General features: G+C 39.8%; 1 pseudogene; it reads left to right on the forward strand.

Moving 5' to 3' along the window:
* Window positions 1-9,214: 9,214 nt before the first annotated feature.
* LOC132010464 (RNA cytosine C(5)-methyltransferase NSUN2-like) lies at window positions 9,215-46,483 on the forward strand (annotated as a pseudogene).
* The last annotated feature ends 25,606 nt before the right edge of the window (window positions 46,484-72,089 follow it).

Consider the following 72,089-nt stretch of genomic DNA (forward strand, 5'->3'; position numbering starts at 1 on the left):
CTGATTGGACCCTTTATTTCCCACTCACAGTTCAAAATATCCAGCAGCAGAAATCATCTACCTGATTCCTGAATATAGAATGACCAGATTTATTCCATACTTATTTAGGAACAAGCACAGGAAGTTCATAATATAAAAAGGAACTTAACAATATAGCCTGAAATGGATACACTCAACTCAAAACAAACTAAACCTGAATGATCGATTGCCACACACACACACACTCTCTCTCTCTCTCTCTCTCTCTCTCTCACACACACACACACACACACACACAACCTCTCCCTACCTCTCCCCATCCCTCTCTGTTTCTCTCTTTTAAAAAGCTCACCTAGAGGGGCCTGTGTGGCTCAGTGTGTTAAAGCCTCTGTCTTCGGCTAGGTCATGATCTCGGGTTCCTGAGATCAAGCCCCGCATCGGGCTCTCTGCTCAGCAGGGAGCCTGCTTCCTCCTCTCTCTTCGCTTGTCTCTCTGCCTACTTGTGATCTCTGTTAAATAAATAAATAAATAAATAATCTTTTTTAAAAAAAAAAGGAAAAGAAAAGAAAAGGTGTCCCTTCAGCAAAGGTCATAATCCCAGAGTCCTGAGATCAAGCCCCAAATTGAGCTCCCTAATTGAGCCCTGCCCCTCACCCCCCTCTTGCTCCCTCTCAATCTCTCAAATAAATAAGATCTTAAAAAAAAAAAAAAGACGACATATATGTATGTACTTTGACCCTCAAAAGATTCATGTTTAGGAAATTTGGGGGGGTGTAGAGTTCAATAAGTTTTGTACATATGTAGATTCAGTTAACCACCAATAGGATAAGTTACATTAAAAACCTCTGGTGCTCTTCCTTGTTCACCTTTTCCCACCATAATTCCTGGCAACCATTGATTTATTTTTCAATCCCTATAGTTTGTCTTTTCAAGAATGTCCTTACTTGGATCAGTGATGAGGGAACATAAGACTGGCTGAGGACAAAGCAGAAGCTGACACCCTCCAACCTTCCCTCACCCCCACTCCTGGGTGAGACTTATGTGACATTCTTTAGGAATCTCCCACCCATCTTAATGTCAATACCTTCCTAGAGGGCAAAACTGCCTAGGCAATGGCAAGGCCTCTGGTATCCAATATCTTGTAGATCCTCTTTAGCATATGAAAGTTCTATTGAAACCTCTTCTTTCCTTACCTCCCCCTAACTCCATGGTACTTAACCTGCCACCCCTCACAAACACCAGACAGCAGCTCTTCCCGCCCACAGATCCTGTCCCTGTGCCTTAATAAACCACCATTTTGCACCAAAGATGTCTCAAGAATTCTTTCTTGGTCATCAGCTCTAGACCTCACCCCACCAAACCTCACCTATATTCTGAAACTTCATCAACAGTATGCAATCTTAGTTCACTCAACACAATCCATTTCAGGCTCATTTAAGTTGTTGCATATATTAATAATTTCTTTTTATTGCTGGCAGCATATTCCATTGTATACATACACTGTAGTTTATTTATTCACTAATTAAATGATACTTGGGCTGTTTAGTTTTTGGCAATTATGAACAGAGCTGCTACAAACATTTGTGTACAGGTATTTTGTGAACATAGGTCTTCGGTTCTCTAGACCACCTCTAGTGGATTGCTGAGTTATACAGTAGGTATGTGGTTGACTACTTAATAAACTGTTTTACTATTTTCAAGATTTACATTCCCACCAGTTTACATTCCCCAATGAGTTTCAATTGCTTCACATTCTTGTAACGCTCAGAATTACATTACCTGTTTTCATTTTCTGATAGATGTGTAGTGTAATCTTGATGTAGGAAAGAACGTCGGGGCTCCAAGGCAACAGCAATTAAAGTATTACAAAAAAGTGGATTTATTGAAGCACAGGGACAGAACCTGTGGGCAGAAGGGGCAGGGGCACCAGGATTGTGAGGGGTGACTGATCTTATACTTTGGAGTTGGGGGAGGTAAGGAAAGGGAGGTTTCAAAACAACTTTCATATGCTAAGGAAGACCTACAGAGAGGCCTTGCCATTGTCAAATTAAGGTTATTTTTTCCTCTAGCAAAGCATTAAAGTTAAGATAGTTGGGAGCTGGGCACCTGGGTGACTCAGTGGGTTAAGCCTCTGCTTTCGGCTCAGGGTCCTGGGATCAAGCCCTGCATTGGGCTCTCTGCTCAGCAGGGAGCCTGCTTTTCTCCCTCTCTCTGCCTGCCTCTCTGGCTACTTGTGATCTCTCTGTCAAAAAAATAAATGAAATCTTAAAAAAAAAAAAAAAAAGATAGTTGGGAGCTTCCTAGAAGAATGTTACATGGATCCCATCCAGGAATGGGGGACGGGGAGCAGTTTGCTGGGTGTTGCTTGTGCTTTGTCTTTAGCTAGACTTCTCCTCCCTCATCAGTCTCATGAGAGTTTTAAAATATGTTTAATGGCACCTGTGTAAGGACCTATTTAGCCAGAGCACTTCCATCCAGGTTAAACAATAATTTTGTTGTTTAAAACTTAACTGTCCCTGCTCCCCTTCCCCCAGGGGACTTACTTAAAAACAAGTCCCAGAAACCAGCCCCAGGTAACAAAGCCCAAATACAAGGGTGGGTCAGGCCAGGTGGAGACTTCCGATCAGTGGGGAGATGCATACTGTCCCTAGTTACCAAGAAGTATGGGCCCCCCGCTTTGGGCACCTTTTGGGCGCCAATTCTGACCAAGGTGATAGGCTGATTCAAATGTCTACTATAGGGTAAATTGTAATTCAATTGGTCACTTATGTGTGACCTAGCATGACTGTGCAGCTTTCTCTGTGTGTTACAATTTCACTGGCCACCTGTGTGTGGCCAGGCCCAACCTCATGGCCTTTGCCCTTAAATGCTAGTCTGTGAAACAGAGAGAGGTCGCCCTCTCTTGTAAGAGGTGCGACCCCGAACGTTCAGTCTGATTCAGTCTGATTCCTGATGCTTGGCGCGGAATAAAGCTTTGCTTCACATTTGCTTTGTATCAGTCTTGCTCCTTTAATCACGGACCCATTATTGGGGGGACCTAACACCTGAGTGGCTCAGTAGGTTAATCCTCTGCTTTTGGCTCAGGTCCTGGTCTCAGGGTCCTGGGGTGGAGCACTGCATCTGGTTCTCTGCTCAGCGGGAAGCCTGCTTCCCCCTCTCTCTCTGCCTATCTCTCTGCCTACTTGTCAACTGTCAAGTAAAATCTTAAAAAAAGATAAAATGGTTAGTGATCAATTGTGTTGAATATCTTTTGTTGTGCTCATTTACCCACCTGCACATTATCACCAATGAAATATCTGTCCATGTCTTTTGCTCATTAAAAAAAATTTTTTTTATTGTTGAGTTTGAGAGTTCTTTATATCTTTTGGATATAATTCTTTTGTTGAATATATGGTTTGTAAATATTTTCTACCAGTCTGTAGCTTCTATTTCATTCTTTTAATAGTGTTATTTGTAGACCAAAATTTTAAATTTTAGTGAAGTCCAATTTATCAATATTTTCCTTTATGGGTCATGCTTTGGTTTCATGTCTAAGAGCTCTTTACCCAAGTTTAAGTCATGAAGACTGTGTCCTATGTATTATTCTAAAAGTTTTATAGTTTAATGTTTTACATTTGAATCTTTATTATTTCAGTTAACTTTTGTATAAAGTATAAGGTATAGATCAAGGTTTATTTTATTTTATTTTTAAATATTTTATTTATTTATTTGACAGAGAGAAACCACAAGTAGATGGAGAGGCAGGCAGAGAGAGAGAGGGAAGCAGGCTCCCTGCTGAGCAGAGAGCCCATGTGGGACTCGATCCCAGTACCCTGAGATCATGACCCGAGCTAAAGGCAGCGGCTTAACCCACTGAGCCACCCAGGCGCCCCAAGGTTTATTTTTTTTAACCTGAGGATGTTCAATTCTTCCAACACTATTTGTTTAAAAAAAAAAAAAAGGAAAAAAAACACCCCCCAAAACAAAAAAACAATCCTTGCCTCCACAATTACTTTGGGTCCTTGTAAAAAATCAGTTGGGCATATTTATGGGACTCTCTTCCTGTACTATCTTGTTGGGTAACCCAAAATTGGGTACCCCAATAATGAGTCCGTGATTAAAGGAGAGAGACTGATACAAAGCGAAGGTCAAGCAAAGCTTGATTTTCGCGCCAACCATCAGGAACCAAACCGACTGTCAGACCGGTCGGGGCTGCCCTTCCAGAGAGGACGACCCCTCCCTGCTTTCCAGACTAACTTTTATAGAGCAAAGGCCATGTGGTTGTGATGAAGTTCTAGAACCTAGGTGAGGTTCGGTGGGCTGAGGTCCGGAGCCGATGACCAAGAAAGAATTCTTGAGACATCCTTGGTGCAAAATGGTGCTTTATTAAAGCATGGGGACAGGACCCATGGGCAGGAAGAGCTGCTGCTGCCCAGGGCCTGTGAGGAGTGGCTGGTTATATACACAGGAGTTGGGTAGGTGAGAACAAAGGGGTGTTCAGAAGGGCTGAAAGGCCTGGACAAACTTTACTCCACCTGAAAGTTGTTTACTCCACCCGAAAGTTGTTTGCTCCCGAAAGTGTTATCAACGGGCAACTTCTGCTTCTGTAAAAGTGCTTGCTCAACACGCGGGCTAACTAGCTACTTTCGCTTCTGTTTGAATGCTTGCTTGATGGCGCGCCCGGGCTCCCAATACCAATCAACCAACACCAGGTATGATTTTTTAAATTTGTTTGTACCCCACCCAAAACTTGTTTGTACCTGCTTATAAAAACCTGCACTTACTCTGTCTGAGACCTCTCAGCGTCACTGGCAACGATTGCGTGGAGGTCCGGGTTCGAACTCGTAATAAACGACCCTTGCTGTTTGGCTTTGACTTGCGTCTCTGGTGGTCTTTTAAGGTGAGCATACAACACGCTCGGCATTACATTTGGAGGTTCCACCGAGATACCCCCCCTTCAGGACCACCAGAAAACCGGTCAACAGGTCGTTGGAACCGATCAGTAAGAGAGCCGGCTTTGTCTCTCTGTTTTGTCTTTCGTGAGTCTTGTTCCTGTGCTCTGTTTTTGTATTCTGTCTTCACCGACGGAGACGTCCCTCGTTGCCCATCAGGACCTCTCGGGGATCGTAGTTTCGAGTCCCACTCCCGAGGGCATCAGGGCCTCTCGGGGATTGTGGGTTCGAGTCCCACTCCCGAGGGCATCAGAATTGTGAACTGTGGTAATTGTAATCGTGTCTGTAGGTGTCCAAGCTGTTTGATTCTGAAGAGTGCTTGATTGTGTGAATGTGTTTGTACGGCTCCACCACTTTGGCTACGGAGTCTGAGTGGGCTGCACCCTGTGTCTCGTGGAGCATCATGTGGCATAATGGTTATCTACTCCAGGGAGTAGCCTGGTCCAGGGATTATACGGATAGACCTTAGCTCCTAAGCTCCCACAAGGGACGGGAGCAGGACAGCATCTGAAAGATCCCCCTCCTCTTGTTTGCGACAACCAGGAGGAGGAGCAGTGGCACAGCCAGCGCCTCCTCTCCTGGCTAGATGGGTGGGAAACCCAGAAAACCCTTATCTTAAGACTGCACGCTTAAAAAGGAAAGAAAGACACTGATATAGAAAGGCTGGTTTTCTCTCTGTTTAAAAAGGACAAAGTTTTCTTAAATTAATTGATCTGCTGTTAAGAAAATGTAAATGGTCATCTTTTTGCCTGCCCAGAAAACCTAGTTTCTATGTTTTGTTTTATCAGGTGTTTAACATCCCTAATTATATTTAGGCATGTGTTTTAAAACCTCCTAAGGTTTTAGCAATTGTTGACAAGATTTAGACCAATGATAAACCTTGGGTTAGATTTGGGTAAATGCTATAGCTACTCTAAAGGTTCAATCAGTACATTTACTAGAGTTCAATGTTTTCATAAGAGTCATCACTTGATATTTAACCATATCTATTCTGAGTTTTGTTGTTTGTAATTGTTTTGACTCTCTTGTAAGAGGAGTTCCACCTTTTTTTTTAATATATAATTTTTTTATTTTTTATTTTTATTTTTTTTAATAAACATGTATTTTTATCCCCAAGGGTACAGGACTGTGAATCGCCAGGTTTACACACTTCACAGCACTTACCAAAGCACATACCCTCCCCAATGTCCATAACCCCACCTCCCCTTCTCCCACCCCCCCTCCCCCCAGCAACCCTCAGTTTGTTTTGTAAGATTAAGAGTCACTTATGGTTTGTCTCCCTCCCAATCCCATCTTGTTTCATTGATTCTTCTCCTACCCACTTAAGCCCCCATGTTGCCTCACCACTTCCTCATATCAGGGAGATCATATGATAGTTGTCTTTCTCTGCTTGACTTATTTCGCTAAGCATGATATGCTCTAGTTCCGTCCATGTTGTTGCAAATGGCAAGATTTCATTTCTTTTGATGGCTGCATAGCATTCCATTGTGTATATATACCACATCTTCTTGATCCATTCATCTGTTAATAGATATCTAGGTTCTTTCCATAGTTTGGCTATTGTGGACATTGCTGCTATAAACATTCGAGTACACGTGCCCCATTGGATCACTACGTTTGTATCTTTAGGGTAAATACCCACTAGTGCAATTGCTGGGTCATAGGGCAGTTCTATTTTCAACATTTTGAGGAACCTCCATGCTGTTTTCCAGAGTGGCTGCACCAGCTTGCATTCCCACCAACAGTGTAGGAGGGCTCCCCTTTCTCCACATCCTCGCCAGCATCTGTCATTTCCTGACTTGTTGATTTTAGCCATTCTGACTGGTGTGAGGTGATATCTCATTGTGGTTTTGATTTGTATTTCCCTGATGCCGAGTGATATGGAGCACTTTTTCATGTGTCTGTTGGCCATCTGGATGTCTTCTTTGCAGAAATGTCTGTTCATGTCCTCTGCCCATTTCTTGATCGGATTATTTGTTCTTTGGGTGTTGAGTTTGCTAAGTTCTTTATAGATTCTGGACACGAGTCCTTTATCTGATAGGTCGTTTGCAAATATCTTCTCCCATTCTGTCAGTTGTCTTTTGATTTTGTTAACTGTTTCCTTTGCTGTGCAAAAGCTTTTGATCTTGATGAAATCCCAATAGTTCATTTTTGCCCTTGCTTCCCTTGCCTTTGGCGATGTTCCTAGGAAGATGTTGCTGCAGCTGAGGTCGGAGAGGTTGCTGCCTGTGTTCTCCTCAAGGATTTTGATGGATTCCTTTCTCACATTGAGGTCCTTCATCCATTTTGAGTCTATTTTTGTGTGTGGTGTAAGGAAATGGTCCAATTTCATTTTTCTGCATGTGGCTGTCCAATTTTCCTAGCACCATTTATTGAAGAGGCTGTCTTTTTTCCATTGGACATTCTTTCCTGCTTTGTCGAAGATTAGTTGACCATAGAGTTGAGGGTCTATTTCTGGGCTCTCTATTCTGTTCCATTGATCTATGTGTCTGTTTTTGTGCCAGTACCATGCTGTCTTGATGATGACAGCTTTGTAATAGAGCTTGAAGTCCGGAATTGTGATGCCACCAACGTTGGCTTTCTTTTTCAATATCCCTTTGGCTATTCGAGGTCTTTTCTGGTTCCATATAAATTTTAGAATTATTTGTTCCATTTCTTTGAAAATGATGGATGGTACTTTGATAGGAATTGCATTAAAAGTGTAGATTGCTTTAGGTAGCATAGACATTTTCACAATATTTATTCTTCCAATCCAGGAGCATGGAACATTTTTCCATTTCTTTGTGTCTTCCTCAATTTCTTTCATGAGTACTTTATAGTTTTCTGAGTATAGATTCTGTGTCTCTTTGGTTAGGTTTTTCCTAGGTATCTTATGGTTTGGGGTGCAATTGTAAATGGGATGGACTAAGAGGAGTTCTACCTTAAAGGAAATTCATATGGGAAGAATTTCAGGACAAATACAAGTCTTTGATATGTTAAAATCATGGGAACTAAAATGGGTAAAAAAAAATTTACAAAAGTAAAAGCTGCATTCGGAAAACTAGAATTTGTAACATGGGACTAAATTAACTAAAAGATTATAGTGTTGTGTCTCTTAATGTTTTGTCTTATTGCTGGTTCTCCAGTGGTTTGCTTCTGCAGACTAGGGAAACTTTTTCCTATGTTATCTGTAACTTATAGAGATGTAAAAGTGCTCATTTGTAAATGAATCAAGGCATTCAACTTTTCTCTTTCTATCTGAACCCTCTGAAGCCAAAAGGTCTCCGTTAGTATTCTTTCTTCCTTCGAAATCAGTCATTTGCATAAGTTCAATGAGAATCTGTTTTCCTTGTAACAGGACCAGCAGGCAGGACGAGGGGGCGCACCCACACCTCCCCAATTCCACCATTGCGCTGCCCCGAGGGAAACAGGACCCCCCTGATGACACTGGTTACACTAGACTCCAGTATTGGTCTTTTTCCACTAGTGATCTGTATAATTGGAAAGCTCAAAATGCCCACTTCTCTAATAACCCCCGAGACTTAATTGCCTTTTGGACAGTGTAACGTTTACCCATCCGCCCACCTGGGACGACTGTCAGCAACTTCTCTGGATCCTGTTCACCACAGAGGAACGGGAAAGGATCCAGGTGGAAGCCCGAAGGTTGGTCCCAGGAGATGATGGCCAGCCCCTGACCTGATTAACGCTGCTTTTCCTCTCACCAGACCCCCACAGGATGGCTGGGACCACAACGAGGCAGAAGATAGGGGACAACTACTCATTTATCGCCAGACTCTAATGGCGGGTCTCCGGGCTGCTGCTCACAAGCCCACTAATTTGGCCAAAGTATATGTGCATATAGAATAAGACAGAGAGTCCAGCGGCATTTCTAGAAAGGTTAATGGAAGCCTTTAGGCAGTTTACCCCCATGGACTCTGAAGCTCCTGAGAATCAGGCAGCATTGGTTATGTCCTTTATGAACCAGGCAGCCCCAGACATTAGGAAAAAATTACAGAAATTAGAGGACTTAGAAGGGAAACAGATCCAGGATCTACTTAGGATCGCCCAGAAGGCTTTTAACAATCGAGAGGCACCGGGAGAAAGGCAGTTAAAGGCCATGGAAAAGATGATTAAAGTCTTGGCAGCAGTAGTACAGCAGGACAGCCCCCCTCCCCACCCCCTTGCGCAAAGGCGGATCCCCTCCTCGCCCCTTAGGGCGGGACTTAGAGCGGGGGCATAGCCAAGGCGATCTTGACCCAACACCTGGGTCCATGGTGACGGCCAGTAGCTTACCTGTCTAAGAAGCTGGATTCAGTAACAGCTGGATGGCCATCGTGCCTCCGAATGATAGCAGCTACTGCCTTGATGGTAAAGGAACTGATGAAGTCCCAGAACCTAAGTCAGGTTCGGTGGGGTGAGGTTCGGAGCTGATGACTAAAGAAAGAATTCTTAAGACATCTTTGGTGCAAAATGGTGGTTTATTAAAGCACGGGGACAGGACCCGTGGGCAGGAAGAGCTGCTGCCGCCCCGGGTTGTGAGGAGTGGTTGGTTATATACACAGGAGTTGGGTAGGTGAGGACAAAGGGGTGTTCAGAAGGGCTATTGGGGCAAAGAATACTATCAGGATATTGAAGGCTTAGTTGCTATCAAGTAAAGACAATTGGAAGTCTGGTGGAATGTTACATTCCTGCTATCAAGCATCCTTGTTAATGAGATTTAGGTTTAGAAGAAATTTAACTTTATTTACTTTTCCTTCTACCTCCACCTCCTTCGGTTTTTTATGGAGGGGAGGGTGACATTAGGCTTGAGAAACTGAGTTCTGTGTCTTTGGAAATTGGGCTATTGATAAGGTAACTTCTTTGTTGTAATCTCAAGGACATTTGCAAACCAAGGGAGACTCCTGTCTTGTAGGATTGTGATCTCAGCAAGTTAACTATTTATCATTTTATGGCAGTCAGGGGTGCCTGAGGAATGCTACACCTATGGAGGGGAGCGGATGAAGGGGGGGGTGCAAGGCGCCAGCTCTTGCTTTGTCCTCAGCCAGCCTCCTGCTCCCTCATCAGAACTATGGGACAGGAGCAATTGGGGCTGCAAAACCACTGGTGACACTTACTGGAGACCTACTTCAAGCTGGGACTACATAACCGTGACAGCAAATTATTCTCACGCTAGGAGCAGTCCCTGGACACAGAACCCAGCCTGCAAAGACCTGTGGTGCCACCCACTCAAAATAACCTTTACTGAGTGGGGAAAAAGACAACTTAACTGGGTGAGGGGGCATACTTGGGGCCTTAGATTCTATAAAGAACGATATGACGATGGTCTAACGTTCACTATAAAACTTTCTATAGAGACCTCTAAAGCCGCTATAGGACCCAATCCAGTTCTCGCCTTGCCTCCCCAGAGACCAAGGCCGGCACCACCTACACACATGCTAACCATCCCTACCCCAAACCCCGAAAAGCGGCCTGTAGAAATCACGGGCCCTAAGCCAAAAGACACCCAAACCCGCTTAACCCAACTAGCTCAGTACGCCTTTCAAGTTCTAAACTATACTAATCCTAGTGCCACAGAGTCTTGCGAGTTGTGTTATGAGATCTAATACCACCCCAAAATACCTGGTGGGCCTGTGCCTCCGGACTTACCCATGCATACATTTGTCAGCACTGAACCGAACTAATGACTAATGTGTTCTGGTGCATCTTGTACCTCGCCTAATTTATCACCCCTATGAGGACTTGATTTCATACTGGGAGGGAGGATCGCACAGGTTTGAGCGAGAACCTGTGAGCCTGACTCTTGCACTTATTCTAGGATTAGGACTAGGAACTGTGGCTACTGGGACTTTAGCCTTAATCTCGCAACAACACCACTACCAGGACTTGCGAGAAGCCATAGATGCAGATATACAGGAGCTAGAATTATCTATCTCAAAGTTGCAAGAGTCTGTCAGCTCGTTATCAGAAGTAGTCTTACAAAATAGATGGGGGTTAGATCTCCTATTCCTCCAACAAGGGGGCCTCTGTGCAGCCCTTAAGGAGCAATGTTGTTTTTATGTTGACCACTCTGGGGTAGTTAAAGATTCTATGGCTAAGGTGAGAGAAGGGTTGGCAAAGTGGGAAAAGGAGTGAGAGGCAACAGAGGGTTTATTCCAGTCCTGGTTTGCTTCATCCCCTTGGCTAAAGACCTTAATTTCTTCCTTGCTGGGACCCATCTGTATTTTACTCCTCCTGTTGACTTTTGGACCATGCATTTTAAACCGCCTAGTAGCTTTTGTCAATCAACGCCTCCAGACAGTGCAAACTCTGTTCTTAAGACAGCAATATCAGCCCCTAGACTTACATGACAACAACTGCATACATGACCATGGAGGATCCAAGATTGGATCCTCAGGTACTTGAGAGAGGGGGAAATGAAAGGCCTGGACAAACTTCACTCCACCCGAAAGTTGTTTACTCCCCCCAAAAGTTGTTTGCGGCCGAAAGTGTTATCAACGGGCAACTTCTGCTTCTGTAAAAGTGCTTGCTCAACACGCGGGCTAACTAGCTACTTTTGCTTCTGTTTGAATGCTTGCTTGATGGCGCGCCCGGGCTCCCAATACCAGTCAACCAATACCAGGTATGATTTTTTAAATTTGTTTGTACCTCACCCAAAACTTGTTTGTACCTGCTTATAAAAACCCTGCACTTACTCTGCCTGAGACCTCTCAGCGTCACTGGCAACGAGTGCGTGGAGGTCCGGGTTCGAACTCGTAATAAACGACCCTTGCTGTTTGGCTTTGACTTGCGTCTCTGGTGGTCTTTTAAGGTGGGCGTACAACGCACTTGGCATTACAGGGCTATTGGGGTGAAGAAGACTATCAGGATATTGAAGGCCTGGTTACTATCAAGCCAAGGCCACTTTCCCTCTAATGAGGCATTAACATAAAGACAATTGGGAGTCTCCTGGTGGAATGTTACATACCTGCTATCAAGCATCCTTGTTAATGAGATTTAGGTTTAGAAGAAATTTAACTTTATTTACTTTTCCTTCTACCTCTGCCTCCTTTGGTTTTTTATGGAGGGGAGTGTGACGTTAGGGCTTGAGTTATGTGTCTTTGGAAATTGGGCTATTGATAAGGTAACTTCTTTTTTGTAAATCTCAAGGACATTTGCAAACCAAGGGAGACTCCTGCCTTGCAGGACTGTGATCTCTGCAAGTTAACTATTTATCGTTTTATGGCAGAGGTGTCTGATGTATGCTACACATATTATGGAGGGGAGCGGGTGGAGAGGTCGTAAGGCGCCAGCTTTTGCTCTGTCCTCTGCCAGCCTCCTACTCCCTCTTCAGTTGGGCCTGGCCATACACAGGTAGCCAATGAGATTGTAACACACACAGGAAACTCCACAGTGATGCTAGGTGACCAATTGAGTTACAATTTACCCTAGTAGACATTTGAACCAGCCTATTACACCTTGATTGGGATTGGTGCCCAAAAGTCTCCCAAAGGGTGGGGCCCATACTCCTTGGTAACCAGAGAGACAGTATGCATCCCTCCACTGATTGGATGTTTCACCTTTGTATCTGGGCTTCGTTACCTGGGACTGGTTTCCAGGATTTGCTTTTAAGTAAGTTCCCCTGGGGGGTGGTGCCAAGGTCAATTTAAGCTTTATAGCAAATTGGCAGTTCAAATGGGGTGGGGCTGCTCTGGCTGAATAGGCCCTTACAATCTAATCTATGTTTCTTTGATTGATGTGTCTATCTCTTCCTCAGTATCATACTCTCATTACTAAGCCTTAAAATCAAGTAGTCTAGTTTTTCCAACTATAGTCTTCTTTATCAAAATTGTTTTAGCTCTTCCAATTTATTTATTTTCCATAATATTTAGAATAGTTTTGTCTATACTAACCAAAAAACCCTGCTGGGAATCTGACTGATATTAGATTTCCATTATACATTCTTTGTGTATAGAAATAAGACTAGTTTTTGTATCTTGACCTAGTACCCTACGAACTTGCGTACCTCACTTACTAGTTCTAGGAGATTATTTGATGTTTCCTTGAAATTTACTACACAGAAAATCATGTTGTCTATTTCTTTCTTTGTAATCTATATGGTTTTTAAGCGGGTTTTTTTTGTTTTGTTTTTTGGGTTTTTCGTTTGTTTGTTTGTTTCTTTTTCCCAATTCCATTAGCTAAGGCTTACATTTTGAGTAGCGGTGGTGAGTAGACATCCTTGCCTTGTTCCCAATGCTAGAAGGAAATTATTCTACCTTTTACTAATGAGTATGTTAATTGTAGATTTTTTTTTTATAGGCACCCTCTATCAGGTTGAGGAGATTCTCTTCTGATTCTGCACCTAATTCTGATGTGTTTTCTACACCACTGAGAAATTCTCTAACACCAGCTGGGCATTTTAAATTTCAACTCAATCCTAACACTGTCTATGTGGCGATAGCATCAGATCCCTTGGGCTCAGTCCCACTTCAGACACAAATCACAAAATCAAGTTATCACCTGCACTTCTGACCAGCTGGCTAAAGATTGGAAATTGCAACAAACTCCTGCTCGGGTTTGACTAATTTGCTAGAGCAGCTCTGAACTCAAAGAAACATTTTACTAGATTATCAGTTTATTATAAAAGGATCTAACTCCAGAACAGCCAGATGGAAGAGATGTGTAGGGTATGTGGGAAGGGATGTGAAGCTTCCATGTCTCCAGGCATGCCACTCTCTCAGAACCCACCTCATATTCACCAAATCAGAAGTCCAAACCTTTTGTGGTGTTATGAAACTTTATTATGATGAGGAAGCAGAAGGCTAGTTGAGGACAAAGCACAAGCTGACACCCCCTCTCCCCATCAGGGATTCTGTGCCACGTTCCTCCAGGAAACTTCCAACTCTTTTAATGTTCATGCTTTGCTAAAGGGAAAAACAATCTTGATAATAGTAAGCCTCCAGTATGCTGAAGGTCTTTAGCATATGAAAGTCCTTTTGGACACCTTTTTTCCTTACCTCCCCCAACTCCCAAGTATATAACCAGTCACCCCTCACAATCCTGGTGCAGCCCTTCTGCTGAAGTTTTAGAATGTAAGTGAGGTTCAATGGGTTGAGGTCCAGAGCGGATGGCCAAGAAATAATTCTTGAGACATCTTTGGTACAGAATGATGGTTTATTAAAACAGGGGACAGTACCCATGAGCAGAAACAAGCTGCTGTCCTGGGGTTTTGAGTGGTGGCAGATTATTCATGTAAGGGTTGGGGGAGGTAAGGAAAAGGGAGGTTTCAATAGAACTTTCATATGCTAAAGATGGCCAGACCTGTAAAATACTGGATGCCTTAAGGCCTAGTCATTGTTAAGGTTTTTCCCTCTAGCAAGTGTTGGGCACAGCAAAGATGGCGCTGGCCTGCCTTCTCTTCCGGCTAGAAAAGGCGCCACCGTGGCAGTATTGGCGCCAACGTGGCGGTTTCGGTTCCGCATATCTCTGATATTTCCTCCTCTCGCCCAACACACCCTACCCAGTTACTGACTACGTAACCAAACCCCATAGGCTCTCTCCCCGCTGACCCCATTTCCCATCCCCTACCCAATATAAGCTGCAACCCCGCTCAATAAAGTGAGATCCTGCTTTGACAGATCCCTAGAGTCTGGTTGGTTCGTTAATGCGCCTGGACTTGTGACACTCGCCATCCCGCTCAGCCCCAAGGGGAGCCACCGGCTGGCCCGGACGCTCTCCTCGTGGCTGTCGGCCCGCAAAACCTACCGGAGTCCGACAAGCAAGGTATTAACATTAAGATAGTTGGGATATTCCTAAAGACTGTCACATTGTCACATATGTTAAAACCTGTTTAACTATTAGGGCCTGCTTAGCCAGAGCAACTTCTATTGCCTAGGTAGCCATATTGTTGTTTACATCCACGAACTTCATTCTGGAAATAACGCCCCTGTAGTTCCTGGTACAGGTTCTGGGTATCAATTCCAGGAGTAAATGCCTTAACAATAGAAACCACGTACCTTGGGTCTGTGGTTATGCCCTATAAAACCAGCCTGTGAGATTGGATGGGGGTTGCAAGGTATTAACATTAAGATAGTGGGAAGGGGCCCTGCCTGGTCAGTCTGACTTCTAATGCTTGGCATAGAATAAAGCTTCACATAACTTTCACTTTGTCTCCCTCTCGTTCCCCTGGCAGGTCAGTCTAACTTTTAATGCTTGTTATAGAATAAGGCTTTGCATAACTTTCACTTTGTGTCAGTATCATTCCTTTGATAATGGACCCCAACAATGTCCCACCTAGGAGTGGGGGTAGGGGAAGGTTGCAGGGTGTCAGTTTTTTCTTTGTCCTCAGTCAGCCTTCAGTTCCTTCATCACTTCTTTCTACCCATGGATCTTGTCCCCATGCTTTAATAAAACCACCAAAGACATCTCAAGAATTCTTTCTTGGTCTTTGGCTCAGGACTTCACCCCACCAAACCTCACCTACATTCCAAAACTACATCAATTACATAGGCATGTTGACTAAATCATTGGTCATTGATGCTTGAACTGAATTTCTGGCCTTTATCTCTTCCGAGGAGGTATGGTGGAAGCGGGTAGGGGTTGAAAGTTCAATACTTTTTTTATTCTTTAAGATTTTTATTTATTTGAGAGAGAGAGTGAGAGTGAGGGAGAGCAAGTACACAGCTGTACAATCTGGGGAAGGGGAAGTGGGAATGGGAGAAGCAGACTTTGTGCTAAGCTCAGAGGCCCCTGTGGGTCCTGCCCTGGTGATAGCACTGGGGATCAAGCCACAACTTTTGATCCCAGGAACCTGAAGATCAAGATCTGAGCCAATGCCAGAAATTGACTGATGCTCCCAGGTACTCCTTCCAGCAACCTCCCCTATCCTTAGGTGCTATGTAGAAGTCATCTTGATGAGGTAGCAGGAGGCTGGCTGAGGACAAAGCAAAAGCTGGCACCTTGCACCCCCCTCTCTATCTGCTCCCCTAGGTAATGTGTGTGACATTCCTCAGGCACCCTTGACTGCCATAAGCTAGAAACAAATAGTTAACTTGCAGAAATCACAATCCTACAAGACCTGAGTCTCCCTTGGTTTACAAATGTCCTAGAGATCTACAAACAAAGAAGTTACCTTATCAATAGCACAATTTCCAGAGGCAAATAACTCATTTCTTCAAACCCTAATGTCACCCTTCCCTCCATAAACAAAACTTGAGGTAGAAGGAAATGTAAATATTGTTAAATCTCCTCTGAACCTAATCTCACTAACAAAGACGCTTGATAGCAGGATTGTGACATCCCACCAGGAATCTCCCAACTATTTTAATGTTAATGAATGGCCAAAAGACAACACTGATCAAGCTGCAAAGGCCTCCAGTATCCAGGCACCTTGTAGGCCCTCTTTAACATAAGAAAGTTCCTTTGAAACTTCCCTTCCTCTCATCTTCCTAACTTGCCATCTCTCACACCCCGGAGCAGCAGCTCTTCCTGCCCATGGGTCCTTTCCCCCATGCTCTAATAAACCACCATTTTGCACCAAAGATATCTCAAGAATTGGCTCAGTGGGTTAAAGCCTCTGCCTTTGGCTTTGGAAATGCTCTGGCTAAATAGGTCCTAAATAGGTCATGATCCCAGGGTCCTGGGATGGAGCCCCGCATTGGGCTCTCTGCTTGGTGGGGAGCCTGCTCCCCCCCCCCCACACCTGCCTCTGCCTACTTGTGCTCTCTCTCTCTCTGTCAAATAAATAAATAAAATATTTTTAAAATTTCTTTTCTTGGTCATCGGCTCCGGACCTCAGTCCACCGAATCTCACCTAGGCTCTAGAACTTCATCAATCTCATTAACATATTAAGAGACCCCTGCTCTTATCACAGGAAAATTCCAAGGGTTTTAGGAGCTCTGCTTGGAACTAGGACCTAATATATATTTTGCTATAAATTCCAATATCATACCTTCTATTCTTTTTTGAGAATTCTTATCAGGAATGTGATGTGGGGCCACAGAGTGAATGGTCAAGAAAGAATTCTTTGAGAAGTTTTTGGTGCAAAAAAGATGCCTTTTACTATGGCACAGAGATAGGACCCAGGGCAGGAAGAGCCACACTGTGATTGCACAGAGCAACTGATTATACACTTTTTAAGTTGGGTAGGGGTAGAGATAACAGAATTCTCTAAAGGGATTTTCATTTATTAAAGATGACTTACAGGATCCTGGAGGTCTGGCGGTTACCAAGCTAAGGTTTCCTTTGTCTCTCGCAAAACATCAACATTAAGACCACACTGAGTTCCTTGAGGAATGTCACACTCTGCAAGTCTCAGGTATTTATCACTGGGCTGCAAATTTTAAGGAAATTTAATTTTTTCTACATTTCTCTTGCTTTTGTTCTTATCAGAATGACTGTTGGAATTCGTCAAAATGTCTTTTTTGCATCTATTGATTTGATCATATGGAGTGTTTTTTCTTTAGACTACTGATAGTGAATTACAGGGATCAATTTCTGAATATCGAGTCAGCTTGCATTCCCAAACCAAACCCCACTTTATCACTGTGTATTATCCTTTTTATATATTGTTTTTCATAATTTGCGAATATTTTCTTGAGCATTTTTGTATCTACTTTCATGAACAATGTTAGTGTGTGTTAGGTCCACCATAATGGGTCTGTGATTAAAGGAGTGATACTGATAGAAAGCAAAGGTGAAGCAAAGCTTTATTCCACACCAAGCATCAAGAATCAGACCGAATGTTCGGGTTTCTCTGTTTCACAGACTAGCTTTTAAGGGCAAAGGCCATGAGGTTGGGCCTGGCCATGCACAGGTGGCCAGTGAAATTGTAACACACAGAGAAAGCTGCACAGTCATGTTAGGTCACACATAAGTGACCAATTGAATTACAATTTACCCTATAGTAGACATTTGAGTCAGCCTATCACCTTGGTCAGAATTGGCACCCAAAAGGTGCCCAAAGAGGGGGGCCCATACTCCTTGATAACTAGGGAGACAGTATACATCTCCCCACTGATTGGATGTCTCCACCTGGCCTGACCCACCCTTGTATTTGGGCTTTGTTACCTGGGGCTGGTTTCTGGGACTTGTTTTTAAGTAAGTCCCCTGGGGGAAGGGGAGCAGGGACAGTTAAGTTTTAAACAATAAAATTATTGTTTAACCTGGATGGAAGTGCTCTGGCTAAATAGGTCCTTACATATGTACTTTCATTTTTGTACTGTCTTTGTCCATTGTATCAGGGTAATGCTGGACTCAAAAAATTCTGGGAAATATTTCCTTCTCTTACTCAGAATTGATATTTGGTTGAATTTGCCCATGAAACCATCTGTATCTGTTGATTTATTTTTTGGAAAGATTTTAGCTATAAGTTCAATTTCTTTCTTTTTTTTTTAAGATTTTATTTATTTATTTGACAGAGATCACAAGTAGGCAGAGAGGCAGGCAGAGAGAGAGAGGAGGGGAAGCAGGATCCCTGCTGAGCAGAGCTCCCAATGCGGGGCTCGAACCCAGGACCCTGGGAGCGTGACCTGAGCCAAAAGCAGAGGCTTTTTTTTTTTTTAAAGATTTTATTCATTTATTTGACAGACAGAGATCACAAGTAGGCAGAGAGGCAGGCAGAGAGAGAGAGAGAGAAGCAGGCTTCCTGCGGAGCAGAGAGCCCCATGCAGGGCTCGATCCCAGGACCCTGAGATCATGACCCGAGCCGAAGGCAGCAACCCAAACCACTGAGCCACCCAGGCACCCCCAAAAGCAGAGGCTTTAACCCACTGAGCCACCCAGGTGCCCCTAATTTCAATTTATTTAATGGTTATAGGACAATACCGGTTCTCTATTTTATCTTAGGTGAGGTTTGATTGTGGATTTTGAGGAATTGGTACATTTTATCTAAATTTTTCAATACGTGTTTAGGGCAGCTTGTAGTAGTCCTTTTAAAGCTTGTAAAGTCTAGAGTGACCCTTTTTAATTCATTCCTAGTGATGTGGTTTTGGAATATAAGTGAGGTTCGGTGGGGTGAGGTCTGGCGCCGATGACCAAGAAAGAATTCTTGAGACATCTTTGGTGCAAAAAGGTGGTTTTATTAATGCATGAGGACAGGACCCATGGGTAGAAAGAAGGGTTGCACCAGGATTGTGAGGAGTTACTGATTATATATATTCTTGGGGGTAAGGGGAGATAAGAAAAAGGAAGGTTTTCAGAAGAACTTTCATATGCTAAAAAGGACCTAAGAGATCCCAGAGGCCTTGCCATTGTCAGTTTAAGGTTGTTTTTTCCTTCAGCAAGGTATTAACAGGAAGATAGTTGGAAGCTTCTGGGAAGAATGTCACAGGGTTTGCAGGGTGTCAGCTTGTGCTTTGTCCTCAGCTTGCCTTCTGCTTCCTGATCACTAATACTGGTAATTTGTGTCTTTTCATTTTGCTTTTCAGTCCTGCTAAATGCTTGTTAATTGTATTAATCTTTTAAAAATACTGGCCTTTAGTTTCATTGGTTATCTATTCTTTTTCTTTTCCAATTAATTTCTGATCTTTCTGTTAGACTTTTAAAAAAATATTCACAGTTCCTGTGGTTTGTTTATCTTTTTCCCAAATCTTTTTTGTTTTTCAGATTAACATAGATCAATAGAATTTAGCCAAAGCTCATTGACCCTCTCCTCCCTCTATTTGCTATTGAGTACATCCAGACAGTTTTTTACTGTTGTTGTTGTTATTTTCTTTACAAAATTTACACCTAATCTTTCCTATGTACTCTGTTTCTTTGCTGAGACTTTCTATTTTTAGCATTTGTTTCAAAGTGCTCACAATTGCTTGAGTAATTTTATAATGGCTGACTTAACGTCTTTGTCAGATAATTCTGTCATTTTTTTTTCTATGCATCAGCATCTGTTGATTGTCCTCCTCACAAGTTGAAATTTTTGTGGTTCTTCATATGCTGAGTAATTTTGGACTGTATTCTTGATGAAGTTTTAGAATATAAGTAAGGTTCAGTGGGGTGGAGTCCAGAGCTGACAACCAAGCTTAAAAGAATTCTTGAGACATCTTGGTGCAAAATGGTGGTTTCTTAAAGCACGGGGACAGGATCCATGGGCAGAAAGAGCTGCTGCTCTGGGATTATGAGGAGTGGTCCATTATATACTTGCAAGTTAGGAGGCGGTCAGGAATAGCCTAAGTCTCTAAGGAATTTTGAAAGCAAGGTTTCCAGGATGTTGAGGGGCCAGCTGTTGTTGGGAAAAGGTCATTTATTACTGTTTAATAAAACATTAGTCACGAGACCCTTCAGATATATATCAATGGGCCATATGCTTGGGGATGATTGCCAGCATGTATTTTGGAGTGTACAGAGATAAAGGAACTTTCTAAAGGAATTTTTATATATTAAAGTAGACTTACAGGATCTTGATTAGGGGACAGGGGGACATTCAGGCTAGGATTGCCTTTTGTGCTTAGCAAAGCGTTAAGGTGGAGGCAGTTGAGTCCCTTGAGGAATGTCACTCTGCCTGTTTCAAGGACTTGTCAGTGGGCTCTCCAGAGCAAGGAAATTTAGTAACTTTTCTTCTGCCTCTGTTTCCCACATCATCCAGACATTTTAAGTATTATATTTTGATACTCTGAATCTCGTTCAAATCCTTTGGAGAGTGCTAATGTTTTTGCTTTCATTGCGTTTTTTGTTTTTCCCCAGAGCTAATGTTTTTGTTTTAGCAGGCAATAGATCTGATTGGGTTTAGGCTAATAGTTTCAACTGGAAGCTGTGTTTTCAGTATCAGTTTAGTTGTCAAAATCCTTGTAATGCTCTTCTTGTCTGTCATGAATGTGTATCACCCAGTCTGGAACCCAGCATTGTCAGTGTACTCTATCCAGGTAATCTATCCATTAATTTAGCTGTCAAAATCTTTAATATGCTATTTGTGATATCATGCACAAGTCAAGGCTCAGATGAGAGCGCTGAAGTTCATAAACAACTGTTTATAACAGCTCATCTCATTAACATTTGCTTTTCTGAGCTATTCCATATCTGTAGTTTCCCTGGTATTTTCTGATTTCTTAGAGCTCTTCTTTTCAGTCTTCTGGCCAGAAAACTGGAAATGTAGTTCTAATACTCAACCACACACTTCTATCACTGGCTCTGCATTCAGGCCAAATGCTGGGAAGATAGAGATAAAAAATCAACAGGGGTTGGCCCCATCATTTAGTATCAAAGTCAAATACTGCAGCACTTGACAGGATTACCTGGGGGCTATGGTGTGAGAGAAAAAAAGGGAAGATTATCCAGGAGGATTTCTGGATTTCTTTCTTTCTCCCTCTTCCTCACCCCCAGCTCTGTGTGTGTGTGTGTTTAGCTTTCCAACTTCTCAAGCAAAAAAAAAAAAAAAAAAAAAAAAAAAATTGTTCTGAAGCTTTTCTGTGCCACAGGGCTCACTTCTGAGTTTCTGGCTACGTTGAGTTTGACTGGGAGATATTGCAGGAGAAAAGAAAATAAACTCCTTACCAAATTGATGGTCGTTTGTTTCTGAGTTCTGCCCCAGTCAGCCTGCTGTTATTTACTTTTTGAAGTCCTCAAATAACTATCTTATGCACTGTGTTCAACTTTCATAGTCATGTACAGTAGGAGTGATGGGTAGGTGCTTATTCTATATCATTCAAAAACTGAAAACCAGGTTTAAGAATTTATCCCAAGGAAATAATCAAAATGGTGTGCTGAAAATTTTGACAGTAGTCCCCCTTATCCATAGTTTCATGTTCTACAGTTATACTTACTCGCAGTCAACCACAGTCAAGAAGCTGATGATGATCATCCTTGGGACATATTGTCAGAAGGCCAGTAGTAGCCTAACACTACATCACAATGCCTACATCATTCACCTCACATTTTATGTATACATTTTATCATCTCACATAATCACAAGAAGTACAAGGGTGAGGTACAATAAGAGATTTTGAGAGAGAGAGAGAGAAACCACATTACATAACTTTAGAGTATATTGTTATAATTTTTCTCTTTTATTATTGTTAATCTCCTACTGTGCCTAATTTACAAAGTAAACTTTATAATACCTTTGTATATATAGGAAAAAACAGTAAAGTTTAGGTACTAATTGCAATTTCAGGCATCCATGAGGAGTTTTGGGATGTATCACCTATAGATAAGGGGGTCAACTGTATTCAAGGATTTTCATCATAGTAGTGATGAAATATAAATATATATATTTATATATTATATATAAATACATAATATTTATATATTTGTGTAATTTATATAATTCATATTTTATTTTACATAATATCTTACATTTTATATTTATACCAAAAAGGAGAATTAGAGACTATTATCCCTGATGAACGTGGATGCAAAAGTTCTCAACAAGATACTAGCTAATTGGTTCCAATGATAGGGAAAAACTGTACTCTAAGATGGCTGACCAAACCAGAAAGGGAATTCCAGTTCCTGTCTCAAAGCCCTTCTGGGTTCTTCTTTCCTACCCCGCTTCCCACACACACCAAAGTACTAAGTATGTGGAAGTAGAAGGGTATAAATCCCCTTCCCTACTTGGGCTCGGGGCTCAGACCTTTGGAGAACAACCTTGTGTGAGCCCACCTGTGTTAAATAAACCTCCCATCCTCCAAAGTTTCCAAGTGCCTCTTGGTTCTTCCATCAGGATCCATTCCAGGTTCTGCAACACCAACGGTACATCAAAAGGATTTTTCACGATGACCAAGTGGGATTTATTCCTGGGTGGTAGGTATAGTTTGACATCCACAAATCAGTCAGCATGATACACCACATTAATAAAAGAAAGAATAAAAGCCATTTGACAAAATATAGCATTTGACAAAATATAGCATCCTTTCTTAATAAAAACTCTCCACAATGTAGGGGTAGAGGGAACATACCTCAATATCATAAAAACCATATACAAAAACAAACAAGCAAAAAAACCCAAAAAACAAAAACAAACAAACAAAAACCTATAGCAAAAATCCTCCCCTCAGGGAAAACAGCTTTTTCCCTAAGATCAGGAAGGTACATGACAGGGATGTCTGCTCATATCACTGTTGTTCAACATACTACTGAAGGTTCTAGCCTCAGCAATCAGAGAACAAAATGAAAAGGTATCCAGATCATCGAAGAAGAAATCAGACTTTCACTCTTTGTAGGTGACATGATATTCTGTAGGAAATCCAAAATACTCCACCAAAAAATTGCTAGAACTGATACAGGAATTTAGCAAAGTCACAAGGTATAAAACCAATGCATAGAAGTCTGTTGCATTTCTATACACTAACAATGAAGCAGCAGAAAGAGAAATCAAGGAATCCATCCCATTTACAATTGCACCAAAGCCCTAAGACACCTAAGAATAAACCTAATCAAAGAGGTAAAAGATCTGTACTCTGAAAACTATAGAACACTTATGAAAGAAATTGAGCAAGACACAAAGAAATAGAAAATCCATGCTCATGGATTGGAAGAACAAATACTGTTAAAATGTCTGCGCTACACAAAACACTACACATTCAGTGCAATCCCTATCAAAATACCATCAACATTTTTTATAGAGCTGGAACAATCCTAAAATTAGTATGGAACCAGAAAAGATCCTCAATAGCCAAAGGAATGTTGAAAAAGAACACCAAAGTTGGAGGCATCATAGTTCTGTACTTTGAGCTGTATTACAAAGTTGTAGTCATCAAGCCAGTATAGTACTGGTATAGAAATAGACACATAGATCAATGGAACAAAATAGAGAATCCAGAAATAGACCCACAACTCTTTGGTCAACTAATCTTTGACAAATTAGGAAAGAATATCCAATGGAAAAAAGACAATCTTTTCAACAAATGTTGGGAAAATTGGACAGTCACATGCAGAAGGAAAATGGACCACTTTCTTCTTCTTCTTTTTTTTAAAATTTTATTTATTTGTCAGAGAGAGAGAGCAAGCACCAACAGGGGGAGTGACAAGCAGAGGGAGAATCAGTCTCCCCACTGAGCAAGGAGCCTGACTGGGGACTCTATCCCAGGATCTTGATCATGACTTGAGCTGAAGACAGATATTTAACTGACTGAGCCACCCAGGTGTCCCAGAAAATGAACCACTTTCTTAGACCATACAAAAAAATAAACTCAAAATGGCTGAAAGACCTAAATGTGGGATAGGAAACCATCAGAATCCTAAAGGAGAACACAGGCAGCAACCTCTTTGACCTCAGCCTCAGCAACTTCTTCCTAGAAACATCTCCAAAGGCAAGGGAAACAGAAGCAAAATTGAACTATTAGGACTTCATTAGGATAAAAAGCTTTTGCACAGCAAAAGAAACAGTCAATAAAACTCAGAGACAACCTATGGAACGAGAAAAGATATTTGCAAATGACATATTAGATAAAACACTAATATCTAAAACAGATGAGGAACTTATCAAACTCAAAACCCTGAAAACCAAAAAATCCAGTCAAGAAGTGGGCAGAAGGGGCACCTGGGTGGCTCAGTGGGTTGGGGCCTCTGCCTTTGGCTCGGGTCGTGATCCCAGGGTCCTGGGATCGAGCCCCACGTCGGGCTCTCTGCTCAGTGGGGAGCCTGCTTCCTCCTCTCTCTCTCTGCCTGCCTCTCTGCCTACTTGTAATCTCTGCCTGTCAAATAAATAAATAAAATCTTTAAAAAAAAAAAAAGAAGTGGGCAGAAGACATAAACAGACATTTCTCTAAAGACATACAAATGACTAACAGACACATGAAAAAATGCTCAACATCGTTCAGCATCAGGGAAATACAAATCAAAACCACAATGAGATACCACCTCACACATATCAGAATGGTTAAAATTAACCACTCAGGAAACAAAAGATGTTGAGGATGTGGAGAAAGGGGAACCCTCTTACACTGTTCGTGAGAATGCAAACTGGTGCAGCCACTCTGGAAAATAGATGGAAGTTCCTCAAAGAGTTAAAAATAGAGTGATCCTACACCCCAGCAATTGCACTTCTAGGTTTCCATCAAAAGGATACAAAAATAATGATTCAAAGGGGCACATTTCACCCCAATGTTTATAGTACCAATGTCCACAGTAATCAAAATATGAAAAGAACTCAAATGTTCATTGACAGATGAATGGATAAAGATGTTAAAGATATGGTATGTATGTATGTACGTGTGTGTGTGTGTGTGTACACACACACACATACATACATATAAAATGGATTATTCCTCAGCCGTCAAAAAGAATGAAATGTTGCCGTCTGCAATGATGTGGATGGAACTAGAGGGTGTTATGCTAAGAAATTCAGTCAGTCAGAGAAAGACAAATACCATATGATTTCACTCATGTGGAATTAAGAAATGAGACAGATAAACACAGGGGAAAGGAAGGAAAAATAAAACAAGAGGAAAATGGAGAGGCAAACCATGAGATTCTTTTTTAAAAAATTTTATATATTTATTTGGCAGAGACAGCGAGAGAGGGGGAGTGGGGGAGGGAGAAGCAGACTTCCCACTGAGCAGGCAAACTGATGTGGGGCTCAATCCCAGGACCCTGGATCATGACCTGAGCTGAAGGCAGATGGTTAACGACTGAGCCACCCAGATGCCCCAAACCATGACACTCTTAACTCTAGAGAACAAAGTGAGGGTTGCTGGAGGGGAGGTGGGTGGGAGGAAGGGGTCATTGGGTGATGGGCATTAAGGAGGACAATTGATGTAATGAGCACTGGGTGTTATATGCAACTGATGAATCACTAAATTCTACCCCTGTATCTAATAATACACTGTAAGTTAACTAAATTGAATATAATAAAAAACTTAAAAAACAAAGAATGCCAAGGAGGATGAGAAACTAGCCCAAGTTGTGTAGTCACAAAAAAATGTCCAAATTCAAGCCCCTAGAGACTGCCTCAAACACCAGTATCCAGTTTTGGTTACTGTGAATTACACTGGACTCTAATCACCACTAATTATACTGTAGCCATTGCTGTCCCCAGATGCCACTATCAGCAAGGACAGTTATCTGTTGTTCTCACTCTTTTGGATCCCTCTGACCCAATCATAATGTCTCTTCTTTATAACACTTCCAAAAGGTCGCTGAAGGCTTTGTGTTTTTTAATAACTTTGTACTAACACAAGATACTAACTTTAAGCACTAAACTGTGTACCAAAGTTGATAAGGGCAGAATTTTAGAGGACAGGGACACCACTGAGAACATCAGTTATAGGAGAGAAGGCTTTTGGTGAGTTGGGGCAGAGCTGGGTCTTGAAGTATGGTATCAGAAGGAGGGTTGTACAAGTCAGCTATTGCTACAAACTGAAGTGTAACTGTTTTTAGATAATATTTCTCACTTACGGACTTAGAGGCAATCAGGGAAGTTCTAATTCTGGTTTTAATTTTGCCCTTTCTACAGTTTCTATGAAATCCTGTGGTTTACATCTTCACATATCTCATACCTTTCAACCTGACAGCATTAGGTTTTTCCAAGTTTGCATCACACCAACCTGGCCTCACCAGTTCATATAAGAATTTACTCAGGTGAGATATTTTGTGGTTTTGCTATATTTCATCAAGGATTTGAGGGATCGTGTGAAAGGGTCCCATCTTAAAATACATGGCCTTCAGCCGCCTCAATGGCTATTTTCTCTTCTTCTTCTCCCTGCCCTTCTCCCTTTTTCATTAATTTCCACTTCCCCCTTCTCTCAACCCACAAATCTCTTCTCTGCTCTTTCACTAACCATTTTATGCTCACCCTGTCCCCTCAGGGTCTCACCTGCTTACTAATGGCTTAACAAAGTATTTCTTTCAAACATACCCCGTACTCTACTCAAGAGAACACTTGGTAAAGAATATTCTCTCTCAAAGCAATCACAGTTATGTGTTTTTCTTCTATTTCCAATCAGTTATTCTTACTCAAGTTGTTATTATCCAAGAATAACTAGGCATTCAATAAGCAAATTATTTGTAGGAGATTTAGCCTACTTAAAGGGGGGAAGAAATGAGATGTGGCTACCTGTGTACTATCCCTTGAAGAAGCTTATAAAAGTACAGCCCCAGTAGCTGGGATGCTCTGAGGAGAACCCCAGTGGGGAGAACAATGGCTAAAAATAGGACTTGACCTTGGGTATCTGAAAGGAAAATGATAAAAAAATGTTGACCGATGGGCGCCTGGGTGGCTCAGTGGGTTAAGCCGCTGCCTTCGGCTCAGGTCATGATCTCAGGGTCCTGGGATCGAGTCCCGCATCGGGCTCTCTGCTCAGCAGGGAGCCTGCTTCCTTCTCTCTCTCTCTCTGCCTGCCTCTCAGTGTACTTGTAATTTCTCTCTGTCAAATAAATAAATAAATAAATAAAAAAAAAAAAAATGTTGACCGAAGAGTTTAAAGTATCTTTGAAGAAAAAAGAAAAATAAAAGCACACCCACTTTTTAAAGTGCATGGAAGTCACCTTCTGCACTTTCTGGAAAGGAAAAGCTATTCAGCCAAGATGTAGGCTTTCAGGTATGACCTTCGACAGGCAAGGGGCAGCAATCCATGTACCAAGAAGATGGTGAAGGAAACCAGGCAGCAAAGGAGAGTGATAGATGCCCTCCCCAAACTTGAGAGATCACAAAGTAAGTGGCCAGATTGGGAGGCAGAGCTATCATGTAATCAAAACTTTTAAAAAGGCTACTTTCACTCTCGGCAAAGAGATACACATCAGATGGGCTGCAGGTTCTGGGGTTGATGGCATTAATGGGAATTGAATGTTCCCACAGAGGAATAAGGGAAGAAGCATCTGATTCTAATACCTTCTTACAAATGTATTCACCAATGCCAGCACCCCACCCTAGCCACTTTGCAATGGAGATTCTTATTAATGTGAGGAAATGAAAGACTGAAAGAGGTTTCTTTTTGATTCTCACACTCCCCAATTGCTGTCTTGCTCTGATCTTTCCCTTTGCTCTTCCCCTTTACTCTTAACTACATAAAAGCTTACCTCATGCTAGCAACTATGGAGAACTCAAAAATGAATGAGGCAGTCACTATCCAGCTTGTCCATAACCTAGTAAAGCTAACAGGTTAATGAAACCTATGTTGGAAAAAACCATTATTGTGCCCACAGAAATAAGGAGGAAGACTTCGGTTTATGTAAGAAGTAATTTTAAGCAAAGCCCCAAAGAACTTTCTGACTATTTTGGGTGGAGCTGGGCTGGGAAAAAAAGACCTTTAGTGGGTAAAGGGTAAGTGTATCTGTCACGTGCTAGTCACGTGCTAGGCACTGTTACTATCCATGGGTTATGTTATTTAACTTTGTTTCAACAATTTATTGAGTAAACTAGATCTGGATCAAGTTATGAACAGAGGACTCACTTTCTTTATGGAAATTGGAGTCTAATGGTATGACAGTCAGAACAATGGCCTTCCAATGTGTCTACATCCTAATCCAGAGAACCTGTGAATATGCTGTTGTTATGTTATGTTTTATGTTATGTGACAATGAAGAATTAAGGTAGCAGGTGAAATTAGACTCACCTTAAAATAGATTGATGATCTTGAACCAGTGTAATGACAAGGATCCCTAAACACGGAAGAGGGTGGCAAAAGAAAAAGTGTCAGTGATTGCTGTGAAAGACTTGACCAGACATTGCTGACTTTGAAGATAGGAAAGGCCATGATCAAGGAATACAGACTGCCTTTAGAATCTGGAAAAGACAATAAAATGGATTCTTCCCTAGAGCCTTGAGAAAGGAACAGAGGCCTGCTGGCACATAAATTTTAGCTCGGTAGCATTCATTTTGGACTGCTGACCTCCACAGCTATAAGACAATAAGTTTGTGCTGTTACAAGTCACTAATTTTGGGGCAACTGCATGTTGCTGCCAAAGCTTTTATCTGGTAAGGAGTAAGGCAGAAAGGGCTATAAAAGGTGTGTTGCAGTGAGAGATAGCAAACCATTGTGTTCATTCCAACTTTCTATTAATTCATAGATTTACTCATTTAGCTGGAACTATGTGCTGGGCAGAATGCCAGATGCCAGAATACAACACAAAACAAGACAAGAAAGTTTCCAGCTCTTAAGGAACATGCAGTCTACTTAGAGAGAAGATAAAAAGTCAATGAAAAGATAAATAATCCAAATTGTAATAAACCCAATGAATGAAATTAACATCATAGTGCCACAAGAAATATAATGGTCAGGGAAGGCCTTTCCTCGGATGATATTTAAGTCAAAAGCTCTTAAAAAGAGAGAAAATAGAGTATATATGCAAACAGGAAGAACAAGGTCTTGTGGCTGGAAAGAGCTGTTACCATGATCTAAGATTTGAGGGGTGACTTATGAGACCGGAAAATAGCAAGCAAGGGGAGAAGTGGATAGGCGCTAGCTCATACAGACTTTGTAAGCTGTTTAAGAAATTACTCTTGAGAGCAGTGGAAAAGTAGTGAAGGGGTTATAAACAGAAGAGTGCTATAACCCTCTAAACATTTCATCTTATTGTTTGTTAACTTTTTATTTGAAATAATTATATACTCCCAGAACATTGCAAGGAAATATAAGAAGTTCCATGTATCCTTCACTCAGTTTTTCCCAGTGGAAAAATCTGGCACAACTACAGCACAATTTCAAAACCAGAATATTGGCATTGGTAGAATAAGCAGAACTTACTCAAATTTTACCAGTTTTACATGTATTTATTTGTGTATGTGTATATATAATTTTATGCAGTTTTTCCACACGTGTAAATTCATGTTACCACCCTCATAGTCAATATACAAAACTGCTCATCAGCACAGTGCTCTTATATTATCCCGTTACAGCCACAAGTATCCCCCTTCCTCACCTAAACCCTTGGCAACCTATAATCTCTCTATCATATCTATAACATTATTATTTCAAGAATGTTATATGAATGGAAACATAGAGTATGTAATTTTTTTTTGAGACTGGCTGCTTTCATTCAGCATAATGCCCTCAAGATTTATCCAAGTTGGTGTTTGTACCGATTTATGTTCCTTTTTATTGCCAAATAGTATTCCATGGTATAAATGTACCACAATTTGATATCCATTTACATACTGAATGAAATTTGGGTCATTTCTAGTTTTCAGCCTTTACAAATAAATTTGCTGTTGAATAGGTTTTGCTATGTGCAGGTTTCTATGTAATGTAAGTCTTCATTTCTCTGAGATAAATGCCCAAGTGTGTAGTTACTAGGCTCTAAGGTAGTTGCATGATTAGTTTTATATGAAACTTCTAGACTTTTTCCCAGAGTGGCTATACCATTTAAAATTTTCACCATCATGTGTGAATAATCCAGTTTTTCTACATCTTCACCAACATTCGGTGTTTTCACTATTTTTAGCTAGGTGATGGTGTATGGTGTTAGCTATTCTGATAGGTATCATGGATTTAATTTGCATTTTCCAAAGGGCTGATGATACTGGGCATTTTTCATGGGCTTATTTGCCATCTGCTATCCTCTTCAGTGAAATGTCTGTTCATGTCTTTTGCCCAATGTTTATTTGGATTATTTTCTTACTGTTAACTTTTGAAAGTGATTTGTCTTATGTATTCTATGTACAAACCTTTTGTCATATATGTGCTTTGAAAATATTTTCTTCTAGATTTGTATGTTCTTCATTTTATTTTATTTTATTTTTTAAAAGATTTTATTTATTTATTTGACTGACAGAGATCACAAGTAGGCAGAGAGGCAGGCAGAGAGAGGGAGGTGGGAAGCAGTCTCCCTTGCCAAGCAGAGACCCCGATGTGGGCTCAATCCCAAGACTCTGGGATCACAACCTGAGCCAAAGGCAGAATCACGCAGGCGCCTCTGTTTTCTTCATTTAATAAGCCTTTCACAAAGCAGAAGTTTTTAATTTTAATGAGGTCTGATTTATCAGTTTTTCTTTTTATAAGTTGGGGTTTTGAGTTAAAAATAGAACTCCCTACAACTCAGCAATTGCACTACTAGGTGTTTATCTAAAAATACCAAAATAATGATTTGAAGGGACACATGTACCCAAATGTTTATAGCAGCAATGTCTACAATAGCCAAGATATGGAAAGAACCTAGCTGTCCATCAACAGAAGAATGGATAAAGAAGGTGTGGGGGATATATAGATATTATATATTTATATATTCCATTATCTATATCTATAGATATATTTATATATTCCATCATACATATAGGATACATATATGATGTATCATATGATGTGTATGATGTATCATACATATATGATACATATATCATGCATATATGATGGAATATTACTCAGCCATCAAAGACTATGAAATCTTGCCATTTACAATGATGCCGAAGGAACTAGAGGGTGTTATACTAAGCAAAATAAGTCAGTCAGAGAAAGACAAATACCATATAATTTCATGAGTGTGTGGAATTTAAGAAACAAAGCAGGTGAACATAGGGAAAGGGAAGGAAAAACAAGAAAAGACAAAAACAGAGAAGGAAGCAAACCATAAGAGGTTCTTAACTACAGAGAACAAACAGGGTTGCTGGAGGGGAGGTGGGTGGGAGGATGGGGTAATTGGGTGATGGGCATTAAGAAGGGCAATTGATGTAATGAGCACTGGGTGTTATATGCAGCTGATGAATCACTAAATTCTATCTCTGAACCTAATGAAACACTATATGTTAACTAAGTTGAATTTAAATAAAAAACGAAAAATAAGTTGGGCTTTTGGTGCCAGTTCTTTAGCTCTAAGTTCTAAAGATTTTTTACTTTTTTCTAAAAAGTTTTTAAATTTTTTTATACTTAAGCATATAATCCATTTTGAGAAATTTTTGTTTTGTTTTGTTTTGTTTTTTTGTAAGATGAGAGATTTAGGTTGGTTTGGGATTTTTTTGTTTTTTGCCTATGGAGGTGCATTTATTCCAGTTCCATCTGTTGGTGTTCTCTCTATCCCTCCAATAAGTTGCTTTTGTACCCTTGTCAAAAACTGGGTTGAGTTGGTATGCTCAGTATTGTGTTCCATTGATCTAAGTATCTATTCCTCCACAATACCACACTGTCTTCTGTATACATATATATATGTATATACATATATATATGTATATACATATATATATATATATATATATATATACACACTCTGTGTGTGTGTGTGTGTGTGTGTGTGTGTATACTGTAGCTATATAATAAATTTTGAAGTCAAGATTGATTCTTTCACTTTATTCTTCTTCAGTATGGTGTTTTTATCTGTTTTAGCTCCTTTGTCTCTTCCTGGAAATTTTAAAAATAAGTTTGTATATGACTACAAAAAAATAATAAAACCTTTCTGGAGTCTTGATAGGAATTTCAATAAATGTATAGAGCAATCTGGGCAGAACTGATACCTTTATGATGTTGGGTCTTCTACTCCATATCTCTCCATATCTCTCCATTTATTTAGATATTGGATTTTGTGCTTCAGCATTTTGTGATTTTCAGCATACCAATTCTGTACTGTTTTGTCAGATTAATAGCTATTTACTTCATTTTCCTTGGTATTATTTTTGAGTTTCCACATGTTTGTTGTTAGTATATAGAAATGCAATTGATTTATGTATGTTTCTCTTATACCATGTGGCCTTGCTAAAATCACTTATTAGTTCTGGGAGTTTTACAGATACTCTGGGATTTTTAACTCAGAGAAACATCATCTGAAAATAGTTACAGTTTTATTTCTTCATTTCTAATCTGCATGCTTTTTACACTTGATCTTAGCCAAAAGGCCAAGAAGCAATTAATCTGCATGCTTTTTATTTATTTATTTTTTTTTTTTAAAGATTTTATTTATTTATTTATTTGACAGAGAGAGATCACAAGTACGTAGAGAGGCAGGCAGAGAGAGAGAGAGAGGGGAGGAAGCAGGCTCCCTGCTGAGCAGAGAGCCTGATGCGGGACTTGATCCCAGGACCCTGAGATCATGACCTGAGCCGAAGGCAGCGGCTTAACCCACTGAGCCACCCAGGCGCCCGTTCTGCATGCTTTTTAAATCGCCAAAAGATTTCTCTGCTTCTTAATAAATGGAGTATAGAAGGACAACTGATTTTTGGATATATGAAGTGAATGGAGAGTAGAGGTGTTTGTTAAGATTGGAAAGACTAAGGGAGAAGAAGGTTGAAGGGAGAAAAATGAGTTCTGCCTATTGACAACTAAGTGGAAATGTTACATGGGAGAAGGCTTCAGAAGAAAAGTTAAAAGCAGAGATAAAATTTGGGAGTAGTCAGCAGTTAGATAATATTGGAATCCAGGGAAGAGAAAGGATGGAGGCCAAAAAACCAAGGACCCAGCCCTGAGGACTGCAGATAATTAGAGGTTGAGTATAGGAGGAGCCTGCAAAGAAGGACATTCAATGACTTCAGAAAAATCACTCTCTTCCTTTACACTTTAGTTTATTCTCCTGAAAAAAATGAGAGTTTTTGTGAGAATAAAATTACACCACTTAAGTGTGTAAGGAGTAATGTTCTTTAATTTGGGGAGTTTCTGATCATGCTACATGGGAGAGGACTGGACAATGAACCATTCCCTCATTTGCTCATTTTGTGAGACTTGGTGCTTTGACAATGATAAGGATATGACTTCCATGGACAGATAGCATATCCTGATTAAGGAGACATCTATGTGTTGTGGTTTGAAGTGGTGGGGTTCAGAGCCAATGGCCAAGAAAGAATTTGAGATGTCTTTGATGCAAAAAGTGGTTTTATTAAAGTATGGGGACAGGATCCATGGGCAGAAAGAGCTGCACTGGGGTTGTGAGGAATGATTGATTATATAAAATTTTCTGTCTTATGGAAGGGAGGGTGAGGTTAGGGCTCCAGGAAATTGAGCCTATAGGTTTCTGGAGATTGCTTTTTTCTTATACATCATTAAGACAGTGAAAACTGATGGAGACTCATATCCTGCGTGACTATGATCTCTATCAGTTAACCATTTGTTTTTCCCTTTCCTTTTTTCTGGGGCAGCCAGGAGTTCCAGAGGAATGTCACAAAAATTGCACCTTGGGGTGGGAGGAAGGGGGTTTCCAGAATGTTATCTTGTGGTTTGCCCTCAGCTTGCCTTCTTCTCCCTCATCATATTAGAGCACTTCTCTTACCTGGCTCTTTGGTCAGCCATTAATAATACATCCCCACAAGTCAATGGATTCCTATTAGCAATAAAGCAAAGCATTTTGCTTGATTGGGAAAGCCAATCAGGTTCTCTCAATGCTCTGTGAGCCCAGCCACTCCTGATTCCACACCGTAGCTCAAAGGCTGGCACTTCCAATCTCCCCTGCCCTGCCCCAGTTTGCTTTTCCTCCCCATATCTCTTATCCACTTCAAATGCAATAAACATGTTAAATAGGTAAATATGATCACGTTTATTTGTCTCCAACCAGAATGTTAACTCCTAGTCATAGTTCCCAAAAACCTAGACATGTGGCCAACACATAACAAGAGTTCTAACATTTGTTAACAAATTTTGAAATAATGTAAATTACCTCCAAATTTTAAGTCCAAGGATTACTGTCCAAAGCTGGTGTGCTCAGTGTCAGTGGTGTTTGTTATTAATATTTAGAGAAACCACTTGAGTATAACTATTTATGAAAAAGAGAGTCTGGAATTATGCAAAGCTTAAATTATGCAAGATTGTCATAAATGCATCCTCATGTAAAATATAACAAGTTTGTAACTTATTACATACTTGGGCTATAAATTGGTGTGCAATCATTAAATAAGATTTAAAATACATTTAATGATATATGGAAAATAACCTTAAGTTACAATTTTGAGTTCAGATGATGGGACATAAAACTATATATAGAGGGGTTCCTGGGTGTCTCAGTTTGTTAAATGTCTGACAATTGATTTCGGCTCATGTCATGATCTTGGGGTCATGAGATTGAGCCCCACACTGTGTTCTGTACTCAGTGGGAAGCTGCTTCTCTCCTTCTCCTTCTCCCTCTACCCCTACCCCATTCCCACGTGTGCTTGGCTCTCAAATATATGAGTAAATCTTAAAACTATCTGTAGAATATGAGGAGCACATTTTTGAAATGGGAATAAAATGAATCAGAAACACAAATAATACCCATTGTGTACACCGAAACAGTTGAATACTAAGGTTACCAGGTTTTTTGCTTTTGGGTGTTTTTTTTTTTTTTTTTTTTTTTTTTTTGCATCCTTTTGTCTTTCTGCTACTAACGTGTAAAACTTGTATAATCAGAAAACACAAACCATCAATAAGTCGAGAGTGCTTGGAAGAAAATTTTATCTAGGAAATGAAGGCACTTTTAGGACCATCAAAGACAGCACCACAGACCTCATCTGAGAGGTCCTTAGGCCTCCTAGAAATCAGACATGGAATGAAGGAAGGGCCAGCAACCATGGGAAAGAGTATATCTCAGCTGGATTGGGCCCTCCGCATTTAAAGCTTTGAGGTTACCCCAGGGCCTTTCCAAAATACCAGAAATTCACCCTCACCTACCCTTCTAAATAATACCTAAAGCTATAGGTAACAGAAAATAAATTTAGCTGGTTTCAACTACAAGAATATTTTTTTCACATAAAAGAATCCAAAATGAGCAGGGCAGCTCCTGGATTAGGATTATAAATGCGGGGTTATGGTCTCCCTTTTCAATCACTCCAGTGCATTCAGTCTACCTCTAAATCTGATGCTGCAATAGCTGTGGTCATTTCTGGCCTCACTTGCATGCCAATGACCAGAGGCCGAAGAGGTTCTGCTTCTTTCTTACACATAAACAATGAGGCTATCTTTCAAGAAAGACTCCAGTTGGTGAGAGCCAGGGAGAATGGTAGAGTAGGAGGATTCTGAGCCTACCTCCTAACATAGACACATTGAGGCAACAACTACATATAATGCAATTCACTCTGAAAACAACCTGAAGACTGGAAGAAGAGATCATCCATAGTTAAAGACATAAAGAAAAAGCTATATCCAGAAGGGCTGTAGAGGCAGAAACATGATCAGAAAACAAACCTTCAGGGTGGTGACCAACAAGGAGGAGAGATATCAGTGGTGTAGAAGTCCTCCTTGAGTAGTGAGGGGGATCAAGAACCATATCAGGTACCCCCAGCCCTGGTTTAGAGGCCCAAACCAGAAAGATAATCCCCCATAATGTCTGCTTTTGGAAATTGGTAGACATTAACTCAGGGAGAACCATAGGGCTACAGGAACCAAGTCTTTATTCTTCTTCTTCTTTTTTTTTTTCCTCCCCAATTTAAGTTTTTTTTTTTTTTTTTTTTTTTTTTTTTAGTTTTTTAATTTTTTTATAAACATATAATGTATTATTAGCCCCAGGGGTACATGTCTGTGAATCGCCAGGTTTACACACTTCACAGCAGTCACCATAGCACATAGCACATACCCTCCCCAATGTCCATAACCCCATCACCCTCTCCTTACCCCCCTCCCCCTGGCTACCCTCAGTTTGTTTTGTGACATTGAGAGTCTCTTATGGTTTCTCTCCCTCCCGAGCCCATCTTGATCATTTATTCTTTTCCTACTCCCCAAACCCCCCAAGTTGCATCTCCACTTATTCATATCAGGGAGATCATATGATAGTTGTCTTTCTCTGATTGACTTATTTTGCTCCAAGTCTTCATTCTTAAAGGAGAAGCATTCTATATCATTCTACCACAGAGGCATCAGTTTGAAAGGAGCCTGGGTGGGGTACCTGGGTGGCTCAGTCAGTTAAGCATCTGCCTCTGGCTCAGGTCATGATCCCAGGGTCCTGGGGTGGAGCCCCATGTCAGGTTCTGTGCTCTACAGGGAGCCCGCTCCTCTCTCTGCCAGCTGTTCCCCCTGCTTGTACTCTCTCTCTCTCTCTTTCATTCTGAGAAAAAAGAAGAAGAAGAAAAAAAAAAAGAGCCTGACTTACACCTAACTATTTACTGACTAATTTTAGGACATGTGCCAGAGGGTCAGGGATCTGAAGAAGCTTTCTCTGGAAGTAGAAGTGCCAGTCACCATTTTTCCTTTTTTCCTTCAACCAAGCTGTCTGGACACTTGTGGGAGCCAGTTCTGATGCTTTCCATTAACTTTACTAGTACTGTCCAACCTGCATTAGTGTTCCCTTGTAGACCCACCTCACCCAACATTCCTGTCCCAGAAGGTACCCCTCCAATTTGGCTTCTTCCCTGCCACATTCAGCAGGGAGTCTCAGTTAGGACCAGTATTCCCCCAAAGTGACTACTGTCTGACCAAACCCAGCAGACAGCCTAAGCCACATCTGATGCCCTTCCAGGGGATTCCTAACCCAGTGAGTGGGTCAGCCCCATACTTGTAGCAGTTATAGCTAGGTCTCTAAGCCAGCCACAACCACCAGCATTTTCACAGCAGTTACAGCCCTGTCACAATAGGAGGGCATGTACAACCCATATGGTAGACACTCCTGAAATACCTTGTTCTTGTGGCAAGAAGAATTGCACTACAGGGCCCCAGAGGATGCCTTCTACATGAGGCCACTACTTTCAAGACCAGGAGACATAACTGAACTACAAAATACATAAAAACAAACAGATAAAATGGAGACAAGTATATTTCAGATTAAAGAACAAGACAAAACCTCATAAAGAGCCAAAAAGAATGTAGATAAGCAATCTACCTAATAGAGTTCAAAGGTATGGTCCTAAAGATGCTCACCAGACTTGAGAGAAGTGTGGCTGAATTCAGTGAGAACTTCAATAAAGAGAGAGAAAAATATAAAAAGGAACCAACAGGAGGGAGGAGTCAAGATGGCCGAGAAGTAGCAGGCTGAGACTACTTCAGCTAGCCGGAGATCAGCTAGATAGCTTATCTAAAGATTGCAAACACCTGAAAATCCATCGGCAGATCGAAAAGAAGAAGAACAGCAATTCTGGAAACAGAAAAACAACCACTTTCTGAAAGGTGTTTTCTTTTTTTTTATTTCTTTTCTTTTCTTTTTTTTTTTTCTTTTTTCTTTCTTTTTTTCTTTCTTCCTTTTTGAACCTCTTTTTATCCCCTTTCTCCACCCTCATGATTTTGGATCTCTTCTAATTTGGTTAAAGCATATTTTCCTGGGGTTGTTGCCACCCTTTTAGTATTTGACTTGCCCCTTCATATACTCTTATCTGGACAAAATGACAAGACGGAAAAATTCGACACAAAAAAAAGAACAAGAGGCAGTACCGAAGGCTAGGGACCTAATCAATACAGACATTGGTAATATGTCAGATCTAGAGTTCAGAATGACAATTCTCAAGGTTCTAGCCGGGCTCGAAAAAGGCATGGAAGATATTAGAGAAACCCTCTCGAGAGATATAAAAGCCCTTTCTGGAGAAATAAAAGAACTAAAATCTAATCAAGTTGAAATAAAAAAAGCTATTAATGAGGTGCAATCAAAAATGGAGGCTCTCACTGCTAGGATAAATGAGGCAGAAGAAAGAATTAGTGATATAGAAGACCAAATGACAGAGAATAAAGAAGCTGAGCAAAAGAAGGACAAACAGCTACTGGACCACGAGGGGAGAATTCGAGAGATAAGTGATACCATAAGACAAAACAACATTAGAATAATTGGGATTCCAGAAGAAGAAGAAAGAGAGAGGGAAGCAGATGGTATACTGGAGAGAATTATTGGGGAGAATTTCCCCAATATGGCAAAGGGAACGAGTATCAAAATTCAGGAGGTTCAGAGAACACCCCTCAAAATCAATAAGAATAGGCCCACACCCCGTCACCTAATAGTAAAATTTACAAGTCTCAGTGACAAAGAGAAAATCCTGAAAGCAGCCCGGGAAAAGAAGTCTGTAACATACAATGGTAAGAATATTAGATTGGCAGCTGACTTATCCACAGACCCTGGCAGGCCAGAAAGAGCTGGCATGATATTTTCAGAGCACTAAACGAGAAAAACATGCAGCCAAGAATACTATATCCAGCTAGGCTATCATTGAAAATAGAAGGAGAGATTAAAAGCTTCCAGGACAAACAAAAACTGAAAGAATTTGCAAATACCAAACCAGCTCTACAGGAAATCTTGAAAGGGGTCCTCTAAGCAAAGAGAGAGCCTACAAGTGGTAGATTAGAAAGGAACAGAGATCAGTGTAACAGTAACAGTCACCTTACAGGCAATACAATGGCACTAAATTCATATCTCTCAATAGTTACCCTGAATGTTAATGGGCTAAATGCCCCTGTCAAAAGACACAGGGTATCAGAATGGATAAAAAAACAAAACCCATCTATATGTTGCCTCCAAGAAACTCATTTTACGCCCGAAGACACCTCCAGATTTAAAGTGAGAGGGTGGAAAAGAATTTACCATGCTAATGGACATCAGAAGAAAGCAGGAGTGGCAATCCTTATATCAGATCGATTAGATTCTAAGCCAAAGACTATAATAAGAGATGATGAAGAACACTATATCATACTCAAAGGGTCTGTCCAACAAGAAGATCTAACAATTTTAAATATCTATGCTCCCAACGTGGAAGCAGCCAACTATATAAACCAATTAATAACAAGATCAAAGAAACACATCAACAATAATACAATAATAGTAGGGGACTTTAACACTCCCCTCACTGAAATGGACAGATCATCCAAGCAAAAGATCAGCAAGGAAATAAAGGCCTTAAACGACACACTGGACCAGATGGACATCACAGATATATTCAGAACATTTCATCCCAAAGCAACAGAATACACATTCTTCTCTAGTGCACATGGAACATTCTCCAGAATAGATCACATCCTCGGTCCTAAATCAGGACTCAGCCGGTATCAAAAGATTGGGATCATTCCCTGCATATTTTCAGACCACAATGCTCTGAAGCAAGAACTCAACCACAAAAGGAAGTTTGAAAAGAACCCAAGTACATGGAGACTAAACAGCATCCTTCTAAAGAATGAATGGGTCAACCGGGAAATTAAAGAAGAATTGAAAAAAATCATGGAAACAAATGATAATGAAAATACAACAGTTCAAAATCTGTGGGACACAACAAAGGCAGTCCTGAGAGGAAAATATATAGCGGTACAAGCCTTTCTCAAGAAACAAGAAAGGTCTCAGGTACACAACCTAACCCTACACCTAAAGGAGCTGGAGAAAGAACAAGAAAGAAACCCTAAGCCCAGCAGGAGAAGAGAAATCATAAAGATCAGAGCAGAAATCAATGAAATAGAAACCAAAAAAACAATAGAGCAAATCAACAAAACTAGGAGCTGGTTCTTTGAAAGAATTAATAAAATTGATAAACCCCTGGCCCGACTTATCAAAAAGAAAAGAGAAAGGACCCAAATAAATAAAATCATGAATGAAAGAGGAGAGATCACAACTAACACCAAAGAAATACAAACTATTAGAAGAACATACTATGAGCAACTCTATGCCAATAAATTTGACAATCTGGAAGAAATGGATGCATTCCTAGAAACATATAAACTACCACAACTGAACCAGGAAGAAATAGAAAGCCTGAACAGACCCATAACCAGTAAGGAGATTGAAACAGTCATTAAAAATCTCCAAACAAACAAAAGCCCAGGGCCAGACAGCCTCCCGGGGGAATTCTACCAAACATTTAAAGAAGAACTAATTCCTATTCTTCTGAAACTGTTGCAAACAATAGAAATGGAAGGAAAACTTCCAAACTCATTTTATGAGGCCAGCATCACCTTGATCCCAAAACCAGACAAGGATTCCATCAAAAAAGAGAGCTATAGACCAATATCCTTGATGAACACAGATGCGAAAATACTCAACAAAATACTAGCAAATAGGATTCAACAGTACATTAAAAAGATTATTCACCACGACCAAGTGGGATTTATTCCAGGGCTGCAAGGTTGGTTCAACATCAACCTCAAATCAGTCAATGTGATACAACACATCAATAAAAGAAAGAACAAGAACCATATGATACTCTCAATAGATGCTGAAAAAGCATTTGGCAAAGTACAGCATCCCTTCCTAATCAAAACTCTTCAAAGTGTAGGGATAGAGGGCACATACCTCAATATCATCAAAGCCATCTATGAAAAACCCACCGCAAATATCATTCTCAATGGAGAAAAACTGAAAGCTTTTCCGCTAAGGTCAGGAACACGGCAGGGATGTCCATTATCACCACTGCTATTCAACATAGTACAAGAGGTCCTAGCCTCAGCAATCAGACAACAAAAGGAAATTAAAGGCATTCAAATTGGCAAAGAAGAAGTCAAATTATCACTCTTCGCAGATGATATGATACTATATGTGGAAAACCCAAAAGACTCCACTCCAAAACTGCTTGAACTTGTACAGGAATTCAGTAAAGTGTCAGGATATAAAATCAATGCACAGAAATCAGTTGCATTTCTCTACAACAACAACAAGACAGAAGAAAGAGAAATTAAGGAGTCAATCCCATTTACAATTGCATCCAAAACCATAAGATACCTAGGAATAAACCTAACCAAAGAGACACAGAATCTACACTCAGAAAACTATAAAGTACTCATGAAAGAAATTGAGGAAGACACAAAGAAATGGAAAAATGTTCCATGCTCCTGGATTGGAAGAATAAATATTGTGAAAATGTCTATGCTACCTAAAGCAATCTACACATTTAATGCAATTCCTATCAAAGTACCATCCATCTTTTTCAAAGAAATGGAACAAATAATTCTAAAATTTATATGGAACCAGAAAAGACCTCGAATAGCCAAAGGGATATTGAAAAAGAAAGCAACCATTGGTGGCATCACAATCCCGGACTTCAAGCTCTATTACAAAGCTGTCATCATCAAGACAGCATGGTACTGGCACAAAAACAGACACATAGATCAATGGAACAGAATAGAGAGCCCAGAAATAGACCCTCAACTCTATGGTCAACTAATCTTCGACAAAGCAGGAAAGAATGTCCAATGGAAAAAAAACAGCCTCTTCAATAAATGGTGTTGGGAAAATTGGACAGACACATGCAGAAAAATGAAATTGGACCATTTCCTTACACCACACACAAAAATAGACTCAAAATGGATGAAGGACCTCAATGTGCGAAAGGAATCCATCAAAATCCTTGAGGAGAACACAGACAGCAACCTCTTCGACCTCAGCCGCAGCAACATCTTCCTAGGAACAACGCCAAAGGCAAAGGAAACAAGGGCAAAAATGAACTATTGGGATTTCATCAAGATCAAAAGCTTTTGCACAGCAAAGGAAACAGTTCACAAAATCAAAAGACAACTGACAGAATGGGAGAAGATATTTGCAAACGACATATCAGATAAAGGACTAGTGTCCAGAATTTTTAAAGAACTTAGCAAACTCAACACCCAAAGAACAAATAATCCAATCAAGAAATGGGCAGAGGACATGAACAGACATTTCTGCAAAGAAGACATCCAGATGGCCAACAGACACATGAAAAAGTGCTCCATATCACTTGGCATCAGGGAAATACAAATCAAAACCACAATGAGATATCACCTCACACCAGTCAGAATGGCTAAAATCAACAAGTCAGGAAATGACAGATGCTGGTGAGGATGCGGAGAAAGGGGAACCCTCCTACACTGTTGGTGGGAATGCAAGCTGGTGCAGCCACTCTGGAAAACAGCATGGAGGTTCCTCAAAATGTTGAAAATAGAACTGCCCTATGACCCAGCAATTGCACTACTGGGTATTTACCCTAAAGATACAAACGTAGTGATCCAAAGGAGCACATGCACCCGAATGTTTATAGCAGCAATGTCCACAATAGCCAAACTATGGAAAGAACCTAGATGTCCATCAACAGATGAATGGATAAAGAAGATGTGGTATATATACACAATGGAATACTATGCAGCCATCAAGAGAAATGAAATCTTGCCATTTGCAACAACATGGATGGAACTAGAGCGTATCATGCTTAGCGAAATAAGTCAAGCAGAGAAAGACAACTATCATATGATCTCCCTGATATGAGGAAGTGGTGATGCAACATGGGGGCTTAAGTGGGTAGGAGAAGAATAAATGAAAGAAGATGGGATTGGGAGGGAGACAAACCATAAGTGACTCTTAATCTCACAAAACAAACTGAGGGTTGCTGGGGGGAGGGGTTTTTGAGAGAAGGGGGTGGGGTTATGGACATTGGGGAGGGTATGTGCTTTGGTGAGTGCTGTGAAGTGTGTAAACCTGGTGATTCACAGACCTGTACCCCTGGGGATAAAAATATATGTTTATAAAAAATAAAAAATAAAAAAATAAAGAGGAACCAACAGAGCTGAAGAGTACAGTAACTAAAATGAACTAGAGTGAACAGCAGATTAGAAGATACAGAAGAATGGATCAACAATCTAAAAGACAGGGTAGTGGGGAAATCTGGCTGGCCTAGTTGGAGGACTCTTGACTTGGGGTCATGAGTTCAAGCCCCACATTGGGTATAGAGATTACTTAAATAAATAAAATGTTTTTAAAAAATCAATAAATAAAATTATACAAGAAAGAAAGAAAGGAAGGAAGGAAGGATGAAAAGGCAGTGGAAAGCAGCCAAGCTGAAAAGCAAAAAGAAAAAAAAATTTTTTTTTTAAGTATGTGCCACACTAGCATGGAGTCCAATGCAGGGCTTGAACTTACAACCCTGAGATTAAGAACTGAGCTGAGAGGGGTGCCTGGGTGGCTCAGTGTGTTAAAGCCTCTGCTTTCAGCTTGAGTCCTGATCTCAGGGTCCTGGGATCAAGCCCCGCATCATGCTCTCTGCTCGGCAGAAAAGAAGAACTGAACTGAGATCAAGAGGCAAACAGTTTACTGACTGACCCACCAAAGTGACTCCCCCAATTTTTTTTTTTTTTATTGAGGATAGTTTAAGGGACTTCTGGGACAATCCTGAGTAACTAACATTCACATTTTAAGGGTCCCAGAAGGGGAAGAGAAAGAGGAACAGAACATTTATTGAAGAGATAATAGCAGGAACCTTTCCTAACTACGGAAGGAAACATAGCCAGACCTAGAAATCAATGAAAGCTCCAAACAAGGTGAACCCAAGGAGGTCCACACCAAGACATAAAATAATTAAAATATCAAGTCCCATCCAACCAGTGGTGCCTGGTAGGTGTCTGTGGGTGGGGGCAGCCACCTGGGACATGGGGGTTGCTGGCTGGTAACTCCGGCAGCCGCAGCCACAGCAGCAGTAAGGATGGCAGTAGTGTCAGGGCACGGAGGATGGTACCAAGGATGGCAGGAAGTGCAATGAAATGGGCTAGGAAGGCAAGTATCCCTAGATTGTCAAGGAGAACAAGCCCTTCCAGCAGTACTACCAGGAGCTCAAGAATACCCAAGGGGAAATGGGACCAGGTCATGGAAGCACTCAGGGGGCCCCTCCTGGCCACTTTAGAATTACTGATTACAAAAGTCACACACAAAAAACCTCTTTATTGCTTAAAGAACAAGTATTTCAAGAAATTGGAGGACCTGAAGCAGAAGGTCAGGAAGTTAAAGTTCCACCGCCCATGAGTTGGTATTCTAAAGAACATGCCAGGCACACAAATTTAGGTGGAAAAATCAGAAAAGGTCCCCACACTTGGAAAATTTTCACTGGTTAGTGAAACTGAATCTGGAAATATCAGTTGTCAAGAAGCCGTTAAGCCTGATTCCACTACTATTACTTAATATTCATCCTCTCCATAAGATCTTAGATATGTGTGCAGCATCTGGATCAAAGACCACACAATTAATTGAAATGTTATATGCGGACATGATTGTCCCTTTTCCTGAGGGGTTTTTCATCATAGAGATGGGGTCAATAAGCATTACTATCTGCTCCTTCATCAGGCCAAAATTCTGAGCAGCCTCTGCATCTATGGTGATCAACCATGATGTATCCAGCATATCCAGACTCAAAATAGACATTAATAGGAGGAAAGAAATTCTCTTCTATAATTGCATTATATGTAATGTCCCTTACAGTGGAGATAGCACTATGAGGATAAAAAGCCACTGATGTTTGGAAAAAGTGGAAGACATCATATAACTTGCAGCTGCATGAATTATAGCTGTGGATTGTTAGGTAAGGCACTGAGAAGCTAGTGGAAGGTGGTAGGTTGGTGTCTTCTATATGTTCACTAAACCCCCATTAAAGATGAAGTAGTAATAGTATCTTTACTGGAAAAAAAAAAGTGAAGGTGCTTTGGAGCTGGCTGATATTTTCTGAGCTGCCAGGACTTAAATGGTTGCCTGGAATTACATAGTGGAAGGTAATGATGAAAGATGGACAGGGTTTAGAGAGTGAGAGGGCAGTGCTCACAGCAGACATACCCAGATTTGGCCTACCAGGGTCCACTGAAGGAGCGAGAATACTTACAGGGGATGCACCTAGAGTGGTATCCTAGAATATTACCACATCATCAAAATACTGGAGGGTTCTTTGTAACAGTGTTAGTGAAAAAGTCTTCAATGACGTGGCATAAACATCCACCAAAGCTGGAGGGTGAATCAGTGGTGTCCAGAGAAACTGGTCCAACTCTGCAAATCCCACAGAAGGAAAAAGTACAAACTCTTTCTGAGCTGGAAAGTAAACCAGGTAGTGGAATTGACAACACAGAGATAATGGAAAGAACTGAGAATTTAGAGAACAATGGAAATAAGAAAGATGGAGTGTATGGTTCTTCTCCATCTAAGAAAGTGAAGTTATCTGAAAGAATTTAAAGATGATCCATTTGTATTTGTTCTTGAAGATGGACCATTATTTCCACCTATCCAGAAATTCTTTTTTTTTTTTTTAAGATTTTATCTATTTGACAGAGAGACAGTGAGAGACAGAACATAAGCAGGAGGAGTATGAGAGGGAGAAGCAGGCTTCCTGCCAAGGAGGGAGCCTGAATCAGGGTTCAATCCCAGGACCCTGGGATCATGACCTGAACCAAAGGCAGATGCTTAACTACTGAGCTACCCAGACACCCCTATCCAGAAACTCTATGCATGGGGTCCTTCATTCCCTAAGATGAATTTATTAACTCATACTATGGAAGGGAAGAAAAGGCAACTCTACATAGTCTCCAAGGAGCTGAACAATGATGTGCTGCTAAATAATAGTGAGAGGATGAAGGTTGTAAACACTAGGATATAAGTCTGGTATTGGAATAACAGTGATCAAGAGTTTGTGCTTTTCAGTTAGCACAAGAGGGAGTATACACGTTATATTCATTTATTGATTCAAGAATGATCACTGTATCAATGGAAGATGTTAAAATTCTATTGACCCAGGAAAATCCATTTTTTAAGAAAACATAGCAGTAAGACATACAGCCAAGCCAGGGACTTGGCTAAGGGGAGCATCATCCTGAAGTATGAGCCAGACCCTTCTAAACCAGATACCCCTCAGTGTCCCATTGTGTTATGTGGATAGCAGGGAAAGTCCTCCATTTGGACTTTTATGTTCAGGAATGAATGGCTTCACCATCTCAGAATGATGGGGCTAGAGGTGTTGACAGAAAAGAAGAAAGGGAGTGTTCTGGGTCATAAGAATACAAGCAGCTCTGGGCTGCCTGAGGAGAAAGTGAGTGCCAAACATGGAGTGGAGCAGGCCACCAGCACAGATGCCATTGTGAGACCTGATCTGATCCATGAGGGGCTGCCCTGCCTCAGTGAGGACACCCAGGGAAAGCCTGCCTGGACCCTGGCAGGGGCCTTCACCTTGGTGTTCAAAGCCAAACCCAGAACTTCTGACCTATAAACTATGTATTTTTAAAGACTGGAAACAGATGGAATGATAAAACAGTCTGTGAATCATCTCAGTACTGCTTTCATATTTTTTTTTAGATTGTTAGAAGTTGCTCATTTTACCTTGTTTCTTTGGAAAAGCTGGGTCCAATGTACCTATTGTAGGCAGTAGACTTTGACCATTAAAGTCTTACTTCTATCAAGAAACAAAACTGCCCTTGCAGGAATTTTCAGTCCCCTTTGTTAGGTCTATATTGGTCTTAAGTTCCAGTAATTGTTTTAATTATTACTTATAGAAAGAATCTATAACCATTATGATTGTTGGAAAATCACACTGTAAGCTTTAATAGTCATATTAAATTGCACATTAGTAGTGTGATATTAGTGTGCAACAGGTTAATACCTGAGGTCTCAAATGACTTCTTTTAAGATTTTATTTATTTATTTGATAGACAGAGATCATAAGTAGGCAGAGAGGCAGGGAGAGAGAGGGGGAAGCAGGCTCCCTGCTGAGCAAAGAGCCCAATGCGAGGCTCTATCCCAGGACCCTGAGATCATGACCTGAGCTGAATGCAGAGGCTTTAACCCACTGAACCACCCAGGTGGCCTTGGATGACTTCTGTACCTTTGTAATAAAAGGCATTTATTACTTTCTCAGAGTTCAAAAAATTAAAACCTCAAAAGCTAAAAATAAAGAATCTTAAAAGCAGCAAGAGAAAAGCAAATAGTTACATACAAGGTAAATCCCCCGAAGGCTATCAGCTAATTTCTCAGCAGAAATTTTGCAGGTCAGAAGAAAGTGGCATGACACATTCAAAGTGCTAAAAAGAAGAAAAAAACCTACAATCTAAAACACTCTACCTAGCAAGGTTATTATCAGAATTGAAGGAGAGTTAAAGTGCTTCCCAGACAAGCACGTTAAAGGAGTTCACCGCCACTAAACTGGCCTTACAAGAAATATTAGAGGAATTACTTTTTAAAAAAAAAGATTTTATTTGTTTGTTTGTTTGTTTGTTTATTTATTTTGACAGAGATCACAAGTAGGCAGAGGCAGGCAGAGAGAGAGGTAGGGGGAGGGGGAAGCAGGCTCCCCACTGAGCAGAGACCTGATGTGGGACTCAATCCCAGGACCTCAAGATCATGACCTGAGCCGAAGGCAGAGGCTTAACCTACTGAGCCACCCAGGTGCCTCTAGAGGAATTACTTTAAGCAGAAAAGAAAAAGCCATAAATAGAAGTAACACAATTCTAAAGGGAAAAAATTTCACTGGCCAAAGCAAATATATTCTAAAGGTAGTAGATAACTTATATAGCTAGTATGCAGAATAAAAGACAAAACTAGTAAAATCAATCATATCTACAAAAGCTAGTTAAGGGATATGTAAAATAAAAGGTAAAGTATGATACCTAAAATGTGTAAAGGAGTAAAAATGTAGTACTTTTAGAATATGTTTGAACTTAAGCAGCCATCAACTTAATATAGACTGCTAAATATGTAGGATGTTATACATAAGCTTCATGGTAACCACAAACCAAAAACCTATAATAGAAACACAGAAAATTAAAATTAAAAAAAGGAATCTAAGCATAATACTAACAAAAGTTATCAAATCACAAGGAAAATATAGGAAGAGAAGAAAGAAACAGAATAATACAATAATACAAAAACAACCAGAAAATAATGAACAGAATGGCACTAAACACATATCTGTCAATATTTACTTTGTAAATAGACTCAGTGCTCTAAGCAAGAGACATAGGGTGACAGAATGGAGAAAAACACAAGATCTATCTATATGCTCCCTACAAGCAATTCACTTCAGACCTACAGATATATACAGACTGAAGGTGAAGGGATGGAAAAAGATATTTAATGTAAATAGAAACAATAAAATACTGGGATAGAGGTACTTTTTAAAAATTGTTTTATTGGGCAACAGAGTGGCTCAGTGGATTGGGCCTCTGCCTTTAGCTCAGGTCATGATCTCAGGGTCCTGGGATCAGGCTTTCTGCTCAGTGGGGAGCCTGCTTCTCCCTCTCTCTCTGTCTGCCTCTCTGCCTATCTGTGATGTATCTCTCTGTCAAATTAAATTTAAATTTTAAATTTTAAAAAATTTAAAAATGTTTTATTTATTCATTTGAGAGAGAGAGAGAGAGAGAGCACAAGCAGGGGGAGAGGGAGAGGGAGAAGCAGACTCCCTGCTGAGCTGGGAGCTTGATGTGAGGCTTGATCTCAGGACCTGGAGATCATGACCAGAGCTGAAAGCAGATGCTTACCCATCTGAGCCACCCAGACACCCCAGGATAACAAGACTTATATCAGACAAAATAGACTATAAAATAAAGACTGTAACAAGAGACAAATAAGGGCATTATATGACGATCAAAGAATCAATCCAATAAAAGGATATAACAATTATAAATATCTATGCAACCAATACTGAAGCATCTAACTGTATAAAGTAAATATTAACAGAACTAAAGTGAGAAATTGACAGTAATATAATAGTAGGGGACTTTAATGCCCCACTTACTTCAATGGATAAATCATTCAGACAGAAAATCAATAAGGAAAGTGTGGTTTTGACCAACACATTAGAGCAGATGGGCTTAACAGCTATATACAGAACATTCCATCCAAAAACAACAGAATACACATTCTTTTCAAGTGCACAGAGAACATTCTCCAGAATAGATCACATGTTGGGGCACAAAACAAGTCTCAGGAAATTTTTTTTTTTTAAGATTTTTTATTTATTTATTTGACAGACAGAGATCACAAGTAGGCAGAGAAGCAGGCAGAGGGAGAGGAGGAAGCAGGCTCCCTGCTGAACAGAGAGCCTGATGTGGGGATCGATCCCAGGACCCTGGGATCATGACCTGAGCCAAAGGCAGAGGCTTTAACCCACTGAGCCACCCAGGCGCCCCAAGTCTCAGTAAATTTAAGAAAGCTGAAATCATATCCAGCCTTTTTCCCCCCTACATGGTATGAAACTAACAATTAATTACAAGGAAAAAAAAAAACTGGAAAAAAAGAAACACGTGGAGGTTAAGCAACATGTTACTGAACTACTAGAAGGTCAATGAGGAAATCAAAGAGGAAATTAAAAGGTACCTGAAGACAAATAAAAATGGAAACAGCAGTTCAAAATCATTGGGATGCAACAAAAGAAGTTTTTAAGAGGGAAATTTGGAGGAGCTTGGGAAGATGGCAGAGTAGCAGAGTAAGAGGACACTGAGCTCACCCCATCCCACTTTTTCCACTGGATATTGTCCATTTTCAAGTCAACAAAATGGAGAGCAATTTGAAGACTGGCAGAATAAACTCCACAACTAAACATAGAGAAGAAGCTGCATCTGAAAGGTTAGGGATGTCAGAAATGCAGAGGGAGGCTGCCCACAGCAGGGAGGGAGCTGTGCATCTAGAGAGGGCAGAGAAATGGGCCCTTGCACTGGGGAACTCATGCAGGGAAGATTAATCCCTATAACACTTGCCTTTAAAAACTGGAGGCTCTGATCTATAATGAACTCCTCAAACTCAACACACATGAAACAGACAATCATATCAAAAAAATGGGCAGAAGATATGAAGAGACACTTCTCCAATCAAGACATACAAATGGCTATCAGACACATGAAAAAATGTTCATCATCACTAGCCCTCAGGGAGATTCAAATTAAAATCACATTGAGGTATCACCTTACACCAATTAGAATGGCCAAAATTAGCAGGACAGGAAACAACATGTGTTGGAGAGGATGTGGAGAAAGGGGAACCCTCTTACACTGTTGGTGGGAATGCAAGTTGGTGCAGTCTCTTTGGAGAACAGTGTGGAGATTCCTCAAGAAATTAAAAATAGAACTTCCCTATGACCCTGCAATTGCACTCCTGGGTATTTACCCCAAAGATACAGATGTCGTGAAAAGAAGGGCCATCTGTACCCCAATGTTTATAGCAGCAATGGCCACGGTCGCCAAACTATGGAAAGAACCAAGATGCCCTTCAATGGACGAATGGATAAGGAAGATGTGGTCCATATACACTATGGAGTATTATGCCTCCATCAGAAAGGATGAATACCCAACTTTTGTAGCAACATGGACGGAACTGGAAGAGATTATGCTGAGTGAAATAAGTCAAGCAGAGAGAGTCAATTATCATACGGTTTCACTTATTTGTGGAGCATAACAAATATCGTGGAGGACAAGGGGTGTTAGAGAGGAGAAGGGTGTTGGGGTAAATTGGAAGGGGAGGTGAATCATGAAAGACTATGGACTCTGAAAAACAATCTGAGGGGTTTGAAGTGCCAGGGACTGGGAGGTTGGGGTACCAGGTGGTGGGTATTATAGAGGGCACGGATTGCATGGAGCACTGGGTGTGGTGAAAAAATAATGAATACTGTTTTTTCTGAAAATTAATTAATTAAAAAAAAGAAACTGGAGGCTCTGAATTCCATGAGTTTATACAACCACTGGTACTTAGAGCCTGGAGCTTTAAAAGTCTGCTGACTCAGCACTGGGTGAGGAGGGAGGGTGAGTGATAGCTCTGCCCACCACCTTTAGAGAGAAAGAAGCCTTCATGGAGAAGCAACATAAAAATGGCAGTTTACACAAAGCCACGGGCAAATAGGAGACAGATCTGTTTATACTGATTTTGCGGCATGTTGGGTACTTCTCCAAAAGGTGAGGGAAGCGGCAGGTGCCATTTTCCTCCTTTGCTTCCCAGCATAAACAGAGCCACCTGTAAGAGGTCGGACTGCATAGACACTTGCTACCTAACCAACTAGTAGTGTACCACACCCACAAGTTCTCCTGAGGACTAGTTCACTCCAAGCCTGCTGGCCTCAGCCCTGGGTTGAGGGCAAATTTGGTTAAAGCCACGGATCACCCTTACAAGCCACTGGATGCACAGCTGCTATTCACCATGCAGAACCACCATTCTAGGCCCACTTGTGACTCAGTGCCTAGTCACCATACTGTACCCAGCAACACACCCCAGTTACCATCATACACCAGGTCCAGCCTGGCCCAGCCTTGTGCCCCCGACAGCCCTGACACACAGCCTCCAACCAGCAAAGTGCTTGGAGGAATATCACATTTGTGTAGTCCAGCACAAATTTTACTAACACCATGTCCTCACTTCCAAGTTCTCTGGTGGGCACACCCCTTAAGAGCTGGCCTGCCTGGGTCCTACTAACAACACAGAGAGCAAACAGAGCCCACAACAGACAGAGTACAGATGATTGCCCTAAAAGGAAAAGTGACTCAGACACAACAGTAGGGTGTAAGCAGCACACATAGGACACTCTCCTGAATTCTGGTGAACAGGGAACAAGGCAGTCTAGGAACTCTTCTTCATAAAGTCACTACTTTCAAGAGCAGAAGATACAGGTGACTTTCTTAACACAGAGAAACAGACACAGAAAGACAGAAAAAATGAGGAGACAGAAATTTATCTCAAGTTAAAGAACAGGACAAAACCAAAGCCAGACATCTAAGTAATATGCCTAATAGAGAACTTAGAGCAATCCTCACTGGACTTGGAAAAAGAGTGGAAGACATGAGTGAGACCCTTAACACAGAGATAAAAAATAACATTGCAGAGATAAATAAGCTTAATGAAATGAATAGCAGAATGGAAGAAGCAGTGGAATGAATTATTGACCTAGAAAACTGAGTAATGGAAAGTATTCAAGCTGAACAGAAGGAGAGAAAAGAATTTGCAAAATGAGAATAGTCTCCATCAAACAAAATAACATATTATAGGAGATACTGAAGAAGAGAAAGAAAAGGGGGCAAAAAATTTATTTGAAGAAATAATGGCAAAAATTTCCCTAATCTGGGGAAAGAAACAGATATCCAGATCCAGAGGACACAGAAAAACCCCAACAAAGGCAGGCCTACACCAAGATATATTGTAATTAACTTGCAAAATATAGTGATAAAGAAAAAAAAAGTCTTAAAAGCAGCAAGATAAAAGAGTTAGTAACTTACAAGGGGAACACATAAGGTCATCAGATTTTTCAACAGAAACTTTGCAAGCTGGAAAAGAGTAGCATGATATATTCAAGGTGAAGGAGACAAATCTGTAGCCAAGAATACTTTATCTAGCAAGGCTACCATTTGGAATAGAAGGAGAGAAAAAGAGTTTCCCAGACAAACAAAAACTAAAGGAGTTCATGACCCCTAAGCCAGTCCTGCAAGAAATATTAAAAGGGACTCTGAGTGGAAAGGAGAGACCGAAGGTGACAGTATAGAGGTAGGAGACACAAAAGCAATAAAAATAAATATTTCTGTAAAAAAATCATGGGACCCACAAGGATATAAAATATAATAACATATACCTAACACATGGGGAGGAGAGAAAAGAATGGGTTCAAATATAAATGACCACGAACTTAATATAGACTGTTATATGCAGAAGATGTTATATACAAACCAAATGGTAACATATATCAAAACCCACTAATAAATATGTAAAGAATAAAGAGAAAGAAATCCAAATATATCACTAAAGAAAATCATGAAATAGAGACAAAACATGAAATAGAGAAACACAAGAAAGACTCAGAGAAAGTCTTTCTAAACAACTACAAAATAAGTAATAAAATGGCAATATATGCATATCTATCAATAATTACTTTGAAAGGAATGACTAAACACTTCAATCGAAACACATAAAGTGAGAGAATGCATGAAAAAACAAGACCCATCTATCTGAAACCTACCTGAGACCAATTTTAGACTAAAGACACCTGCAGATTGAAAGCCCAAATACAATAGCAGAGTGCATACTCTGAAACAATTCCTGAAATGTTAAGCCCTGGACAGTACAGAACCTCTTCTTCAATATAGCCATTACTCCCAAGAGCAGGAGATTTAATAGGCTTTCCTAACACACCAAGAAAAACAAAACAGTGACTCAGACAAAATGCCAAGACAGAGGAATTTACCCCACAAGAAAGAAGATGACAAGGTCACAGCCAGGGATCTAATCAAACAGAAATAAGTAATATGCTGAACAAGAATTTAAAGTAACTATCATAAGAATACCAGCCAGACTTTAGAAAAGCATAGCAGATGCTAGAGAATTCCTTACTGCAGAGATAAGAATTAAAAACTAGTCAGGCTGGGGTGCCTGGGTGGCTCAGTGGGTTAAAGCCTCTGCCTTCAGCTCAGGTCCTGGGATCGAGCTTGCTTCCTCCTCACTCTCTGCCTGCTTCTCTGCCTACTTGTGATCTCTGTCAAATAAATAAATAAAATCATTTAAAAAAAAAATTGTCAGGCTGAAATACACAAGGCTATAAGCAAGATGCAAAACTGAACAGATGTTATGACAGTGAGGATGCACAAAATAGAGAAATAAGTGATACAGAAGATAAAATCATGGAAAATAAAGAAGCTGAAGAGAAGAGAGAAAGAAAAGTATTTGAGCATGAATGTAGATTTAGGGAACTCAGCAACTCCTTAAAGCATAGTAACACTCATATCACAGGAGTCCCAAAAGAAGAAGAGAGGGAAAAGGGGCAGAAGGTTTATTTGAAAAAAAATTATAGTTGAAAACTTCCCTAACCTGGGGAAGGAAACAGACATTGAAATCCAGGAGGCATAGAAAACTCCCATCAAATTCAACAAAAGCTGAGCAACACTAAGACATATTTTACTAAAATTTTAAACTATGGAGATAAGGAAAGAATACTTAAGATTCTAAGATAAGAAAAGAAATCCATAACCTACAAAGGAAGACAAATCAGATTCTCAACAGATCTTTTCACAGAATCCTGACAGGCCAGAAGTGAGTGGCATGATATATTCAAGGTGCTGAAGAGGAAAAATATGTAGCCAAGAATATCTTATCTAGCAAGTCTCTAAATAGAAGGAGAGAAAGAGTTTCCCAGAAAAACAAAACTAAAGGAGTTCCTGACCCCTAAGCCAGCCCTGCAAGAAATATTAGAGGGGTCTCTTTGAGTGGGAAGGAAAAACAAAAAGCAACAAAGATTAGAAAGGAACAGAGAAAATCTCCAGAATCAATGTAATTTTACAATGGCATTAAATTCTTATATGTCAATAATTACTCTGAATGTAAATGGACTACTTGCTCCAATCAAAAGACACATCAAAAGACACAGTGTATCAGAATGGATTTTAAAAAAAGAAGACCCATCTATTTTTGCTTATAAGAGACTTATTTTAGATCTAAAAACACGTGCAAATTGAAAGTAAAGAGATGGAGAACCGTCTATCATGCTAATGGACTTCAAAAGAAAACCGGAGTAGCCATACTTATGGCTAGATTTTAAAATGAAGACAGATAATAAGCATTTTGTAAAGTATATAATTGTCAATTCATTATGTTTTGCAACTGAAACTAATACAGTGTTGTTTATCAACTGTATTTTAATAAAAAAAAAAAAACACCTTAACACCTATTTCTCATATTCTTTGTGTCATCCAACTTTGCCAAATCTAATTACTTACAAGAGAATAGTTCTCTGAGTACACCAATCAAACCCACCCGTGGGGGTCAGTGTCCTCTGAAATCCAGTATGTATGAACATTAAGAGTTATTTGGGAACACAAGAAGTGTGTGTGTGGATGCCAAACCAGCAGTTGACAGCATCTACTGTAACTACTGGATCCTCCCTACCAGTCAGTAGGCTTTCTTCTTCCTAACTAGAGGAAGCCACAGGTAGGTTCTCTTTGGATACATTCAGCCTCAAAACATGAAGCCTTCCCAAAGATCCACAGAAATTACTTCAAAAGACATTTGGAAACAAGATTTACAACATGGAGGACTTTGATCTCTGTTTCATAATGTCTACTTAACCTGCATTTCCTTCTTCTGACAGTTCTTTTTATTAACTGAGCTAAGCTATGGATTTGTCCATTGTAAGATTTGTCGTTTGCTCAGCCTTAGACCACGGTAACATCTCCCAAGGAGTCACAACCTAAGTCTTTGCTTCAAAGAGCAGAAGTGCTCATAGTTGGATGTGGACTACAGAGAGCACAGCACAGGTATGGAGTGGAAAAATCAAGGTCTTTGGAAAAAAATAAATAAATAAAAATTTAAAAAAAATCTGAGTTTGAATCCTGCCTTTGTTAGTTAATTGCTGATTAATTTTAGGCAAGATATTTAGCCTCTCTGAAACTACTTTCTCATCACAAAATAGAAATACTACTGGGACACCTGGGTGGCTCAGTGGGTTAAGCCTCTGCCTTCACCTCAGGTCATGATCTCAGGTCCTGGGATCCAGTCACGTTGGGCTCTCTACTCCACAGGGAGGCTGCTTGCCGCTCTCTTTCTGCCTTCCTCTCTGCCTACTTGTGATCTCTCTCTTTCTGTCAAATAAATAAATAAAATCTTAAAAAAAAATACTACTACCCACCCAGAGGGCCATTGATGTGACTAAATGACTACCAATCTTTTCTCTCCTCATTTTCTTAGAGAAGTCTATATAGGGAATTATCAGATCATACAAGTGCAACCAATACACAGTTTCAAAACTATTGAAATATTGAAAACAGTTTTCAACATTTGGCTTAAATTCTCTAACACAAAACAAGTTGACTGCCTTTTAGTAATTATACTATAGAGAGTGGGACTTCATTGCACACATGGCTGAGATTAGAAGGCAATCTATAATTCAGAGAAGTCATTAAGTGCTTGCCTGGCATTTTGATTTTTCTATAGATGAAAAGTCATGATGTTTTCTAATATATTTGGAGGCATTTATGGAATTCAAAATGGTGTGAACAGCAACTCTGAGCACTGTCAAAACTGAGCATTCTCAGTGCGGTGGATAAATTATGTGGTTACTACTTAAATTATCACCTGTTAAACACAAAGTGTGCTACAAACCAAGTTATCTATAATATGTAAGATAAGAATAAATGTTTCCATGAGGAGCATTAATTTTCAGCCAAATTCTCTTTATCTGCATTGAAGTCCGAAGTGGAAATTTCTAAAAGTCCATAATATCGTGAAATTTATTTCCCCTTCAAAATTTAAAAAACAAAACAAAACACAAACTTTAGTTGTAGTTTTCCAAGCAAGTTTGTGTACTTGAATTTTAATTATTTTGCAGTTCTCATTTGATAAACAACTATGACAAGTTGCCTTTGGGTCTAATGACATATGCTGTTAGTAGTACTGAGAGCTTTATCTGCCCTCCATTTGAACAAACCCTATGTTGTCTCAGGAAAAGAAAGGGGAATTCCCTCAAGTTAGCCTCCTTTATACCTGTCTGCAAATATCCATCCAGAGCCAAGTGTATTAGTGCTCAGTTAGCCTCACCGTGTAGATCCTGGCACGCTTGCAGCTGAGGACAAACCAGGTTAGGGATACATATAGGGCTACGAAGTAACCCACAGCTGAAAACTGATCGGTGGGTGTGTGGGGGGACAGTGGGGGTTATGAATGAAATGATGGCTTCCAATTTCCTGGAACAATAAGTGAAGTTTTCTCTTTTTCAAAAGGCAGCTTTTTTTTTTTATATTACTGTTCATTGATTATGCAATATTAACTCCTGAGTATAAAAGAAAAATACTATTTTACTAAAGCTTTTATTTATTATTTTTTAATTATTTTATGTTAGTCACCAGATAGTACATCATTAGATTTTGATGTAGTGTTTCAAGATTCATTGTTTGCGTATAACCCCCAGTGCTCCATGCAATCTGTGCCCTCCTTGATACCCATCCCTGGGCTAAGCCATCCCCCCACCCCTTTCCCCTCTAAAATCCTGTTAGTTTCCTGGAGTCCATAGCCTCTCATGGTTCATTCCAACTCTGATTTCTCCCCCTTCATTCTTCCCTTCCTTCTTCCAATGTTCTCCATACTGTTCCTTATGTTCCACAAATAAGTGAAACCATATGTAAATTGACTTTCTATGCTTCACTTATTTCACTTAGCATAATGTCCTCCAGTCCCATCCACGTTGATGAAAAAGTTGGTTATTCATCCTTTCTGATGGCTGAGTAATATTCCATTGTATATATGAACCACATCTTCTTTATCCATTCATCTGTTGAAGGGCAACTCAGCTCTTCCCACAGTTTGGCTATTGTGGACATTGCTGCTATGAACATTGGGGTGCATATGGCCCTTTTTTTCACTATACCTGTAACCAAAAGACAGCTTTAAAACATCTTTAATTTCCCGCAATTCACCTTCAGAAATGCTAGTGCTAAACTCCAATCATTTACTATATTGTGCGTACAGAGATTTTTACACTATCCAGCAGATAAACATGGATACTTCCTCCTATGCCTGGGGAGGAACCTGAATGCTCTCCTGTGTGGCAGTCTCACATCAATGCAGGCACAGAAGCTTTCAGGCTTGAAACTCATATAACCCTGATGCAAATGCTGGGTACATCACTGCCTGAGTCTGTTTCTTTTTCCTTTTTAACTAGTCATCTATTTTTAACAAAGAGTATATGACCTGTTTATTTGTCATAAAAACCACAAGGCTGAAGGCAGTTGGAAAGGATTGAATTTGATGGGAATTTTTTTAACTGACAGGAGAGCTGCCCAAATGTAAGGGCAGGGCTCCTCAGTGGTTGTGTTTGTGCTATGTCCAATCTTGCCTTGTGTCTGTGTTTCCATGTCACTGGGAGGAATGAGAAAAAATGGAGAGCAATGAGTACCCAGTCTTCCAACATCTGCTTTGGGGACCACACTCTGAAAGAAGAGTTAAAGTTCTAATAGCTGATAATAGCAGATATCATTTATGGACTGTGCTGCATGTACTAAACACTGTGCATTAGTTTTGCATGTATTATATCATTGCTTTCTCTGTGAGCTGCTGTTCTCTCTATTTTAAAAGTGGGATGGGAAAGCTGTGAAGAAGAGAGGCTGGGTGTCTTGCTCAATGTTCAAGAGTCATGCCATAGAATTGTATGATGCCTTCCTATGAGGCAATGAAGGAGTGTCTTGTTAGAAGATCTCCACTCAAGGCATAAGCTTGCGGTGGAACTGTCAGTGCCCCACCCAGACCCTGTAGGCAGCTTTCCAAGTTCATAGAACAGATTTCTCTCTTGCAGAACCTGAAAATCTTTGCCGAAGGTCATTCTTTGGCCACACTGTCCATGTGTTCAGCAGGCTGTAAGTGCTAGGAAATTAATGCCCAATGATTGACCAGGACAGTTCTGAGATATGTTTGTAATACGATTCTCCAGAGAAGCAGAACTAATGAGATGTGTGTGTGTGTGTGTGTGTGTGTGTGTGTGTGCATGCGTGCATGTGTGCTGACACACATAAAGACAGACAGAGACAGAGACAGGTTTAAGGAACTGGGTCACATGGTTGTGTAGACTAGCAAGTCCAAAATTTGTAGGATTGGCTAGCTGGCTGGAGACCCAGAGAAAAGTTGCTGTTACAGACCAGATCCAAAGGCAGACTGCTGACAGAACTCTTTTTTGCTTGGGGGAGATTAGTCTCTTTCTATTCAGGACCTCAACATTATGGAGAGTATATCTTCTTTACTCAAAGTCTGCTAATATAAATGTTAACCTCATCCAAAAAAAAAAAAAAAAAAAGAAACAAACCTTGGCAGAAACATCCTAAATAATGCTTGATTAAATATCTGGATATGGTGGCCTAGCCAAATTAACACATAAAGTCAGCCATCCCAATGTTCTGCCCTATCCCCCAGATTTCCCAGGAGAACTATGCTCCAGCTACTCACAGTAATCACCGACTTGATGACAGACGGCATTGACTCCCTCCGCTCCTCTCTCATTTCTCCAGGTCCCTGTCTAGTGCCTCCTGGGTGCACTTCCCAGATAAAATGTAAAATGTGGCTAACTCCACATTTCCTAAAGAGGAATGTGATTGGCTATACTGATGCTATCAAACCAGGCCACTTGTTCGTTGACTGGTGCATAATTGGACTTCCCTTGAGTCAGACACTTTACTCAATGTTCAGATAGCCAAGGACAGATAGGTGGGGTCGGATAGAACAGACATGGCAAATGCTCACTTGCCCTTCAACAGATTATGCTGGGAGTCTTCCCATCAATAGGAAGAAGGGCAGAAAGACCCAAAACCCAATGTGGACATAAATCATTGTATAAATACTTGGAAGACTCCCTAAAGAAAGACTTGATTGGCAAGGATTCATTTTCATGGTCACATTTAAACAGTGGACTAGGCATAATAAAAAATAATTAACTTGTTTTCATCTAAAGTGCTTTCTTCCATTTTCTTTTTTTGAAGGGATGCCAACTTGATATGAAAGGTATTTGAAGTTAATACAGCCTTCAGCATCCAGGAGTGATTAAATCACTCTTGCAAAGTCATAGATATTAAATCAGAGACAGAGTCAGGACTAAGCCTATAGACAACTGAATTCACATGTCAAAGTGGAAATCAAAATATACCAAACTTACAGTCATTTCACAATAGATATGTGTATCAGGTCATCACATTGTACATTTTATTTTTTTGCATGTCTATAAAAATTATTTTTTTAGCTTATTTTTTGTTGAGGTATAATTGAAATATAACATTATATTCATTTCAGGTATACAACATGATGATTCAATATTTGTATACACTGAAATTATCACCACAGTAAGTCTACATGATTCATTTACATCAACTATAAGAACAGAAAAAGCTAAAGTGATAGAAGTCAGAAAAGGCTGAGGAGAGATAGGGGAGGGCCTGAGATGTTCTGAAGCGGTGGAAATATCTATACCTTGTTTTGGTTGCTGGTTATCTGGGTCTGTACCATTTTTAAAACTCAGTAAACTGAACACTTAAGATGTTATACTTTAACTAAAAGAAAGGAGAATCCAATATAATAATTTAATCAGTCAAGAAACATCAATGGACACTGAAACAATTAGGAAAAAATTGTTGGGGAATAGGATATCTACTTGATGCCAAAGTAGCATGCCTAGGGAAAACCCTACCTATTTCATGGCAGTCAGCACCACACCCAAAGGACCAGGCATAGCAGCATTTCCAGCAGAACAACTGTTTCATGCCTTGTGGTACAATGCAATAGGAATTAGCACCACCTATGAAATATCTTTGCCAAAATGTAGGACTTGAATCTAATCTAGCCTCTAGACCAAACCTCCAGGATACAGAATATACAGGAAATAGAACAGTTAAGTGACATGAAGAAACAATCAGACAAGTCCAGAATGTAGGATATTCTTCAAGTGGCTTGGATCCAAAATCAGTATCACCAGGGGGAAGAAAGAAGTAAGAGGACTGTTCTAGATTAGAAGAAACTAAGCACACATAAAAACCAAATGTGGGGGCCTAGCTGGCTCAGTTGATAGAGCATGTGACTATTAATTTTGGGCTTGTGAGTTCAAGCACCATGATGGGTGTAGAGCCTACTTAAAAAAAAAATAGGGAGATTATTTTTTTTTAATGCAATGCACAAACTTTAATTAAATCCTGGTTTTTAACAAAGTTACAAAAGGGTTTTTTTGGGACAGATGGGAAAATTCAAATCAGGGAACCAAATATTAGATATTGCATAATTATTTTAATTTTTAAGTAGTGATAACAGACCATATTTATATAGGAGAATGTTCCTATTCTTCAAAGATTAATGGTAAAGGCTAAAGTATTTAAGGGTGGGATGTCATGAGCTCTGCAACTTACTTTCATGGTTGAGAAAAAATTTTATTTATACAAATATATAGTATAATTTAAGAAATGGCAGAATGTTAACAATTGCTGATGCAGAATATATGGGTGTTCATTGTACTCATTATTCCACTTTTCTCTATATTTAAGCAGTTTTGTAATAAAAACACTAGAATATAATACAGTTGAAAGGAGTCTAAATGCAATATGGTACACAGAATAGTTCCTTAAACAGAAAAATGACATTAGCAGAAAATCTGGTAAAATACAAATTAAGCCTATAAATTATAGTTAATATTATTGTGCTAATTTCCTAATAAAAGTACTATGGTTGTATAAGATCTTAACATTAAGGGAAGCTGCACAAAGGGAACTCCTTTTTCTATCTTGGAATATTCTGTAAATCTAAAGTTATTTCAAAATAGAAGTCTTAAAAGTGGCAACCAGTAATGTAAAAGCTAGAAATTTTTATTGTATTTTTATATGCATAAAAACAAACAACTTCAAGGTCGAGTATCTACAACAATGACCTTCCACAAATCTCTAGTTTGATGCAAAGAGACTTCAGGCATAAAAAACATTTCCTCAGGACCATGTATCAGACAGAAGGGAAGCAGTTGGTACCCACTGCCTGGACATTAGTGTGGCCGGTCAGACAGTAGCCTTGATCCTTGTGGGTGAAACCGCCATCTGGGCAGCAGCCAGCCACCTTGTTTTCCAGGCTCAGTGGAGCTTTCCTCAGTTCAGCAAAGACATGGGCTGAGCTGTCTGCCTGTGCAGCACTGACTGAAGACCTGACAGTGGTGCTAAAAGGCTCAGTTTCTCCCCAAGTAGTGGGTGCTTGGCATGCTTGGGATGGGGGCATTCCAAAGGAAGAGGTCTCTTGGAGGGGGCTGTTGGAAGCAGGAGAGGTATAATCAGACTTTGGGGTCGATCAGTCCTGTTGTGGAAGGAGAGCCCTTCCTGGTCTGTCCCCTAACAGTAAGGATTTGGCAGGAAGTGGTTGGGGATGAAGGCCTGAGAAGAACCACTTTCCAGGGGTTGGAAGAAGTGGAGGTGGCTTGCCCACAGTGGGGGTATTCCTGCCTTGAAATGAGGCATGATCACTGCTAGACAAAGAGTCCAGTATCTCCAAGCCTTCTAGTTGCCTTTTCCTGGTCTTCAGGTAGTCCAAGAGGAGGTTCAATTCATTTCTGTACAAATGCTTTCTCTCAGTCAACAGAAAGAGAAGGTCCTGGATGCTGGAAGGGATGGAGTGACTCTTAAGACACTCCAAAGCCTAGATGTTGTCCACCAGATCTCCAGGCCACAGAGCAATTCAGCCATTCCTACTGTTTCCATTTAGAGAGAAATCTGTATTTTTTAGCCACTAGCGCCAAAGCTTCTTCCAAGGGTATATAAGATGTATTTTGATTGACCCAAGAAGCATAGGTCTATCATTAGACTGTTCAGTAAGAATGCAGTCCATCAAAAACTAATGATGTACTCTATTTTGACTAATTGAATATGATTAAAAAAATAAACTTTTAAAAAATATTTTAAAAGGGAGAATACACCAAAATCTGAAGAAAATTATTACATGTGGAGACCAAAATAGCATCAGGTGTGGGATAATAATTGGGAATTTTACTTATTTTGTTGTTTATCATTCAGTGTGTTTCTATATATATGGGCATACCTCGGAGACATTGTGGGATGGTTCCAGATCACCTCGACAAAGCAAATATCACAATAAGGAAGGTCAAATGAAAAAAAAAAAGGATACAAATGGGGGACCCATCATCTTTAACTTCCTGGAGTGCTCATGTAAGACTCAACTTGGCAGAGAGGTGAGTCATACCCATCACAAGGGTATGACTGATGACCTATCACACTGATGACCTATGACTGCTGTGTATTCCCTGCATTCTTCCTTGATAGAAATAATAACACTCTGAAGGCCTCTCTTGATCACCTTCCTACTGAACCACTTGACAAAAATTCTGGAAAAGCCCTTCTTTTGAGCGTCCCTGCTACTGGCGTCACCAAACTGAGTGGACTGGTATCACTCTTGGTTCTCTTCATTCATTGAATAATCAGCCACATTCTGCCATAATTCTTTAATGCTTAGCATGTTTTCAGTCTCCTTTAAGCAGCTCTCTTTGGGAGAATAAGAAGTTGGAAGAAAAGTTTTATATTGGCTTACTGCTAAAACTTTGAAGACAAAGCATAGTGTTCTCTCCTGAGCATGAAGCTGGCTCTGTGAGGTGCTCCTGCAGGTGCCTTTTGCCATTGATGATAATTTTCTTCCTTTTAGCCACTGAAGATCTTCCATAATGTCTTCTGAGAATCCTGGCCAATGAAGACATCTAAAGTCCTGAATGTCAATGATGCAAATACCTCTGGGAGGGAGATTCCAAAGGTCTTACAGGAGTATACGGTTACTTCATTGAGAATCTAAAACTGCCAGTGAGGGCGTCTCAGTTGGATTTTGGTGAACCTCCAGAATTATTGAATGTCAGCACCTGAGATCACACAGCTGGTAAGTGGCACAGTACAGATCAGCTGCGGAAACTGTCCACAGAAGGTGATGAAATCCGTGTGTAAATCTCAGCCTGCTGAGGATTCCCAGAAGCACTACCCACATTGTAAGCTTTAAACTTATGTATGTTGTATATCAATAATGTCACAATAAAGCTGGAAAAATAAATGAAAACAATGCAGTAAAAAAAAGAAAAAGAAAAAAAATATACCATACAAAGCAGACACACATACATGTGCACACACACACTCATAAGTACATATGTCTTGGCCAAGTACAGCTCTAATCAAACTTGGAAAGTCTTCACTGGCTTTGCTCCTCTACTGATTACATTGCAGCTCTTGTTTTTAAACATTTTTCAAGTAATTGTGAATATGTCTATATTTCAAGTAATGTGAAAACAGAAGATAGGAAGTATACTGCAGCATTTTTAAAGATAATAAAGATAAATCATTATATTTTGCCAGCATTATATACATGATTAAAATGGTTTTCTTTCTGCTAAATGTACGGTGTGCATTAGTGCACACCCTGAACATTGGAGATCTATTCTGACTTAACATGTTTCCACAGGTTTTCAGTCCAAGAACTTCCCAAGTGACTGCAGCCATCTCGTGCTCTGTGAGGGCAGTCCTGGGTCTATCTCATTTACTGTTGAGTCACCAATGCCCATCAACACTTGATGAAGGAATTAACAAAATGCCCACTCATGTGCCAGGCTCTGTGAAGGATGAAGAGGAACCCACCATACCCAACAATAAAGAAACTCACAGAGAAATTAATCATTCTGTCATTATTATGGATTTTCCAGTTTCCCTCTGTAGTTCTATGGTTTAGCTATCACTTTCCTATCATCCCCAAACAAGCAACCTCTAGTGTACTTTATGTACCTATAGATTGACCTTTCCGAACATTTCATATAAATGGAATCATGTAATATGTGATCTTTTGTGATTGCCTTCTTTCACTTATCATGTTTTTATGTTCAGCCATACAAAGCACATATAAGCACTTTATTCCTTGCTATGGATGAATAATATTCCAATAAATAGATATATCATATTTTGTTTATACATTCATCTGTCAATGGACACTAGGATTATTTCTACTTTTGACTACTATGAATAATGCTGCCATTCATATTTGTGTATAGTTTTGAATAGATAATGTGTTTTCAGTTCTCTCAGGTGGATACCTAGGAGTGGATCAAATGGTAACTCTTTGTTTACCATATTCTTGCTATCTTGATTTTGCTTTTTCTTTTCCAAGTTATCAGTTTCTTAAACCAGAACTATGACCCACATACATTTTTCTTGCATTTTCTTGAATTAAGTCTCCTAAATTCCAGTTTTTTCTTCTACTAGTTAGAAGTTATATATTCCATATTATTTTAACTATTTATCCCTTAACTTTTACTCTTTAATTTTAAGCTTTAAATGTCTAAGTCACACATATATTTTTTCTAATAAGTTCCTTCTCTATATTTCCCCCTTCCTAGGGGCCAAGAAGCCCCACATAGGCAAGAAGCATAATGTACGTTTTTATACCTTCTACTCCCCCCCCACCTACTGCCTTATCTCCATATTGAAATCATCTAGAATTCTAATGTCAGATAATTCTTTTAAAACATTTTTTTAATTAGTACTAATTTGGTTCTAGATTTTACTCACAATAGCATCTCTCCCCTTCCTCCTGGACTAATTCTTCTTGACGAGTTATAGCCTCCAGTATTTTTTCAGAGTCCATGAGTGGTATACTTTAAGTCCACACCTTTGAAAAAAATGCATGTAAATCACAAATTCAAATTTCCCTTCTGTGATTAAACCATGCAATCATCTCTGATTTTACTCACAGCAAAAGTCACACTTTTCAAATCCTAGCATGACCTGGTGCCCATTCTTCTCAGTCCATGTTAGTGACTGCTCAGATTCACTCATTGCTGCAGTAGCCCTCCTCACTATTCCTCTAATATGAGCAGGCAGGCAGGTGCCATCTCACCTTGTGCATTTGTTCTAGCTCTTTTCTCTTTGGAATATAATATTCTTCCCCCGGACAATTATTTAGCCAACTTCCTCACCTCAATTCTTTGCTCAGATGTTACCTTCTCAGTGTGGTTTCTTCTATATTTCCTTCTTCCTTTTAACCTGGAATACCCTGTTCTCTTTATTTCATTCTACTTCTTTTTTTCCATAAGAAAACAAAAAGTTTATCTCCCAACAAATGAGAGTCTAGGACCAGATGGCTTCACTATTGAATTCTACCAAACATTCAGGAAGAATTAATACCAATCCTTAAATTCTTCCAAAAAATAGAAGAGGAAGAAAATTCATTTGATAAGGGCAGCATTACCCTGATAGCAAAATCAGACAAGGACACCACAAAAAAAAAAAAAAAAAAAAAAAATAAAAAAGGAAAAAAAAAAAAAAAAAAAAAAAAAAAAAAAAAAAACAAAAAAAAAAAAAAAAAAAAAAAAAAAAAGAGAGAGAGAGAGAGAAAATTACAAACCAATATGCCTGATGAACATAGATAAAAAAATTCTCAGCAGAACATTAGCAAACTGAATTCAACAAAATAGTAAAGGGACCATATACCATGATTAGGTGGGATTTATTACATGGATGAAAGGTGGCTCAACAGCCACAAATCAATCAATGTGAGACACCACATTAACAAAATGAAAGAGAAATATCATATGATCATCTCAAGAGATGCAGAAAAAGCATTTGACAAAATTCAACATCCATTTATGATAAAAACTCTCCACAAAGTGGGTATAGAGAGAGCCTACCTCAGCATAATAGAGGCCAAATATGATAAGCCCATAGCTATCATCATACTCAATAGTGAAAAGTTGAAAGTTTTCCCTCTAAGATTAGAAATAAGACAAAGAGTCCCACTTTCACCGCTTTTATTCAATACAGTACTGGAAGTCCAAGCCATAACAATCAAACAAGAAAAAAAATTAAAAATCATCCAAATGTAAAGGAAGAAATAAAACAGTCACTATTTGCAGATGACACTATTTGCAAATGATATTATAAATCAAAAACCCATAAGACTCCACCAAAAAACTATTAGAACTAATCAAGTTCAGTAAAGTTGCAGGATATAAAATCCATTGACCAAACATGTTACTTTTTTTTTAAGATTTTATTTATTTATTTGACAGAGATCACACGTAGGCAGAGAGGCAGGCAGAGAGAGAGAGAGAGAGAGAAAGAGAGAGAGAGGAGGAAGTAGGCTCCCTGCTGAGCAGGGAGCAGGAAGCAGGGCTCTATCCCAGGACATTGGGATCATGACCTGAGCCAAAGGCAGAGACCTTAACACACTGAGCCACTCAGGCACCCCAAACATTTCTATACACTAATAACAAAATATCAGAGAGAGAAATGAAGAAAAAAATTCCATTTATAATTACCCCAAAGAACAAAATATCCAGGAATAAATTTAACCAAGGAAGTGAAAACCTGTACAATGAAAACTAGAAGGCACCAATGAAAGATGGTGAGGATACAAAGAAATAGAAAGATAATTCTGTGTCCATGAATTGGAAGAATTAATGCTTTGAAAATTTCCATACTACCCTAAGCATTGTACAGTTTCAATCCAACCCCTGTCAAAATTTCAATGCCATTTTTTTTTTTACAGAAATAGACCAACTATCCCCAAATTGATATGGAACCACAAAAGACCTATGAATGGGCCAAATGCAAAATGAATGCCTGGTTTTGTCTTTCTGGCCCTAGAAGTGGCAACAATTTTCTGCTGTTGCTAACTGTGGGTAACCTACACCCTGTTTAGATTCCCTACTCTCTCAACAATTGTTAAAATCTTTTACAAAACCCCTTCCATATTAAGATTCTAACATGGTTTATTTATTCATTTTTTACTGAATAGTTGACACACAATGTTACATTAGTTTCAGGTTTACAACATTGTGATTCAACAACTTTATACATTATGCTATGCTCACCACAAGTATAGCTACTATCTGTCACTATATAACATGGTTGCAATCCCATTGACTACATTCCTTGACTTTCATCCCCATAATTTATTCATTACACAACTAAAAACCTGTACCATCCCCTTCCCTTTACCCATTTTGCCCATTCCCCATCCCTTTACTCTGGCAACCACGAGTTTGTTCTATGTATTTATGGGTCTGTTTCTGTTATTGTTGGTTTTTTTTTTTTTTGCCTATTTATTCATTTGTTTTGTTTTTTAGCTTCTATATGTAAGTGAAATCACTTTTTGTGTTTCTATGTTTGACTTATTTCATTTGGCATAATACCCTCTAGATCCAGCCATTTCATCACCAAAGGTAAGAGCTCACTCTTTGTTATGGCTGAATAACATTCCATTGTATACATATACTACATCTTCTTTATCAATTCATCTGTCAATGGACACTTAGGTTGTTTCCCCATCTTGGCTACTATAAATAATGCTGTGATGAATATAGGGTGCATATATCTTTTTGAATTAGTGTCTTCATTTTCTTTGGGTAAATACCTAGTAGTAGAATACTGAATTATATGGTATTTCTATTTTTAATTTTTTTAGAGATTTCCATACATTTTCCACAGTGGTTGCACCAATCTACATTCTCACCAACAATGCAGGAAGGTGTCCTTTTCTCCACATCCTTGCCAACCCTTGTTATTTCTTATCTTTTTGATATTAGCATTTCCAACAAGTATAAGGTGATATCTCTTTATGGTTTTGATTTGCATTTTTCTGGTGATGAAAGATATTGAGCATCTTTTCATGTATCTGTTGGCCATCTGTAGGTCTTCTTTGGAAAAATGCCTATTGAGGTTCTCTGCCCATTTTTAATTGGATTTTTTAGTGGGTTTTTTGATGTTCAGTTATGTAAGTTCTTTATATATTTTGATATTAACCCTTTATTGGATATACTGTTTGCAGATATGTTCTCTTATTCAGTAAATTGTCTTTTCATTTTATAAATGGTTTCCTTCACTGTACAAAAGCTTTTTACTTTGATGTAATCCCAATGAAACCACAAAATACCCCAAACTGCCAAAACAATCTTCAGAAAAAAGAACAAAGCTGGAGGTATCATAATCCCAGGTTTCAGTATATACTACAAAGCTATAAAATCAAAACAGTATAGTACTGACACAAAAATGGGCATATAGATCAACAGAACAGGATACAGAGTCCAGATAAAAATTCATGCTTATATGATCAATTAATCTACAGCAATGGAAGGAAGAATATATACAATGAGAAAACATCTCTTCAATAGGTGATGCTAGGAAAACTGGGCAGCTACATGCAAAAGAATGAAACTGGATCACTTTCTTATACTACTCACAAAAATAAACTCAAAAAAAAAAAAAAAGGATTAAAGACCTAGAGCCTCCCAGGCTAGTCTACTTTCAAGACAAATGGAAGTACTTAAAAGGTTCCATATAAGAAACATATCCTGTGTGGGACTTGATATGAAAAAGGATGGGAGGCAATGGCTAAGAGTAATTCATCTGTGTTCCTGGGGCTAGTTAAGAAGACCATCTCAGACACCTGAGTACTCTGGTTCTCACACTGGGTGTTATATGCAACTAATTGTTGCACACTACATCAAAAACTAATGATGTTGTCTAACTGAACATAATAATAAAAAAAAAAGAAATGAAAGAGTAAATTTAAATTTATAATTTACTTACATTTGTAAGACCTGAAACTATAAAACACACAAAAAAAAACCATAGGCAATATTCTGTTGGACATAGCCTTAGTACATCTTTCTAGGTACATATTTTTAGGTGAGGGAAACAAAAGCAAAAATAAACTTTTGGTTCTAAAAGGGTTTTGATTTTCTTGGCAAGATACTGATTGATACCCAACTATATAATTTATTTATTTATTACACTTGCAATTTGTCTTCCTATAAGCTCCACAAAGGCAGGGATATTTGGGTTTATTTTATTTACTGATATGTGGCAAATGCCTAGAATAGTGCCTGGCACATAGTAGGTGCTAAACAAGTATTTATTTATTGAATAAATGTTAATTTCTTTGCTGGATGCTGGAATGTGACTCCCCAGATACCTTTGTTAAGACTAAAGAACTTAACTGCCAGTGCTGTGGGAAGACATACCTTAGTTTTCAGGCTTCTCCAGAAATGGCTCTAAGCTAGAAAGAGCTGCTCCATCCAATGCTGCACTCTTTTCCTGGGAGCATCCTGCATCCAATAATTGATGCATATTAGAGTAGAAAGATCCAGTCCCTCACTATAATGTGGGACAACTCTGAAGTCCATCCCACCTCAGAGCTCCCCTTGGGTTCAGCAGAAGCAATTTCCAGGGCTTCATTGCAGCCCAACTTTTCTCTTTGCCTAATCCTATTTCCTTCTCTTCCCCCAGGGGTGTTGACCCCTCATAAAACTGAATACAAATCATCTCAGTGTCTGCTTCCTCGTGAGTCCAACCTGAAGCAGTTTTTTGGGGGGTATAAAACTCTAGGTAAAGTTCTTTTCCTTCTTTGCTTTAAAGCAATAGTTCTGTTGTCTTGTTTATAGTGATACTGGTAAGTATTTTAATTCCACCTGAATCTAGATATTTTATACTTGTGGTAGATGTTCAGTTGCCTTCCTTTTTTTTTTTTAAATTATTATGTTCAGTTAGCCAACATATAGTACATCGTTAGTTTTTGATGTAGTGTGCAACAATTAGTTGCATATAATACCCAGTGAGAGAACCAGAGTACTCAGGTGTCTGAGATGGTCTTCTTAACTAGCCCCAGGAACACAGATGAATTACTCTTAGCCATTGCCTCCCATCCTTTTTCATATCAAGTCCCACACAGGATATGTTTCTTATATGGAACCTTTTAAGTACTTCCATTTGTCTTGAAAGTTGACTAGCTTGGGAGGCTCTGGACACTGTAGGTTCCACCTAGGCTGTCCTAAGCACCAATAGAATAAAAATCTCAGAATTGTCACCCACTTTAAGCACTGGTCTACCAGCTGAGACTCTGATCCAAGTCAGTCATTCAGTCATAATAACACCATTCTTCCTGGCCATACTTTTGTTAAGAAAGACAGAGTTGCTTTTCTAGCCTTCGGTCATTGTTGGGTAGATAAGTGATGTGTACAGATGTACCATCTTGTAACCATGGGGTACCAGACTAGAAACAAAAGGCAAATACTCTATGGGATGCAAAGCCAAAAAACAACAACAATAACAACAACAACAAAAAGAAATATTCTGGATATCTGATGACATGAGTCACTGAATTAATACTGGCACCTTCTTACCCAGGACTTGAGTGTAAAGACTTTTCCTCACTGGGTGTCTGTGTGGCTCAGATGGTTAAGTGTCTGCCTTCAGCTCAGGTCATGATCCCAGGGTCCTAGGATAAAGTCCTGCATTGGACTCCCTGCTCCTTGGGGAGTCTGCTTCTCCCTCTGCCTCTGCCCCCCTCTCTCTGTCTCTCATGAGTGAATAAATAAAATCTTAAAAAAAAAAAAGAATTTCCTCATTTTAAAAATCTTCTTTTGATTCTTCTATTTTTTGGACCGAAAAGCATCCTATCTGATGCATTGGGTAATCTTGCTTTTTTCTAGTCAATTTGGGGGTAGCATCTAAAATAGCAAAATCATTTTTGTCCTTTTCCTTCTGTCTCCTTCCTGAGGTCAGAATGTGTGCATCTTGTCAGAAGCTCTAGCAGTCATTTCTAAACTTTAAAAGAATAGCCAAGCAAATGAAGAAGATATCTCTGTCCTGAACCAGTGGCAGCAACATCCTCCCTCTGAGCATATTACAAAAGAAAATAAATCTTCAAGTCTTTAAGCTAGTACAGGTAGGTCCCTGTCAATAGCAGTCAAACATAACTCCTTATGGATCAAATATCCTTTGCATATTCATGTAGTAGGTTATCTACTTCTTCTCAGGTTTTAGGAGCTTTTTATGTATTATAAAGATTTGGGGTACCTGGTGGCTCAGGTGGTTAAGCTTCTGCCTTCCACTCAGGTCCTGATCCCAGGGTGGAGTAATCCTCTGCTCAGTGGGGTGCCTGCTTCTCCATCCTCATCCTCCCCTTCCCCCGCCTCAAGTTCTCTATTATTGTCTTTCTCCCAAATACATAAATAAAATCTTTAAAAGAAGAAAAGATTCACCCTTACTGTATTACAAACTTTTTCTTCCTTCCTTCCTTCCTTTCTTTCTTTGTTTCTTTTTTTAAAGGAGCCTGATGCAAGGCTTGATCCCAGCACCCTGGGATCATGACCTGAGCCAAAGGCAGACACTTAACCAGCTGAGCCATCCAGATACCCCTACAAACACTTACTCAAGCAGTCTCTTTTCTATTAAATTTTACAGTATTTTGCCATGCAAATGATTTATAGTTTCATATAACCAGATTTTTTTTAAGCTTCTGAGATTCTCCTCTTGGTTAGTGTGGTAGTGTTAAAGATTAGCCAAGAATTCTTTGATACTCCTCCCAGCAAGAAGTGGAGCTCA

The sequence above is a fragment of the Mustela nigripes genome, chromosome 2, assembly GCF_022355385.1.
Source record: "Mustela nigripes isolate SB6536 chromosome 2, MUSNIG.SB6536, whole genome shotgun sequence".
Taxonomy (NCBI): Eukaryota; Metazoa; Chordata; class Mammalia; order Carnivora; family Mustelidae; genus Mustela; species Mustela nigripes.